Here is a 72,089-nt window from a genome sequence, read left to right on the forward strand (position 1 = left end):
GTATCTTGCATTTTTGACCTGTTTGCACTCAAAACTGGGTTGAGTGACCTTCTGTGATGTTGTATCCCTATCTTTTAGCTTCGAGATGGTGGGTCTTGCACCCTCATCCGATAAGCGTAGTGAAATTTATGCCATTACCGTAAAATGAGGATAAAAACTATTTTTTTTCAAGGCCAAAGCTAGTTACATTTCCGAAATTTCTGGTTTCCTTTAATGTTTGTATATGCTTATGGAACCCTATTGGGGTCATGTTTGGCCTTGGTTTATGACTCGTTATCGAGTCTCATTGTATTTGTTTGCATGTTTTTAGGGCGTGACGGTGGTGCACAACGTTCTTTTGACGGAAGTGCATGAAACCACATTTGCTAGCGTGGTGAGTATACTACTCACTTGTGTGTTAATATATGACTTTGCTACTTGAACTTGGTGCTTTGAATGTTAATTGCTTGAAGTGAAAGTGTACTTTATCACTCTCACTTATTGTTTCGCATGTTATTGAAAAGTTATTGGAATGTTATATGAAATGTTATATGAAATGAAATACATGACTTGGTGTCGTTTGGACGAGTCTCCAACGACTACAAATGTTATCAATGAGCTCAACCCCATTGGTAATTAATTGAATCGAGCCGGCGAGGGCTTGGTCGTGCCAATTAATGTGCCTTGGGGCAATGTTACATGGAATCTTGTAGTATTATAGACTCTCGATTCCGGTTTACTCGAGTAATACCATAATGCACGTTTTTGGATTTCGGGTCCGGTTGGAGAATGTTAGGTGGAAGGAATGGAAGTAAAGTGGAGTCTACGGTTGGTTATTGTTGAACATTGACGGAGAGTCAATGACGTTCGATCAAGAAATGCAAACGAGGAAAAGGGCTCTTGAGAGCCATCTGTATCCTTTTATCACCACGGTTGACGTGTGCCTTTGCTTTTTTTTTTTTGTATTGATTGAAAGCTTGATGCTTATATGCACTTGATTGTGTAAGTGATAGTATATCACTGGGCAATTAGCTCACACCGTTCCTTTTGTTTTCCTTACAGGAATATGACTCTTTTTGGAATGAATCTTGATAGATGGTTGCCGAATGAACTAGATGTATATTTTTTTTGTATTGTATATGAAGTGAAACCCTAAATGTATCTTTAGGGCCGTTTTCACTTTCAATTTGGCAAACCATGTATATATTCACTTTTAACAACTTTTGTATGCTACTTTGGGTTGTAATTGATCAAGTTCCATATGTGAACGCTTACTTGCTATTTGGTTGGGTTCTGACGGGTTGGTTACTATTCATGACCGACTCCGGATTTCATTTTTTTTTATTTTAGGTTGTTTTGCCCTTTTGCCTTGTTTACGCGCATTTTTAAGTTCCGGAACGCAATAGATCGCTCTATACTGCACCGTTAGTCCTGGCGAGAGTTGGGTAGGCAGTCCGCTAACCTCTTTGGTTCGCCTTAGGGGAAGGTGGGGCTGTCACAGGTGGTATCAGAGCCATATGCCGACAGTTGGGAGTTTACGTCATTCGTCTGGAAAAGCCCCGAGCCTCTCGTTCGTGAAGAGTCACGAAGCGAAACTCTCCGTAGGGGATACCCGCGTGCGGGTGACAAGCTGATAGGTACCCCGTGATGTGACCCTGAGAACTGTCACAGGTGGTATCAGAGCCTAGGTTTGAATTTGCCTGGGTGTTAGAGGAATGCTTGATTTGAGGGTTCTTTGTTTATGGCCTTTAAACTTATATTTATGGTTAATTGTTCTTTTGGTGTAGGATGGCCGGACAGGGTGAACCTAGCGATAGTCCTCCAGGCGAGAGACCACGCGGAGCATTCCCAGTGATTCCGTACCAGATACGACCAGGAGGGGCCGTCGTGCGCTGGAGCCCGTCTAACCGTCTCCGACGGTGTGAGTGTAAACATAAGTATGCCTATCCGAACGCTCTGGTGTTTGCTCTGGACAAGGAGCGTAAGGAGTTGGCCGGAGAGAATGCTCGACTTGAGGCCGAAGTGGCCCAACTTAGGGCGGCTAATGAGAGGCAGGCCGAGCGCGTTGAGGGCCTGAAGTACGACGTACTTGATGCAAAGGATAGGGTTGATGACCTCTGCGCTCAGCTGAAGGAGGTCCAAGAGCGCGAGAGTAAGCGAGCTCGCAAGGTGAAGGTTCGAGCTGCATCGATCCTGAATCTTTGCGCTGACGTAGTTGAGGGCGTGAGTGACGAGGACTCTTGCGCGGGTCCTGAGGCTGGGTCTGGATCCACTCCGTCGGGTGGGTCTCATAGCTCGTCATCGGTCTAGGTTATGACTCCTAGAGTTGTTTTGGATAGTTTTGGCTTTGTATATAGGGCGGATTGGGAGAAGAGCCTTAGCTAATCATTTTGTACGGCTATATTAGCTACGTGTATATTTCTTTTGATGAGGCCATTCCCTTGGGGATTGTCCATGCTTGTACTTGACTTGACTGAACTTGACTTGACTGATTGTATATATGTGTGTTGTTTGCCTTGTTTGGAATGTATATCTTTGTTTGGAAAAGCTTTGGGTTTTACTTACATGCAATGTTTTATATTGGTTTAGTACCATTGCCTAGACCAAGTAAAGTTTATGGAAGGAACACGTAGTGGCCGGGGACGTGGGCGCGGAAATAGACAACCCACACCGGATAGGGGTACTGGGGAAATCTCTACTGGACCTAACCCTGACCCCAATGTGCAAATCGATGCCGCCATGCAGCAAATGACTAACCTACTAGCACAAATGGTGCAGCAACAAAGCCAGAATACAAACCCTAATCCTGGAAACCCCGGAAACCCTGGTAACCACATCGAGAGCGAAGATAGAGCTCTCGAACGTTTTCAAAAGTTTGCTCCACCCAAGTTTATTGGGGGGCCAGATCCGGATGTTGCCGAGCGATGGCTTTAGAAAATGGTTGATATTTTTGCGGCTTTGCATTATACCGATGAACGGCAGGTGACTTTTGCCGTATTTCAATTAGAAGGGGTGGCCCGTTCCTGGTGGAACATCATAAGACAAAAATGGGAACGGGAACAAACGCCCAGGACTTGGGTGAATTTTATCCGGGAATTTAATGCAAAATTCTTCCCTCCTCTAGTTCAGGAGAGGAAGGAAGACGAGTTCATCCGACTCCGCCAAGGAATTCAATCGGTGGCGGAATACGAGAGCCAGTTTACCCGTTTGTCCAAATTTACGCCTGAGCTGATCATGACAGAGCAACGGCGAATCAGGCGTTTCATCCAGGGCTTGAACGTCGAAATCCAAAAGGACCTCGCAGTGGCTCAGATCAATGTTTTTAGCGAGGTCGTAGAAAAGGCCCAAAGGGTAGAGAGTGCTCGATTGCAGGTCCGGAACTTCCAGGCGAAAAAGCGAGGCTTTCCTGGAAGCAGCTCCGGACAAGGGGACAAAGGTACTCCCTCCAAGTTTGGACGCGGAGCTGGAGGTGGACGACAGTCAGGTTCCGGTAGAGGGGCTCAGTCTAGGGGCGGCCCAGCCGGGAGAGGCCAAGGTGGAAACTTCCAGAAGGGCTCAGGTTCGGCGTCTCGTGGACCTTGCGGGTACTGCGGAAAGCCGAATCACTATGAAGACAATTGCTGGAAGAAAGGAGGCAAATGTCTGCGTTGTGGAAGTGCAGACCACAAGCTTGCTACCTGCCCACTTATGACGCAAGAAGGAAGGGGAACTCAAACCACGTCAAAGACCAACACGGGACCGAATAAGGGGAATGAGGCGAAATCTAAAGTGCCAGCTCGAGTCTATTCCTTAGAACCTCGACAGGTCCCAGATTCCTCAGAGGTCGTAGAAGGTACGATCCCTATTTTCCACCGTTTTGCCAAAGTTTTAATTGATCCTGGTGCCACCCATTCCTTTGTTAACCCTGATTTCATGTGTGGCATCGATATAAAACCTGCTAGTTTACCATACGACCTAGAAGTTAGTACACCTACGGGGAATCAACGGTTGGTTACTAGTATGGTTTATAGGGATTGTGAAGTGTGGGTAGGAGAGAAAAGATTGTTAGGGGACTTGATAAGTTTGGTCATTAAGGGGTATGATGTGATATTGGGCATTGACTGGCTAGCCAAGTACAATGCCCAACTGGATTGTAAAACGAAAGTGGTGGAATTCCGTATCCCTGGTGAGGCAACCATAAGGTTGGATATAAGGGGTAGGTTAGCCTCATCTGCTTTGATTTCGGGCATTCGGGCTAGGAAATTGCTAAGTAGAGGGGCGCAAGGATTTTTGGCCTTTTTGATTAACACCCTCACAGATAAGCTGAAAGTGGAGGATATGGCCGTAGTGAAGGAATTTCCGGACGTATTTCCTGATGAATTAGTAGCCTTACCTCCGGAAAGAGAAATTGAATTCAAAATAGACCTGCTACCGGGATCCTCACCCATCTCAAAAACACCATACCGAATGGCTCCTGCCGAGCTCAAGGAGCTAAAGTTGCAATTACAGGACCTTCTGGAGCGGGGATTCATTCAAGAGAGTGGGTCTCCTTGGGGAGCTCCTGTACTGTTTGTGAAGAAAAAAGATGGTGGTTTGAGGATGTGTATTGATTATCGGGGCCTGAATAATATTACAATTAAAAATAAGTATCCACTGCCCCATATCGATGAACTCTTTGATCAGTTGCAAGGAGCGGTGGTCTTCTCGAAACTGGACCTCCGCCAAGGGTACTACCAGTTACTAATCAGGAAGGAGGATATTCCGAAGACCGCCTTCAACTCGAGATATGGGCATTACGAGTTCGCAGTGATGCCCTTTGGACTAACCAATGCTCCTACAGCCTTCATGGACCTAATGCATAGGATTTTTAAGCCCTACCTGGATCGCTTAGTAGTGGTATTCATTGATGACATCCTGGTCTATTCCAAGACCCGTGAAGAGCATGAGCAACACTTCAAAACTGTCTTGTAAACCCTGAGAGACCATCAACTGTATGCCAAGTTTAGCAAGTGCGAATTTTGGTTGGAGAAAATCGCTTTTCTGGGGCACGTAATTTCTCAAGAGGGTATTTCAGTTGACCCGGCGAAAGTAGAGGCTGTGACTAATTGGAAGAGACCAGAAACTCCCACAGAGGTCCGCAGCTTTCTAGGACTGGCTAGATATTACCGGCGTTTTATCAAGGACTTCTCCAAACTAGCCGGTCCTCTAACCGATTTGACGAAGAAACATGGTCGGTTCTTATGGAACGCCCGAAGTGAGACAAGTTTTCAAGAATTAAAGAAAAGATTGACCATGGCTCCAGTTCTAGTCTTACCAAACGGGGTGGACGGTTATGCTGTGTACACTGATGCATCACGAGAAGGCCTGGGTTGTGTATTAATGCAAAACCGAAATGTGATCTCTTTTGTCTCGAGAAAGTTAAAACCCCACGAGCAAAATTACCCGACCCACAATTTGGAGCTAGCTGCAGTCGTTTTTGCTCTGAAGAAGTGGAGGCACTATTTATATGGAGTAACTTTCGAGGTTTACTCCGATCATAAAAGTTTGAGGTATCTTTTCTCACAGAAGGAATTAAACATGAGGCAGCGACGGCGGATGGAATTTCTGGAGGATTACGACTGTACCATCAACTACCATCCGGGAAAAGAAAACGTGGTGGCCGATGCCCTAAGTCGCAAAGTTCAGGTCACGAGTCTAATGATCAAAGAGTGGGAATTGTTAGACTCCGTGTGTGAATGGAAACCCTGCCCTGGGAGCCATAAGGTGATTTTTGGCAATATTAAAGTGACTTCCACTCTCTTGGAGAGAATTAAAGAAGCTCAAAAGGGGGATCAGATGGTACGAAAGTGGGGAGAGAAAGTGGGAAAAGGGGAAACTACAGATTTTAATTTTGGTCCTGAGGGTATTTTAAAATACCGACACCGAATAGTGGTGCCGAAGGATGAATCGTTGAAAACGGAGATTCTGGAGGAAGCCCATCGATCTAAGTATACAATCCATCCAGGTAGTAGCAAGATGTATCAAGACCTGAAAGGAACCTATTGGTGGGACAATATGAAGAAGAAAATTGCTCTGTACGTGCAAAAATGTCTCATTTGCCAACAAGTGAAAGCAGAGCATCAAAAACCATCGGGTTTGTTACAACCCCTTGAGATACCTGAATGAAAATGGGAGAACATCACCATGGATTTCGTTTCAGGATTGCCATGAACGCAGCGAGGACACGATGCCGTTTGGGTGATCGTTGACCGGTTAACCAAATCGGCTCATTTCTTGCCGGTGAACATGAAGTATACCATGGACAAGTTGGCTCAACTGTACATGGACGAGATTGTAAAGCTGCACGGTGGTCCGGTGAGCATCGTCTCCGATCGAGATCCACGGTTCGTATCTCGGTTTTGGCAAAAGTTCCAAGAAACCCTAGGGACGAAACTCAACTTGAGCACAACCTATCACCCTCAGACGGATGGACAATCGGAACGAACCATTCAAACTCTCGAAGACATGCTACGAACTTGCATTCTGGATTTTGGGGGCAACTGGGGTCAACACATGACCTTGGTAGAGTTTGCATACAACAATAGCTACCATTCGTCGATTCAAATGGGTCCATATGAAGCACTATATGGACGAAAATGCCGATCACCAATTTACTGGGATGAGGTTGGCGAGAGAAAGGCATTAGATCCAACCACGATTTCATGGATGGAGGAAGCTCGAGATAAAGTCAAATTGATACGGCAACGACTTCAAACAGCTCAAAGTCAACAAAAGAGCTACGCCGACAACCGGAGAAAAGACTTGGAATTCGAAGTGGGAGACCATGTTTTCCTCAAGGTTACACCATTACGGAATGTCACAGCGGGCAAAGGAAAGAAGCTCCAACCGAGGTTCGTTGGACCTTACAAGATTCTCCAAAGAATAGGAGCGGTAGCTTATCGATTAGAGCTGCCGTCCAGTCTCTCTCGAATTCACGACGTTTTCCACGTCTCGATGCTCAAGAAGTACTATCCTGACCCCTCCCATGTCTTACAACCAGAGGAGATCGACGTGGACGAATCGCTTGCTTACGAAGAAAAACCTGTCCAAGTGCTTGACCGGAAAGTCAAAGAGCTAATAAACAAGCAGATTCCATTGGTGAAGATACTATGGAGAAACCATGGGGTAGAGGAAGCGACCTGGGAAGTGGAAGAGGAGATGCGAACGAATTACCCTAACCTTTTTGTGAGTTAAGGTGAGAAATTTCGAGGGCGAAATTCTTTTAAGGGGGAGAGAGTGTGAGAACCCGTAATTTTCATTTTCTAGGTTTTAGAATTTTCATGGCTTGTTTTCTGCATTTTCGTGATTAGAAAATTTTCTAGGTCATTTTAAGGAGCAGATATAATTTTTAGATGATTTTTCTAGTATCGAATGGATTTTGAGGAATTAAGAGCGTATACCGGACGTGGGACCCACTGGTGCGAAAAGTTCGGAAAAATTCGGCCAACTAGATTAAGTTTTGAATACTGGAATTAATTTACCGGGTGTTAAGAGATAAGTGGAGGGTGCAATTTGGATTGATATGAGAGAGACAAGTTAGGTAGAGAGTTAATAAAAGGTGACAAGTGTCACCATTTGATTGGGCTTACCTTAAGACCTTTCTTACCATTGACTTAAATAATAAAAAATGACCCAAAAATCCTCAAAAAAAATTCTCCTTGAAGCCGGCCCTCTCTTGCTCTCTTTCTCTCTCTCTTACTCCAAGCACAAGGAAGAAAACACTTCAATCTTGTTCCAAATCATCAAAACTAACCATCCAACCTTGAAATTACTCCATAAAATCTCTTCAATTAGAGTTAGTGAGTGGATTTGTGGAGTTGTTTGGAAAGTTAAGGTGGTCCATAGCTCTCTCTCTCTTGTTCTTAAGGTAAGTTGTGAAGAACCACCCTCCTCCTTTAATTGATGCTTAAATCATGCTTAGTGGTAGTATAAGATGCAAGTTTATGGATTAATTCTTGATTTGTGGTTGAAATGATGAAGTTTTATTATTTTTGGGGATTTTTCTGTTTTAATATAAGCATGATTGTGTGGCTATCTATGATGATTGGAAATGGTCTATAATGACTTAAGGAGGTGAGAAAAGTGATTAATTGCAACCAATTTCTGTTTTGGAAGAAAATTGAAAAACCTAGGGTTCTTAAGGGAGCATTCTGTCCGAATTTTTAGGTCCTAGATAGAAGTCGAATTGGCCTTAGCTAAAAACATGAAAGTTGTAGGGAATGACATTTTAGAGGTGCCTACAAAATTTCAGGTCAATCGAAGTAGTGTAGAATGAGATAAGTTGAAATTACTATTGCTGTTCTGGTTTTACCCGAAATTGAGAACTGCGCCTGTAATTGGTTGTTTTGGCTGGAATTGCTTCCGAATTGGTTGTTGAGGCCTTCTGATGAAATTTAGCCTTGTTTATTAGCTTTCAGCTGGTTTTGGAATTTCTGGATTTGGACTTGAAGAGCCTGAGTTATGATGTTTCCGCTAGAATGCGTTTTGGTGAATCTGTTTTACATTTTTGATGTAGTATCTTGAATTTTTGACCTGTTTTCACTCAAAACTGGGTTGAGTGACCTTCTGTGATGTTGTAGCCCTATCTTTTAGCTTCGATATGGTGGGTCTTGCACCCTCATCCGATAAGCGTAGTGAAATTTATGCCATTACCGTAAAATGAGGACAAAAACTGTTTTTTTTCTGGGCCAAAGCTAGTTACATTTCCGAAATTTCTGGTTTCCTTTAATGTTTGTATATGCTTATGGAACCCTATTGGGGTCATGTTTGGCCTTGGTTTATGACTCGTTATCGAGTCTCATTGTATTTGTTTGCATGTTTTTAGGGCGTGACGGTGGTGCACAACGTTCTTTTGACGGAAGTGCATGAAACCACATTTGCTAGCGTGGTGAGTATACTACTCACTTGTGTGTTAATATATGACTTTGCTACTTGAACTTGGTGCTTTGAATGTTAATTGCTTGAAGTGAAAGTGTACTTTATCACTCTTACTTATTGTTTCGCATGTTATTGAAAAGTTATTGGAATGTTATATGAAATGTTATATGAAATGAAATATATGACTTGGTGTCGTTTGGACGAGTCTCCAACGACTACAAATGTTATCAATGAGCTCAACCCCATTGGTAATTGATTGAATCGAGCCGGCGAGGGCTTGGTCGTGCCAATTAATGTGCCTTGGGGCAATGTTACATGGAATCTTGTAGTATGATAGACTCTCGATTCCGGTTTACTCGAGTAATACCATAATGCACATGTTTGGATTTCGGGCCCGGTTGGGGAATGTTAGGTGGAAGGAATGGAAGTAAAGTGGAGTCTACGGTTGGTTATTGTTGAACATTGACGGAGAGTCAATGATGTTCGATCAAGAAATGCAAACGAGGAAAAGGACTCTTGAGAGCCATCTGTATCCTTTTATCACCACGGTTGACGTGTGCCTTTGCTTATTTTTATTATATTGATTGAAAGCTTGATGCTTATATGCACTTGATTGTGTAAGTGATAGTATATCACTGGGCAATTAGCTCATACCGTTCCTTTTATTTTCCTTACAGGAATATGACTCTTTTTGGAATGAATCTTGATAGATGGTTGTCAAATGAACTAGATGTATATTTTTTTTGTATTGTATATGAAGTGAAACCCTAAATGTATCTTTAGGGCCGTTTTCACTTTCAATTTAGCAAACCATGTATATATTCACTTTTAACAACTTTTGTATGCTACTTTGGGTTGTAATTGATCAAGTTCCATATGTGAACGCTTACTTGCTATTTGGTTGGGTTCTGACGGGTTGGTTACTATTCATGACCGACTCCGGATTTCATTTTTTTTTATTTTAGGTTATTTTGCCCTTTTGCCTTGTTTACGCGCATTTTTAAGTTCCGGAACGCAATAGATCGCTCTATACTGCACCGTTAGTCCTGGCGAGAGTTGGGCAGGCAGTCCGCTAACCTCTTTGGTTCGCCTTAGGGGAAGGTGGGGCTGTCACAAAGCGGATTATTGTGATTTTTAATTTTAATTTGGTGCTTATTTATGAATAGTATTCGGCTATACTCTACTAGTATTGTTGCCTAGTAACCGGAGCTCTTCACCACAAGTGTCGATTTTTCGAGTCAAAAAGCGACGATAACTATGAGTATGTGATTTTTAAGCGATGATGGTTGAGTAACAGGCCTCCTTCATTTGGCAAATGTTGGAGTTTGCGTCAAAACGCCTAAATGGCTAAAGACTAAGCATTCCCCCTGAAAAAAAAACTCAAGTGTGAGGATATTTTAGAAAATAAAAATAAAAATAAAAAAATTTTTGTGTTAATAGTGAAAAATGTGGAAGTGTTTGAATGAATTGTTAACCCGCTAATCCATGAATTTTAATGTTGAGATTTTGCTTAATAGTCGAACCATTTGCTTATGGATGCTGGTTGAATATTTTATATTCTTAGATTAGTTAGTCATAAATTAAAAGTGTCATTGATCTTGAAAGTTAATTGAGAGATATTTCTTGAAAATTGCCACTAATACTTGACATATGTTTTAATTGTATCTTGACAATAGAAGATTCGAGTAATAGCTACTGTTTGAATTTGATTGCTTGATTTGTATTCTCATGCTTGAGGACAAGTATGGTTTATGTGTGAGGGAAATTATCTAAAAGAATATTTATAAAAAAGAATATCTACCAAGTTTTTGATATGGGATACATTATTTGGTACTATCATATTATAGTGAAAGTATGTAAACAAATTTTTAAGAATTAGTAAATAATTGAACATTTAGAATACATTAATTTTTTAAAGTTAATATGAATGGACATGAAGAATTGTTGTTAACTTTCGTATTTAAATTATTCATATTTGTATAAATTCACAATAAATTTAAAAAAAGACCTTGCTAAGGCACAGGAAAAAATTCTAGTATAATATGAATGGAGTAATTTGCCCCTACTAATTAACTTTAAAGTTTTTTTGACTAATTTGCCCCTACTACTAATATAACAATATTTGGACTAATTTGTCCTTATGAATGATTCAAATTCATACTGACTATTATATAACCATACTCTCGCATAATAATATGATAATAAATGGACTAATTAGCCCCTACTAATTATATTAAAAGTTTTTAACTAATTTGCCCCTATTCATTATTTTAAAAATTTTGACTTACTCCTATTAATTAATTTAAAATTTTTGACTAGTATGTCATACTAACATCATAATAGAAGGACTATATTGCCCTTGGACTAAATGACCCTTACTGAGCTTATTTTTTAAACCAAATTCTATATAAATACATAACCTTATTTATTGAATTTTATGAATGAGGATTTCAATAAACTCAAATTCAATCCAAAGAAAAATCTTCTATATTAGCTTGGGTTCGACTCATTTAAAGCTCTTAAATGTGTTAGATTTTAATCAATTTAAACCTAATTTGACCAAAACTCGGCTCATTATTTAATTGGATTTCAAATATATGTTCAAAAACTATGTCAAAATCTATTTTTAAGGGTACGAATGGGCTAAATTTGTGTGAATACAAATTTTTATATATCAAAACCCTTGATTTACTTTATAATTCTAAAGTTTCAAACTATTCTATTTTAATAAAAGTTATAAATATTAAATTTTTTGTTAAATTATTTTATTAAAAATATTAAATTATTTTATTAATATTTTATAAAATATTAAATTAATTTTGAAAAAGAGTTTACAAATTAAAGGGTGCTTTGGTCATTAAAATAGTAATCCTACCTCATTCAATCTTCAATCAAACATAGAATAGGATTATTTACCAACATAATTTATCCAAATTAGAACCAACCAAATATTAGATAATTTAGATTATTTATTTGGGGATAACTCAACCTAGGATTAATAATCTGAGGATAAGTCATTCCATCTCATCCAGTTCGTGAATCAAACGGACCTGTAGTGGAATATTTAACAGTTATTATGAGGAAATTGTCGTTGCCACCTTATTATTTATTAATAACAGTCTTTTTTTCACTTTTCGATAATGTGAATTTAAAATAAACTCTCATCTTTGGTTATGGTCACCACCGCTCTTTTTTTTTAATATGAGGTTGCAATTAAAATAAAAATATGAGTCTTTTTTTTTCTTTTTCAATATGAGGGCAAAAGTTAAAAAATTCATTTTAACAATCATGGAAGTGCCAATATTTAGCATGATTACTACTCTAGCTATTTCCAATCACAAAATTAGCTCCAATGATATTAAAATAGTAAATAATACGGAAAATATGAAAGGCCAAAAAAAATCAAATGAATATAACTATTGAAATAGTAAACAGATCAAAATATGAAGGGCCAAAACAATCTCATAGAGAAGACCTTTGAAGTTTCGCGTATTAGGATATTATGCAAGTAGATTTACCTATTTATCTTCAAAATTAGAGAAAATGTGCATTCGCCAAATATAAGGCTAATCACAAGTTTTTTTTTTAATGGGACTTTTCTTGAAAAACAAAGAAACAGCATACCAAAAAGGAAAAAAAAACATACGAAGGTCCGAGGGAATCCATAATTACAGTACATCGGACTGCAAACAACCACAACAAGAACTAATGACACAAAAATATTATGTGATTAAAGTTCCGAACTAAGCTAAGTTCTCAATTTTTCATAATCCTCTGAACTTCCTGCATCTCGATACTGTCGCTATTTATCACCAATAATCTGCCTGACAATGTTGGAATGCACAGATATATGCTGAAAGATTAGACCTCCATAAATGGAAAATATAGAGTTGGTGTCAGAGACAGCTTGCATGCTTTCTCAACCAGAGTCTTGGGTGAAAGTGTCCCCGGGGCCCGCCCCCGCTCCCTAAGAAGACATGCGTATATTGGGCCGGGGAGCCACCAGCCTCACCGCTAAGCCATTTAAGGTTTGGTGAAATCTTGCTTTCCACCAATTATCACATTAAATGACTTTTTAAAAAATTCAGACGGGTGCATAATGTATTCGTTTGATTCGATAGTAGTGCAGTCCTCACCGATTTCCCTAGATCTAGTTGGATCTCCCCTTTAAATTAGAATAGTATAGGATATGTCGCGCCCCACTTTTTGATGGTGGTGTGATGTGATGATGTGTGAACGTGTGCAAAATGAAAAGTAAAAGGCCATGGGACTTAGAATGCGACGATTTGGCCAAGTGAAGTTCAAAAGGGTTTTTTGTATCAAAAAATGGAGTCGCCACTTGGTATAGAGTTAGGGTGTACCAAGTCACCCAAAAATGATTTTTGTTTTTGAATAAAAAAGTAAATAAACCCTTTTTGAGAACTTTGGGTCTACGTAACCAAAAGAGGGATCGGGGGTCACATTTGACGAAGGGGAAGGCAAGGATAAAAATCCAAGGCACCCCTTCGACCTAGCCAAGGCTAGTTGCGTGACTTGAACCAATTTTTCCTAATTTTTCTACCCAAGGTATGTATCGCGTATCGGATATGTCTATATGAATGCAAAACCCTAGACCTAGGGGGATTGGGGGAAATTTCTCTTCAAAGGTTGAGTGGTGCCAATCACATTAATTGTGAAGCCCAACAATGATCCTTTTGGAGAGGTCACACCTAAACCTAAATGACGTGAAAAATGAGTGGAATGCATGCCATGTGAAAGTGTGAGTTTGTGTGAAGTGAGAAAAATGATAAAAGTAATAAGATAAGAGTGAAGGTGTGCAAATGTAGATGAAAGTACTCGTGTGCGAGTGAAGATAAAAAAGTGTTCGTGTGCAAGTGAAGGTGATAAAAAGGTGCATGTGTGCAAATGAGACAAAAGTGAAAGTGTAATGATAGAGTGGATTGAGAATGCATGAGCCTAGGGAATTCACGCATATTGGGTACGGGGAGACCTAAATCGTGACTCAATTTGCCCTTTTATAGAGAGGATACAAGCGTGCTAAGGCTTAGAAAAAGCCACACTCGTCTATATCCCATATTTAAAGGGACTCTCACGCAAATGTACCCTATAACTAGTATGAGATGCAAAAATCCTAAAATGAGGGGAAAAGGGGCTCGAGGAGCATGCCAGATGATAAAACTAAGGAAAAATGCATGATATGTAGTGAACAAGCAAATGATATGCTAATGAGGGGAAATCCCTAAGGGTCTAGCGTTGGACTAGCCCATTCTATGAATTCCGACTAGCGTTGGACTAGCGGAAACGTACATTCATCCATTCCATTCATTCATGGCTATGAAAGCAAGTAGACATGCCAAAATACTCGTAAACACATAGCACATAGCATTTAGCATGCTCGACTAGATGCAAGAGCCTAATAAAGCAATTAAACATGTAGCAACAAAAACAAGCAACCAAGGGGAAGGGGAAATGGACCAGATGCTCTCCGAGCCCTATCTATTACAAGCCAAGAGGTGTACACATACCCCATAAAAGCATAAAGGGGAAAGGGAAATGGACCAGATGCTCTCCGAGCCCTATCTATTACAAGCCAAGAGGTGTACACATACCCCATAAAACTTAAATAAAAGCAAAAGCAAGTAAATGCACTAATTGAAAGAAATTTGGACAAGGCAAGGAAAGCGAAGTAGACATGCATATTCACATAACACGTAGGAGCACGTAGTGTCAAATGAAGTGCAAATATAAGGGATAGAGTGTACCTTCCTTCGAATCGATACCCTAAATGGAGTGGAATCATTTATTTATCCTCCAAAATAAAAGAAATGGTCAAGGTACCAATTTATTTGGAAAAATAGGCAAACACAAGCTCACTTGGTCATAAAGCCCCTAAAATCATGAATTAAGTGCAATTGAAACAAAGCATAGTGATTAATTAAAACAAACAAGCAATGAAATTGTAGAATTAAAATTGCCAAGGACCAAATTGATGAAGTTATTCAATTGATTGGGTCCTAGTAGAACAAGGGGAGACTTGAGGGATCAAAGTGCAATTTTTTGAAAACTATTTCATGCAAGTTCCTGCAATGTGCATGTAACCGACGTAGGAGAATTATTTCTGAAATTAGAACATGAAGGCTACTGCAAACTACTCCTTCCGTCAGTGCATATCAATTTCAACACCCCTCTTGATCAAAATCCTTTCAACCCAAACTCCCCAAAATTACTCTAAGCATCACAAAACATAACTTCAGCTTTCAAACAAACCAAACATAGAAAAGAAAAAACAATGCCAAGGCTGGAAAAAATCTGTGCAAAACAAACCCAGCAGGCCTGGTTTGCTCTTTTCCAGCAAGCACTTGAACATGATGCAAGTGTTTTTGAGGCTCCAAACATGCAAACTCGACACCACTCATTCACTCCCCCTCCACACACAAGATTAATGAGTAAATTAGGATGGCCGGAGCTTTGCGAGTGGTTGGGGGAAAAGCGAAAACAGCAAGACAGATTGCAGCAGCCTCATGCGCAGGTTTCTGCAAAATTTCCTAGCCGAGGCCTTTTTACTCATCTCAACATCACAACCTCAGAACTGAGCAACAAAACTTCATGATAATCACAAACCAATGACCAAAAATATAGAAATGTATCATCCCAAAGTTCTGAAAAATAAATGCAGAAATGGTTTCGGCAGCCTGCTAGCTTGTTTCTCAGCTAGATGCTCAAACATGACCCAAACATGCAAACATGCAAACTCAACACCAAAACTCCCCATTGCTTCCCTTCCAATACCAGATTAAGCATGAAGACTGAAATGCAAAAATCAACTAGTAACTAAGAAGAAGGCAACACGGCAGAGAAAAGAAAAATGCAGCAGATTTTTACTTCTTTCACTTCAGCTTAGACATTTTCGTACCACATAGCCCAAGAAACCAAACATGCTTGATTTATGCAACTTTGGATCATTAACATGTAAACCCAACATCACTTTTTGATTTTCTTTCAAAGCATTCGGTCAGAAAAACAAACCAAAGAGTGAAACAAATCCGAATAGCAGGATTCTAACTAGCTTCAATGATAGTAATGACTTTCAAATCAGATTTTCATGTTCATTGACCCAACTCAAATGCGTGAACTTGGGACAGGGAGAGAGGAATGCGAAATGCAGATTGAGCTTAGCAAATCATAGCCATAATCGTTTAATAACAGAAACAACACAGCCGGGTCAAAGTTTGCATTTTTATGGCTGATTTTAATTAGGACCGAAAATAGAAACATAGATTATGGGAACAAAACAGGCAGCGGAACTCTTGGTTGCGGAAAAGGATAAAAGAATAGGCTACCTTGAGAAACGATTGAGCTTCTCAATAGACCAACGAAACCGGCTGCAAATTTTCTCAGAGCGTGAAATACTCCAGCAGCGACCAACTCGTTGCTTAGAGGCTAGATTCAGTTGTCTTGGAGCAGCGACCATCTTTCTGAAGTCCTCACCGCCGGAACTCTTCCTCCTCCTGGGCTCTTTGGCCACAAAACCCTCGTTCTGGCTTTCGCTTCCCTTGTCGTCCAGCTCTCGGCTTCGCTTCCAAAATCCCAACAACTGTTTACTCTCTTCTCTCCACTTCCAGCCGTCAACCAAACTCCCTCGCCGTTCCTTTTCGTTTCAGCCCTCCCTTTTTAGCCGCCCACTCTCCTGCTTTGTTTTTCGTTCTCTGTTTCTGCCTTCCCTCTCTCAATCTCACTTCCTTTTGATTTTTCAGCCGTCCTTCTCTTTCCAAAACTCTCTCCCCCTTTGCGGCTGCTAACCTCTCTACCTATTTATATCAGACGTCCAACCCTAAATCCTAAACCACTCTTCTGAAATTTGCAGCTAAGGAGCTCCCCAAAGTTCACTTGCAAGCTGCGGCAAAAACGCAGCCTTCATGCTGCGCGTTTTTTTTTTTTTTTTAAATTAAGTAAATACATAATATAAATAAAAACAAAAATAACAAAATGACAAAACCATGTAATAATAATAATAATAATGAAAACAAATAAATAAAATAAAAAAACAAACTAAACAAATAAAAACAACAAAAATGTCCATTTTTCGAATTTTCTTCATTTTTCCTTTTTTTTCTTTTCTTTTTTTTCTTTTCTCAAAATAACTTGATAAAAATAACTAAAATGCCAAAAGAAAGAAATAACATATTTTTGTGAACAAATTTTCCTTTTTCCTTTCTTTTTCCATCTTTTCAAGAAAACTCTACGCTAAACTTTTAAAAAAGCTAAAAACTAAAAACTAAAAATAAAAAGTGAATAAAATTAAACTGACAAATAGCAAATGAAACAAACTAACAAGGCAAAAATGAATAAAACTAAAATAACATAACAACTAAAAGTGCAAAACACACAATAACGAACTAAAATGCAAGCAATCTAAAATGAAAATCATGAAATAGATGCCACATACAAATTATTCAAAATTTGGTGTCTACAGTTTGCCCCTCTTTGTCTGAGTTTTGGAAAAACTTGAGACAAAGAAGTAGACACCAAATACTTACCTGTGTTATTGGGCTGCAAAAGATTCCAACGAACAGGAATTCTAACACGGGACTGACCCGAACATGAAAATTAAAACGGGACTGACCCGAACAGGAATTGAAGATTGGGATAGACCCACGGGATAGACCCGGACAGAAATGTAAAGTTGGGATAGACCCACGGGATAGACCCGAACAGAAATGTAAATGGGATAGACCCAAACAGAAATTTAAATGGGATAGACCCACGGGATAGACCCGAACAGAAATGTAAATGGGATAGACCCACGGGATAGACCCGAACAGAAATGTAAATGGGATAGACCCAAACAGAAATTTAAATGGGATAGACCCACGGGATAGACCCGAACAGAAAATGTAAATGGGATAGACCCACGGGATAGACCCGGACAGAAAAATTAAAATTGGGACTGAATAGAGAAGGAAATTCAAATCATGGGACTGGCCCGAACAAGCTTTGAATTGTGGGACTGACCCGCATAAGCTTTGAATCGTGGGACTGACCCGAAAATGCTTTTGATCGTGGGACTGACCCGAAAATGCTTTTGATCATGGGACTGACCCGAATAAAATTTTAATCGCGGGACTGACCCGAATAAGACTTTAATCGCGGGACTGACCCGAACAGGCTTTGAATCGCGGGGCTGACCCGAATAAGTTTTGATCATGGGACTGACCCGAAAATGCTTTTGATCGTGGGACTGACCCGAAAATGCTTTGATCATGGGACTGACCCGAAGATGCTTTTGATCATGGGACTGACCCGAAAATGCTTTTGATCGTGGGACTGACCCGAAAATGCTTTGAATCGCGGGACTGACCCGAATAAGTTTTGAATCGTGGGACTGACCCGAAAATGCTTTGATCATGGGACTGACCCGAATATGCTTTTGATCGTGGGACTGACCCGAATAAAATTTTAATCGCGGGACTGAGCCGAACAGGCTTTGAATCGCGGGACTGACCCGCGGCTAGTGGCGAGGTAAAATTAAAGGCGCACTGGCGGGACTAACCTCACGCTCCAGTGGCGGTAAAAATGAAATGTCTTGACAATCAGACAGTGGGATCAAACCCGAACCTGTTGTGAGAACTTGATTTGATTTTTTGATTTTTGGATTTTTGGATTTTTCTGATTTTTCTGATTTTTCTGATTTTTTGATTTTTGATTTTTTGATTTTTGATTTTTTGAGGAAATCTTTTCAAAATTTGCCCCAGTATAATGAATTGGTCAGTGAGACAACATCTGAGCCTGACGGGGTGTGGACGGTCAGCGGGATAAAACCCGGTCCTGCCGAGGTTATTGAATAAAACACACACGTTAGTGAGATAAACTCGATGCTAACGGTGGTGGAATGAGAACGCACACGTTAGTGAGATAGACTCGACGCTAACGGTGGTGGAATGAGAACGCACACGTTAGTGAGATAGACTCGATGCTAACGGTGGTTGAATTAAAACCAATCCCAACATGACTTTTGTGAAGTTGGCGGCACAAAATCCAGGCCCAACGTGATATTTGGAATGTTGGCGGCACGAAACTCAGGCCCAACTTGATATTTGGAATGTTGGCAGCACGAAAGTCAGGCCCAACGTGATTTTTGATTTTCAAAATAATTTGCCCCAGTGTCGGGCCATTTTTCCCTTCTTCTTCTCTTTCTTCGGCATCGGCCTTCCACAACTCAGAAGCTTTTCGTCGACTTCAACTGTGAATACCTGCACAGGGGTTTACATGCACCTAACTTTTCATGAAAAGGGCAGCGTGATTGATTTGAAAGATGCATTATTTGATTCTTGGGCGAAATCCTCAATTGGACTAACAAAAATATTTGCCCCTGTGTGGGCTTGTTTTCACGAAATCTCATAACAAAAGTTTTGCCCCAGTATGGGCCATTTAATTGCAAAAACTTGTCTGGATGACTTTCCATTTATTTGAACATTGTAAGAAACTATGTTTCCTAAAAGAAAATTTCATGATGATTTTCTTGAAATAAAATCAGATCACAGAAGATTTCTTCCTCACCTTGGCATTGGTGTTTTGGGTAATGGGTCACAATTTCCAGTTGGTTCATCTTTCAGGACCGATCAAGTGGGTGTTATTTCTGATTTGGAAATGGGAGGTCAAGATTTGTCTTTCTTTTTTTTTTTTCCAAATTGTACGTAATCCCATCAATATCACATCTTAGTGAAAGCAGAGAGTTTGTCACCCTTATTTCAAGAAAACTTAGTCAACATACAAGCTTTTTAGGCTTGTAACGTATGGACAGAAGTGATAGCTAAACATGTAGAAACGGGTTATACCCTTATGATCACAAATGATTTGATGAATTTCTTATGAGTATGATCCTCACTTTGGATTGTCATGAAGGAATAAGTCAACTATGGACTTTATTAGCTTGTAATTTGGCTTGAAAACGATAGCTAAAGAATAAAACTTTAAAGGACATAGCACCGAAGATCGCATTTTCCCAAAATTGCCCCTATTTTGAACTCGAAGATTCTGAACTTTGTTTGATCACTCAATAGGGACTTCACCATCGAATCCTTTGTATTTCATTTTTCCTTTTTCTTTTCCGTTTTCTTTTCTTTGATCTGGTGGGTTTTCCATGGTGAGTAGCGTCAACCTCATGCTCAAGTAATTCAGAAATACAGCTAAAATTTTCCAGCATCAGAAATTTTCTTGACAGGGCCATTGCAAAAAAACAAAAGTCAGGACTTTCGGCTTTTGTAATGGGGTCAGGTGGGGTGCTTAAAAAAGTTAAGGCTTGAAAGCGGATTTCGAAAGTGGTTTGAAGAATCTGAGATCGCATTGTTGCGCCAACCCTATTTTAGGGTTAAATCAGAATTTGCCCCAGTTTATGCTCAATTGAGGCTTTTTCTCTTTCATTTTCTTTCTTCTTTGATTTTTTGGCCTTTTGCCATTCTTTTGAAACTTGCCCCAGTTTATTTGTGGACTGAGGTTCTCTTTTCTCTTTTGTCTTTTGATTTTGTGGCTTTTCACCTTTTCACTTCTTGAAATTTTCCTTTTCCACTCAAACTTGCCCCAGTGTGGGGTTTGCGATTCTCACGGGTTGCCAAACGAAGATTTTATTCTGAAGGCTCAAAAGGGATAACTAGGGAAAGAATGTTTGATTGGAAAAGAAGAGGGCCTGACCTTTATTCTGTTCCTTACAATAACGCTGAAAGGAACCTTTCGTTAATGCGAAATTTTTTGCATGTATCTGAATTAACTGACTGAGGATGACTTCTGTTCGTCCATAAGTGGTTCGTCGGACAAAACCCTTCCTTTTTCCTTTTTCCAAAATTGAATCCCAGATAAATTCAAACTTCTCCAATTTGTGATTCCCTCTTTTTTTTTTTTTTTTTTTTTTTTTTTTGTTGAAAAGAACCTCCAATTTTGGCTCAAATGAGGATGCAAGGGATAAATAGTGTTTAGATTATAGAAACGATGGCCAAAGTATCATTCTTACACTTCATGACAACCAAAGTAACGAAATGATCATTTGAAAATCCATTCCCTTTTTAGATATTTGAAAATTTTCCAATATAGGGTAGTGATCATTAGGGCTTTTATTTGAAACGAAATTATTCTTTCAAAGGCTCAAATGGGAGAAAAAATGATAAAATGTGTATAGGTAGAGAAACGAATGCTCGAAGTATCATTCCAAATTTTCAAAACAAACAAGAATAATGCACATTTTTGCTTTCACTTAGATGTGAATTGAATCTGGTTAAACCAATGGGCATTTTCAAGCAAAGATGGCCCCAATTTGCAATTTATCAATCAATGTGACTGATTTTATTTTGGGGTTAAGTGAAGGAGAAAAGGTATCTCACGGGTCTTCTGAGTGACCTCTTTTGATTTTGAGCACTCTTATTGTGTAGCTCAGATCACCAATCTAGTGTACACAAGAATTTTAGAAAGTATACACTTGTGAAATTCAGGCTAGAGGTTGAAAAAACCTCAATTTGGTCTTATTTCTCAAAATTCATCATGAAATCTCCAATGAGTAAGAATAAAGAATGAAATGTACATAAATATACACAAAACAATAATTGTCCAAAAATTTTATTGCTGAAAAAGTTTGAAACAAAATTTCTCATTCAATTATGATACAAATGAGAAGAGACTTGTAAAGAGCTCCACATATACACTTTTGTCTCTTTTCTTTTGGGGAACAAAATGTATTAACAAATCAAATATAAAACACTTTCCTTTGGAAAACAATTACAACATCTCTCAGAGGCTTTAGCGTAGAGCTTCCAGATAAATCATTTATGTTTTCGTTGTAGGATCTGCCCAAGAATCAAATAACACTTGCAGTTTTAACACTTTATTAGATCGAAAGTGCCATCAGATATAGAAAAATATTTTCCCTTTATTGAAGTATTTTTATGAATGCAGGGAAGGGGGGGAAAACAAAAGAAAAAATACCCAGAGTTAGTAATCAAGACTATAAAATTGGTATGCATGTCCTATGGGGGAACCCTTTTATGCCAAGGGTAGGCCTAGCATGAAAATGCAATCCTTTAGGGTAGGCACTATACCATACCTGACGGATCTGATCAACTTATTGAGTGAGAAATAATTTTTTGAAAGAATTTGGTCAATTGGAGTGACGAGAGATTTGTCAAAATGAGGATAACGTCCGAATAGATTGATCACCTTTGATTTGCGAAACGCACGGGTTTGACCTTGACGAACCTCCTATCAAAGAGATTGGAGGTCGTTGACAAATTTTCTCAATGAAGCATGAGTCAAAACCCCAACTGATCAAAATAGTTGGATGCAATGGATGTTTTTCTCAAAATCGACTAGGTTTTCCATTTTGAAATTCGACATTGAAACCCTAATTGGCCAAATGAAATTGACAATTTATTAAAAATCGACCGGGTGACCCTAAAAAGGGTAAATTGGTCAAATGAATTGATGATTTATTGAAAAATCGACCAGGTGACCCTAAAAAAGGGTAAATTGGTCAAATGAATTGACAATTTATTGAAAAATCGACCAGGTGACCCTAAAAAGGGTAAATTGGTCAAATGAATGAAATTGAATTAGTGATTTATACAAAAATCGGCCGAATGACCCTAAAAAGGGTAAATTGGTCAAATGAATTGACAATTTATTCAAAATCGACCAGGTGACCCTAAAAAGGGTAAATTGGTCAAATGAATTGACAATTTATTCAAAATCGACCAGGTGACCCTAAAAAGGGTAAATTGGTCAAATGAATTGACAATTTATTGAATGAATTGGCAAAATGGATTGGTTGAATTGTCCGGCCATTGGTTATTTCAAAGTTATTGAGGTGCATTAGTCTATGACCTTCTAAAAATCAAATTTTGGCCTCAATTTATCATCTCAACCATGAGGAATCATTTGTGAATTTTCTTCAAATTAATGTCCTTTACGCAAAGGATTTTTACCAATTTTGATAAAAATGGCCAAAAAGTGATTATTAGATGCTCATATTCCAAAGATCACTCTATGAAAATGATCGGATCCTACCTTACCTTGTGCACTACCCCTTTGGATGGTACAAAATGTAAACGTGCAAGTCTCCTTGGATTAAGTATCCGAGACACAAGGTGACTTATTCTTAAACACGGGATTCCCTACGTGGCATTCCCTTTCTATGGTTTGTGCATGATGCCATCTTATTAAAGCAGTAAAATATGCAATCCGAAATGAAACATGACCTAAAAGGACCTTTTATACGCCAAGGTAGGCTTAGAATGCCATGCAATTATTAATCTATGAATGCAATATACCAAAATCTTTAAACGTGCAATAACCTATCTACGAGGGTAGGTTCTAAAAGAAGGTCATACCAGACCTCTTATTTGCTAGGGTTTGTGAATGCAATGGGGACACAAAACCAAGAAAGGTTAGCTCAGCCAGATAAATACACATAACACATTGTGGCAACGAAATCAGCACAAAGAAATAAAGCGATAAAAGGGAGAAAGGGGTTGGACCCCTCCCCTCGTGAATAGTGTCCCTAATAGGGTAAGGTCGACTCTACCCTAGGCAAGCTAAAATGGATGCATGAGGTTAGGGTTCACTAATGCATCTAGACTCGATAAGTCATAGGTCCCCGAGCCTTCAGACTTGGAAACCAAGGGTCATCACTCCCAAGGTTCCTTGTCGGTGGCTCGAGCGATTCCCCAGACGTTGCTACGCACACGTCGTGTTACGGCTACCCGTCTGGGCGAATCTAAAAAGAATCCTCAACCTTCGACTAAAAACTAATAGGTCGTCAACCTAAAGTTTAAAGCGGAAGATCGAGTGACCCCTCGGATCATACTACGCACACGTCGTGATACGATCACATGTCCAAGTGGGTCGCCTAAAATCCTAATAGGGTGGAGTGGCGTGACAAGCCACTAAAAGAAAAATAAATGAGGGGTGAAAAATTAAAGCGTATGCACGTATGCTAGTGCTCGTTTGGAGGGGAGGGATCAAGAACCAACGCGAGGCTCTAAGGTGATGTCCCCCACCCAAATGCAATGCAAGCGCGAGATAAGCAAGTAAACATACATCCAATCAATCAATCATACATGCGTGAGTGAGGGAGTAATTTGATACGCGTGCAAGGCCAAAAGTCCTAAAAATAGAAAAATGCAACCCTAATATCCAAATGCTATGCATAAAAAGGGTAGAAAAGGGAAAAGAATGGTCAAATCAAATGCTTGGACCCACTTAGGAAGTCCCCAGTGGAGTCGCCAACTGTCGCGCCCCACTTTTTGATGGTGGTGTGATGTGATGATGTGTGAACGTGTGCAAAATGAAAAGTAAAAGGCCATGGGACTTAGAATGCGACGATTTGGCCAAGTGAAGTTCAAAAGGGTTTTTTGTATCAAAAAATGGAGTCGCCACTTGGTATAGAGTTAGGGTGTACCAAGTCACCCAAAAATGATTTTTGTTTTTGAATAAAAAAGTAAATAAACCCTTTTTGAGAACTTTGGGTCTACGTAACCAAAAGAGGGATCGGGGGTCACATTTGACGAAGGGGAAGGCAAGGATAAAAATCCAAGGCACCCCTTCGACCTAGCCAAGGCTAGTTGCGTGACTTGAACCAATTTTTCCTAATTTTTCTACCCAAGGTATGTATCGCGTATCGGATATGTCTATATGAATGCAAAACCCTAGACCTAGGGGGATTGGGGGAAATTTCTCTTCAAAGGTTGAGTGGTGCCAATCACATTAATTGTGAAGCCCAACAATGATCCTTTTGGAGAGGTCACACCTAAACCTAAATGACGTGAAAAATGAGTGGAATGCATGCCATGTGAAAGTGTGAGTTTGTGTGAAGTGAGAAAAATGATAAAAGTAATAAGATAAGAGTGAAGGTGTGCAAATGTAGATGAAAGTACTCGTGTGCGAGTGAAGATAAAAAAGTGTTCGTGTGCAAGTGAAGGTGATAAAAAGGTGCATGTGTGCAAATGAGACAAAAGTGAAAGTGTAATGATAGAGTGGATTGAGAATGCATGAGCCTAGGGAATTCACGCATATTGGGTACGGGGAGACCTAAATCGTGACTCAATTTGCCCTTTTATAGAGAGGATACAAGCGTGCTAAGGCTTAGAAAAAGCCACACTCGTCTATATCCCATATTTAAAGGGACTCTCACGCAAATGTACCCTATAACTAGTATGAGATGCAAAAATCCTAAAATGAGGGGAAAAGGGGCTCGAGGAGCATGCCAGATGATAAAACTAAGGAAAAATGCATGATATGTAGTGAACAAGCAAATGATATGCTAATGAGGGGAAATCCCTAAGGGTCTAGCGTTGGACTAGCCCATTCTATGAATTCCGACTAGCGTTGGACTAGCGGAAACGTACATTCATCCATTCCATTCATTCATGGCTATGAAAGCAAGTAGACATGCCAAAATACTCGTAAACACATAGCACATAGCATTTAGCATGCTCGACTAGATGCAAGAGCCTAATAAAGCAATTAAACATGTAGCAACAAAAACAAGCAACCAAGGGGAAGGGGAAATGGACCAGATGCTCTCCGAGCCCTATCTATTACAAGCCAAGAGGTGTACACATACCCCATAAAAGCATAAAGGGGAAAGGGAAATGGACCAGATGCTCTCCGAGCCCTATCTATTACAAGCCAAGAGGTGTACACATACCCCATAAAACTTAAATAAAAGCAAAAGCAAGTAAATGCACTAATTGAAAGAAATTTGGACAAGGCAAGGAAAGCGAAGTAGACATGCATATTCACATAACACGTAGGAGCACGTAGTGTCAAATGAAGTGCAAATATAAGGGATAGAGTGTACCTTCCTTCGAATCGATACCCTAAATGGAGTGGAATCATTTATTTATCCTCCAAAATAAAAGAAATGGTCAAGGTACCAATTTATTTGGAAAAATAGGCAAACACAAGCTCACTTGGTCATAAAGCCCCTAAAATCATGAATTAAGTGCAATTGAAACAAAGCATAGTGATTAATTAAAACAAACAAGCAATGAAATTGTAGAATTAAAATTGCCAAGGACCAAATTGATGAAGTTATTCAATTGATTGGGTCCTAGTAGAACAAGGGGAGACTTGAGGGATCAAAGTGCAATTTTTTGAAAACTATTTCATGCAAGTTCCTGCAATGTGCATGTAACCGACGTAGGAGAATTATTTCTGAAATTAGAACATGAAGGCTACTGCAAACTACTCCTTCCGTCAGTGCATATCAATTTCAACACCCCTCTTGATCAAAATCCTTTCAACCCAAACTCCCCAAAATTACTCTAAGCATCACAAAACATAACTTCAGCTTTCAAACAAACCAAACATAGAAAAGAAAAAACAATGCCAAGGCTGGAAAAAATCTGTGCAAAACAAACCCAGCAGGCCTGGTTTGCTCTTTTCCAGCAAGCACTTGAACATGATGCAAGTGTTTTTGAGGCTCCAAACATGCAAACTCGACACCACTCATTCACTCCCCCTCCACACACAAGATTAATGAGTAAATTAGGATGGCCGGAGCTTTGCGAGTGGTTGGGGGAAAAGCGAAAACAGCAAGACAGATTGCAGCAGCCTCATGCGCAGGTTTCTGCAAAATTTCCTAGCCGAGGCCTTTTTACTCATCTCAACATCACAACCTCAGAACTGAGCAACAAAACTTCATGATAATCACAAACCAATGACCAAAAATATAGAAATGTATCATCCCAAAGTTCTGAAAAATAAATGCAGAAATGGTTTCGGCAGCCTGCTAGCTTGTTTCTCAGCTAGATGCTCAAACATGACCCAAACATGCAAACATGCAAACTCAACACCAAAACTCCCCATTGCTTCCCTTCCAATACCATATTAAGCATGAAGACTGAAATGCAAAAATCAACTAGTAACTAAGAAGAAGGCAACACGGCAGAGAAAAGAAAAATGCAGCAGATTTTTACTTCTTTCACTTCAGCTTAGACATTTTCGTACCACATAGCCCAAGAAACCAAACATGCTTGATTTATGCAACTTTGGATCATTAACATGTAAACCCAACATCACTTTTTGATTTTCTTTCAAAGCATTCGGTCAGAAAAACAAACCAAAGAGTGAAACAAATCCGAATAGCAGGATTCTAACTAGCTTCAATGATAGTCATGACTTTCAAATCAGATTTTCATGTTCATTGACCCAACTCAAATGCGTGAACTTGGGACAGGGAGAGAGGAATGCGAAATGCAGATTGAGCTTAGCAAATCATAGCCATAATCGTTTAATAACAGAAACAACACAGCCGGGTCAAAGTTTGCATTTTTATGGCTGATTTTAACTAGGACCGAAAATAGAAACATAGATTATGGGAACAAAACAGGCAGCGGAACTCTTGGTTGCGGAAAAGGATAAAAGAATAGGCTACCTTGAGAAACGATTGAGCTTCTCAATAGACCAACGAAACCGGCTGCAAATTTTCTCAGAGCGTGAAATACTCCAGCAGCGACCAACTCGTTGCTTAGAGGCTAGATTCAGTTGTCTTGGAGCAGCGACCATCTTTCTGAAGTCCTCACCGCCGGAACTCTTCCTCCTCCTGGGCTCTTTGGCCACAAAACCCTCGTTCTGGCTTTCGCTTCCCTTGTCGTCCAGCTCTCGGCTTCGCTTCCAAAATCCCAACAACTGTTTACTCTCTTCTCTCCACTTCCAGCCGTCAACCAAACTCCCTCGCCGTTCCTTTTCGTTTCAGCCCTCCCTTTTTAGCCGCCCACTCTCCTGCTTTGTTTTTCGTTCTCTGTTTCTGCCTTCCCTCTCTCAATCTCACTTCCTTTTGATTTTTCAGCCGTCCTTCTCTTTCCAAAACTCTCTCCCCCTTTGCGGCTGCTAACCTCTCTACCTATTTATATCAGACGTCCAACCCTAAATCCTAAACCACTCTTCTGAAATTTGCAGCTAAGGAGCTCCCCAAAGTTCACTTGCAAGCTGCGGCAAAAACGCAGCCTTCATGCTGCGCGTTTTTTTTTTTTTTTTTTTTTTTTTAAATTAAGTAAATACATAATATAAATAAAAACAAAAATAACAAAATGACAAAACCATGTAATAATAACAATAATAATGAAAACAAATAAATAAAATAAAAAAACAAACTAAACAAATAAAAACAACAAAAATGTCCATTTTTCGAATTTTCTTCATTTTTCCTTTTTTTTCTTTTCCTTTTTTTCTTTTCTCAAAATAACTTGATAAAAATAACTAAAATGCCAAAAGAAAGAAATAACATATTTTTGTGAACAAATTTTCCTTTTTCCTTTCTTTTTCCATCTTTTCAAGAAAACTCTACGCTAAACTTTTAAAAAAGCTAAAAACTAAAAACTAAAAATAAAAAGTGAATAAAATTAAACTGACAAATAGCAAATGAAACAAACTAACAAGGCAAAAATGAATAAAACTAAAATAACATAACAACTAAAAGTGCAAAACACACAATAACGAACTAAAATGCAAGCAATCTAAAATGAAAATCATGAAATAGATGCCACATACAAATTATTCAAAATTTGGTGTCTACAGGATACTATAAACAAAAAGTGACGATTGACAATATATATATATATATATATATATATATATATATATATATATATATATATATATATATTGGGTGGGGTAGGGGGTAGGGGTATAAGAGAGGTGTCAAAGATAGTCATACCTGTGGATATAAATACATTGATAGGTTTATCCTTAAAAATGGTGTTAGTATAATTTATTTATTAAAGAACATTGCAGTGTCTAGAAAATGGTGATATAATTGCATATGTAAATACTTTTAGAAATTAGATAAATTATTTTTACTACACATATTTTAGCTACGTATGATAATTATGATGCTTAAATACTTTTCATTAGAAAATACTAGTATATATTGAACCATCCTAAGGAAATATTAATAAGGACAAAGAAAGGAAAATGAAATTAAATATATTTTATGAAAGTTTTATTTTCATTTTTGTAATAAGGAATTATTACTAATTTTTTACAAAAAGATAACAATACATATTTCACCTTTAGAGAAAGAAAGATTGAAAGTGAAATGCATGTAACACTAGTATTGTTCAACAATTAAGTATATACTTTTTATTTTTTTCTATAAAACAGTGTTCCATTTTTATTAATAATTCCTTATCACAGAAACTAGAAATTACATATTTGTAAAAATAATTTCACTTTCATTTTTCTCTTTGTCCTATTAATGTTTTCTATGATGTTTAAACATAAATTGCTATTTTCTTATTTAAAGTATTTAAATACCATAAACTGATATCTAAATTATCACAACTAACTAAAACATTTTATTTAGTAAAGACAATTTATGTAACTTTCACAATAACTTGCATTTGTATCTATATTTCTATTTTCTAGACACTATAATGTTCTTTAGTAGAAAAAAAAGCATAATAACAACCTAAAAATTAAACTATGAAAGCCGCATGTGTTTAGGGCATGATTGTGTTTTCGCCCCTCCCCGCCGCCCTGCCGCTCGGCTAAAAATCAAGGTTGAGTATATATACTAGGGCTGTAAATAGGGTTGGGCCAACCCGAACTCGACTCGTTTAGCCCGACAGAAAGCTCGATGAGCCGATCTTTTAGTGAGTCGGCCTGAGGTTGAGCCTAAACATTAGGCTCGAAATAAATATGAGCCAAGCTTGGGTCTCATTAGGTTCAAACTCGATATAGGCCCGTCCCTTTAATTATATATGTATATATAATATTTATAGTTTGATATTATGTATAATTATATATCCAAATATATTATTACTAAATACTAAATATATATAAATTACAAAATATAAAATACATCAGAAAACTCTTCGATGAGCTTTTTTGAGAGCCAATATTAGTAATGCATAACTAAATCTCTAACTTTTCTTATTGGTTGAGTAAATTTTTGTGTTGGCATAATATTGGTTGATTTATTTTTGGTCTAGAACCACAAATCATCAAGCATGTTTGAATTCAAATCACAGGTTATAAAAAAGGTTTCAACTTTTAAGATGTATTGGCTTATGATCATATGTTTTATTACTATTTTTCATGCATTTTGAACGAATTAAATATAAATATTGTTGAAAAATTTTTGGTTTATATATTTTTAAGAACTATTATTTATTCATGTTTAGTTTTAATATTATAGTCTTGTAAATGTTAAATTAGTTTTACAACTTAATAGTTATAGTAATTATATTAAGAAAATTAAGGAGTAATATGTGAGCTTGGGTTAAACCCGAATAAGGCTCACAACCCAAATATTATGTGAGTTGAGTATGAGTTTCACATTTATTAGCTTGAAACTCGTAACCCGAATCCCGAAAATATTACAAATTAAATGAGCTGATCTTGAGCATATGCCGGTCCAGCTCATTAGGCCCGATTGATAGGCCTAATATATACCCTCGCTCCATCTTCTGCCCCGTCACCCACTGTAACATATTTAATATTTTTAGTTATACTAATAATTATATATTTATATTAATACAAATTATTGATTAGTTATACTAATACATTGATATTAAATTAATAATTACACTTTTTACTAATTATACTTTTATACTAAATTACTAATTTCAAATTTTTATTAATTATATATATTTTTACTAATTATAAGCCTTTTTAGCCACGGGCATCCACGGGGAAGCGAAGAAGGCCTGGGGCAGCCTGGCGGAAGCGGGCGATGGGGATGGGGTAGGGGGGGGGGATGTTTGGGCAACCCCCGGCGTTGCTATTCCCAAGAAAATCATACCCACATATTTGACCATTTGCTACGAGGGACAATTTGTATGTTTTCTAGTCACATGGGGCAGTATGCGACTTAACCAACATTATAAGAAGACAACTTGCAGTTAATCCCAAAATGCAAGGACTAGTTTCCCTCTCAAGTCCCTCTAGCAAACTCAAAATCAATTCGGATAAATACTCTTTTTACCTTTTTCCCAACCCCCAACCTTCACTTGCTTTCATCTCCACCTAGGACAAGTTTCACTGTAAATTCTTGTGTAACAATCTTCCTGGCATCTATTCAAATCTAAAATAAGGGACCTCGTAATGAAAATACTTGAAGTTCTAGTGTTGAAATCTCGTAAAGTTTATTGTCGCCCTCATTTTGTGGCAAAAATTATCTTTGCTGGTTCAGCTTCAGCTTCAGCTTCAAGGTTTCATGTATTAAAAAGCACATGCATTCAATTTGGGATGAATGCAGGTAAATCCCAGTAGATAAGCTTGTCCAAGGTCAATCAGATGTTTCTTCCCCAAATTGGCTAATCGGAAATATTTAATTTGCAATCTATACTCGAGTAATTGTTAACTTGGCTAGTACAGATGCACACTTGAAGTGCGGTAAAATATCTTGCAAGAAAATAAAAAAAAAAGAAGAAAGATTTGAGATATCCTTAAGGTTCTATTTACCACCCACTACATTGAAAGATTTGAAAATCACGAAAAAGAAGAAAGATTTGAGATTTGCTAAAGGGATTAGGCAATTTACTTCTTGGATACAATAAGAGGAAAGAAAGTTGGTAACAAATGCCAAGTTTCTCTTAACTAAGAAAAGATCAAAGTTCCCGTCAAATTGATTTATTTGAAGTTGTTATTTTTTAGTGAAAGATACAACTCAATGGTCACAAAATTTTCAGCGACTTGCTCTTATGCCTTTGACATCAAGAGGCACCATTTTAACTCTTTTAATAGATTAAAGAAGCCAAACCATTTTAGAAAATTTTTGGCTCCCAGAAAGGATCCAGGGTGGATCCACTTCTACGGTCGTGGATCCAATCACTGATTTACTATGCTTACTGATCCTCGCACAATCCGCAAATTAAACGAATTTGTTCTTACTTAGAAATGGATACTCTTTGCGGATTCTGATCACTGAGCAGCTAGCTCTCTGAACTCAATCCGTAGCAAGAATCCAACTCACCAAGCTAAATCCAGCGACTGACGGACCCGCCAGGATTTGCTCGCGGATCTCGTGTCTAGCTTCGTCCAAAATTTTCAAGTTTCTTTGTTCTAACATGCCACATTCCTATTTCATTTCACGAACTATTCAAACAGTAACAAGTCTCGTTCTTGCTTTAGTGTACTACTTGGAGGATTCACATTTCAAATGGTGTAACTAAAACACTAGTGGTCAAATGCTCTTTTTACCAAGTAACCGCATCAAAAGCTCCACGCAAATGGTTGATCTCAAAACTACTGACAACCATATTTTCTTAGTGTTATGGAGATCACAAAATATCATGCATTTTCTCCCAGTTGCAGCTAAGAAGCCAAATGGGAAAAGCAGAAGAGGAACAGAAGAAGAAGAAGACTAGTACCAGAATCACTTGCATTTTTAACTTTAAAAGTTATAAACATATATGAAATTTCCCCAATTGTTACTTTGTGTTGTTTGAGATTTTGCATATTTGTGAAAATGTCAAAGGAAATAATGGCGATGATATCTAAAGTATTAGGATAAAGAGACAGAATAGAGATAAAATTAGGAAAAGTGGAGATAAACAATAGTCTGAAACTTTCAACATTGCGAAAAGTGGTGATTAGCAGTAGTCTGTAGCATTCCTATCTTCCGAAGACAGACAACAATTAGAGTGTAGCACATAAAGGACAGTAAAACTGGGGAAACCACAAGAGAAAAATTACTTAAATTAGCATGTTGGAACTAATATAGGGAATGAAATCAGTAGATTACTAGTTGAGTGCATGCACAACAGATGTGCCAAAGTCGTAGCAAGTCAATCATCTTAATTAACAAGCCCAAATTTCTGACAGGGACACAAAAATGATATTCGCTTCAATAATTCCTCAAATCAATCGAATTGATTTAATGGCCAAAATCCTCAGGATTTCCTTCAGAGTTTCCCTCAAACCTCTTTATACTCAAGTGTTTCAGCTCCACATCTTTTGTGTGCATATCTACGGCAAGGTCAGCCAGTATCCTCCCAATAACTGGTGCCATCTTAAAACCATGTCCTGAAAATCCTCCACCAACCACTACATCCTTCCCAAATTCTCCAACCAAGAAATCAATTACAAAATCCTCATCTGGTGTCATGGAATACATGCAAGATTGTCTCAACACAGGCCCACTCGAGTCAATGAAATCTCCAAATTTGCTTTGGATCCATTCTTTCAACGCATTTAGTGCAGCAGGCGATGCAGCCCATGTTCTCTTTCTGGCTTGCAGGGGTGGCCACCGTGCACTGCTATTTTGATCAGCCCTGGGAACTCCAGAGATGGAGTGCCATAGATGCAAGGCTCATCATAGCTTGCAAACGTCGGAAAACTGCTATCAATCATGAACTCAGCTTCATGCCCTTCTTTGATTTTCCAGTAGTATACAGTTGTTTCCAGGGGTTGTATAGGCAGAGTTAGACTTGTAACTTTCTTAACCAATCTTTTCATCCAGGCCCCAGCTGTGACTTCACATATTTTCCCCCAAAATCTTTGATCATTTCTGGTGCAGACCAAAATGGCATCTTTTGAATCATCTTTCTTCATATCTACCACTTCCATGTTGTCTCTAAGGCTTGCACCATTCTTGATTGCAAGTGTTTGAAACATGGAAACTGCCTTGGTGGGCTTAATAACGCCACCATGCTTAGTCATCCCACCAATCCAATCCTCAGTTAACTGAAACTCTTGATTATGGTCGAGAACTTAGAATAGAATCTTGTTTTTCTGGCAGCTGGATATAGAGGCCTGGAGGAACTTGTTGTCTGATGAACCCAAGTCAATTTGGGAAGCCTTGAAGTATACCTTGTAACCAGCTTCTGCTTCAACTTCTTCCCACAGTTTCTCTGACTCCAAAACCATTTTGGGGTAGTATTCTTCAGGCTAAATTGCACGAGTGGTCCTTGATTCGCCGTGGGAGCAACCACGGTGGGGCAAGAAATCGAATTGCTCAAGAAGGAGCGTCTTCTTACCGCTTTTAGCAAGTTGCGAAGCTGTAGAACTGCCCATAATGCTTGCTCAAACCACTATTACATCAGAAATTTCACTACAATTTTCCATCCCTTTAACTTTTGTGATTTTCCAGAGATTAATGGAGGTGAGAAAGCTACTTGATTAGGCTTCTCTTTCTCTTTCTTGATGCTCTTATGCCAAAAATATGGTGGACAAATTGAGGAGGAATGCTTTAAGAAGATGAGTTAGGTTCGTATTTATAGCATTTAGGCAGAAATTAGCATACTTGTCCTTTTTTAATAGTTGAAAAGATTGCGCTCTTTATTTTTTTGTTTGAAACCACCCTTTTTATTTAATAAATGAAATATTGGGGTGCCTTTTCTACGAAGTTTCCTTTTAATGGTCTTCTCTACAAAAGGGTAAAATACAAAAAGACCCCTTGTGGTTTAGCATATGTGCACTTTTGCTTCTGTGGTTTAAAAACATACAATTGAGCACCTCGTGGTTATAACTAAGGTAAAACCGTTAGATTTCCATTGAATTTTACATTTGAACTTCAATAGTTAAAATTTTCAAATAAAATTGTTTTGAAATTGCCAAATTACCCTTCAATCTAAGGTTCACATACTGTTCTAAATAAAATTTGAGGAAAAATTGATCATTTAGAAAATATTGAGGTAAAAATGAAATTTAGAACAAAGCTTATATTTGCATTGTTTTCAATTTTATGTTGAACTGCTATCACAATGATTAAAACAAATCTTATTTGTTCCATCTCATAAAAGTGGGCAAGAACAAATTACAATGGCAAGAACAAATAAAAAAGATCAAATATAAGTTCTTTTTTATCATGGTGGTAGCAATGTGACAGATAAACATTGAATATGAAATAGACATAAACTTTTTTTTTAAGATTTTCATTTTTACCTCAATTTTTCTAAAAAAAAAAGTTTGTCCTCAAATTTTATTTAAAGCATTACATTAACCTTAGATACAAGGGATTTTGTAATTTCATAATAATTATATTTAAAATTTTTGACTATTCAAGTCCAACCGTTAAATCTAACAAAAATTTTTTAACAATTTCATCTTATTTACAGCCACAAGAGGCTAGTCTAACATTCTCAATTATTAAACCACTATTTGAGAGAATGTCTTCAGAGCTTTGGATAATATTAATAATTGAGGACGAATTACCCTCCAAAATGTAGCTAGGGATGTTTAGTAGTTTTGCCGGTGGGACCGCTTGCACCTAACAAGAAAAATACTTATTTTCCACTCTTCCTTCAACTTTCGTTTGACCAAAAATGAACCATGATAAGGTGCATTTTAGTAAGATATTTTGCTAATATTGCATAATTGTTTTGACTAAATATTGCACTATTTGGGGGATTCTACTCATGTTTTTTGTTTGGTGTTAATTGCAGGAAATGGTGAAGAAAAGGTGCTGAAAATAAACATTTCTGAAGACTTCTTGACAGTTAGGCGTGCCCACGCCTAACTCCAACCTTCAAGTCCGGAATTCTCGAGATTATTTGCACGAGGGAAGTTTCCTAAAATGAGTGAAGTAGCTGGCTACAAATTGGGAAATTAGTGGGGTCACTCCAAAAGAAATCAAAAGTTGAAGAAGTTGAATTGTAATAGGATTGTTATTTAGAAAGTAATTGGTATTTGGATACCAACTAATTAGGAGAAAAAGTAGTAAAAGAGAGAGATTTTAGACACCGTTTCTTTTGGAGGCTAAAAACGCAGAGGAGTATTTCTGTACGTTATTCTTGTCTTTGACTTTGGATGCTTCTTGGCAAAATTTGGAGAAAACCAACAAAAAGCCACAATTGTTGACTTGTTCTTTTTCTTCTTTTTGACCGAATTGGAGAGACATCAGACTCTCTTTATGCTTTTGCTAGAAACAATAGAAGGCAACGATACTCCTTGCTCTTTCTTTCTCTGTTGACCGATTTTGGGGAGACAAAAACTGACGGCTTTTTTCAATTGTTTCACATGGTTTGTTCTCCACTAATGAAGAACTAACTTCTTATTTCTAATCAAGGGAACAACTGAAGATTTGGTTCAACAATAACAGTGAGATTTAAATTATTTTAACTGTTTCCTTTATTTATTGGTATTTGTATGTTTTTTGCTTTTAATTGTTATAACTATTGTGTATGATTGAAAAGCCGCAATATTTAATTATTCACATAGTTTATTTGCTATTTGGGGGTAGTTAAATCAGTAATTGTTCGATTACTTCCGTCCCGGTAACAACTGGTATAATTGGATTTATGTCAGGAAAACATACGATCTAATTTAAACAAACCCTCGTAGTGTGTTTATTAGTTAGGATTGGGTTTTTCTAATTCTTAATGCAATCCAGAAATTAAATCCTATGGTCGTATCTAGGGTTATTTCTTCGTTAGAGAAATAGTTAACGGTCGTACCTTAACTATCGAAAAAGTAAGGAAAGGTTGGTTGTTTATCGCGTGTATGACAACTATAACCAATCTATTAATAAATGTTGGAATTATATTTGAATCGATGATCAGTTGCATGAACCATTTCTGAAGTGTATCCTTGGCTAGAGTTTTTTCCAATTATTTCTCTCAATTAATTATTCTTCGTAGTTAATTTATTTAGTTAGCAATTTAGTAACATTTGATTCTCACGCCTCTGGTTTGTCTTGGCTTAAAAAGAAACAAACTCTTCCCCAGTCCCTGAGGAGACGACCCTACTTGCCACTGTCTGCTAGTTAGTAATTTTGTCAATTAGTCAATTCTGATATATCAGATTAAGCACACTTTTCGGAGCCAGGGTGAATCAAGTGACCCATTACACATCTAGAGTCCCTACTCCAGTACCTGAAATTGATTATTGGCTGCTTTTGGTGGTAGTTAGGTTATTATTATTATTGCACAGGCTCGGCACCTATCAATTTTTGGAGCCGTTGCCAGGAACTGGTGCTTGAATTATTTGTTTTTTTTTAGTTCATTTTATTCTTGGTATTTTTGCTAGTTTATGCCTCGTTCTTCTCGCACAGGTGAATTGATATACGATCCTGAGGTTGAGAAAGCAGCGCGTAGGCGAAGACAAGAGACCAAGAAACGCAAAGAGGGACAGCCCTCTACTGTATACACTTCCGAAGAAGCTGAAGTTAGCATGACCAATAACCAAACACTAAGGGAGTTGGCTGCTCCGGAGTTGACCTACCAGCCTTTGTGCATTACATTCCTAACTCTTGCGGAAAACACTTTTTTCGAGCTAAAATCAGGGTTAATTCACCTCTTATCCTCATTCCATGGTCTCTCTGGTGAATAACTCCATAAACACATCTAAGAGTTTGAAGTGGTATATTCTAGCATAAAACCTCCTGGAATTACTGAAGAGCAAATTAAACTTAGAGTCTTCCCTTTCACTCTCAAGGATGCAGCGAAAGATTGGTTATACTACCTACCCGCAGGTAGTATCATAACATGGGCCCAGTTGAAAAAGAAATTTTTAAAAAAATTCTTCCTTGCATCTCGGGCTGCAAGTCTGAGGAAAGAAATATGCATCAAGCAGTACCCCGAGGAATCTTTGTATGACTATTGGAAAAGGTTCAATAAATTGTGCACTAAATGCCCTCAGTATCAAATTAATGAACAGCTATTGATCCAATACTTCTGCAAACATCTGACAGAAGTATTATTGACACTGCGAGTGGAGGAACACTGGCAAATAAGACACTGAGAGAAGCATGGGAGTTTATTGAAGTAATGGCAGAAAATTATCAACAATTTGGCTTCCGTGAAAGTAATCCTCTACCACTACCTACCCGCAGGGTCAACGAGGTAGAGACGTCATCCATTCAGCAGCAACTGTTGGAGTTGATGTCTTTTGTTTGACAATTAGTCATGGAAAATGCGTAGCAAGCGAAGGTCTGTGGAGTTTGTACAAGTATGGACCATCCCATGGATGCATGTTCCATTTTGCAAGAAAATGGAATTGAACAAGTAAATATGGCTAGAGGCGTACCCATGCCCCGTGACAGTATGACCCGTACTCCAACACGTATAATCCTGGTTAGAAAGACCATTCCAACTTTAGCTATGAGAACAAGTCGCAGAATTCATTTGTGAATCGTCCTCCAGGATTCAACAACCATGGCAAGCAAAGTCCCAGCCTTCGTCTGCAGATTCAGGAAATTCTTTGGAAATGCGCAATGAGCGAAGGTCTGTGGAATTTGTACAAGTATGGATCATCCCACATATGCATGTCCTATTTTGCAAGAAAATGGAGTTGAACAAGTAAATATGGCTGGAGGCGTGCCCACGTTCCATAGGCAGTATGAGCCGTACTCCAACACGTACAATCCTGGTTAGAGAGACCATTTCAACTTCAGTTATGGGAACAGGCCGCAAAATTCATTTGTGAATCGTCCTCCAGGATTTCAACAACTATGGCAAGCAAAACCTCAGCTTTCGTCTGCAGATTCAGGAGACTCTTTGACAGACATTGTCAAGAATCTGGCCACAAGTACTGCTAAATTTCAAAAGGAAACTAGAGCGGGCCCGTCGGAAGCTAGATCGGGCATGAAAAATTTGGAGACTCAAATAAGTCACATTACAATTGCAATTAATAGCCTGGAGTCTCACGTTTTTTAAAAATTGCCATCGCAACCCGAGGCAAATCCCAAGAATGTAAGTGTCATGACACTGAGAAGTGGCAAGGAAGTGGAGCGGTCTAAGTTAACAAATCCAAAAAGCAAAAGCGAGAAAGAGATAGAAAAGGAGATTGAAGAAGAAAGACGCATTTGCGAAGACCCTAAGGTAACATTTATTCCTTCAACTCCTATTAAATCTAACTTACCTCATTTTCTTTGTAGGTTGAAAACGACAAAGAAGGCAGAGAAGGAAAAAGAGATTCTGGACGTATTCCGGAAAGTGGAGATCAACGTCCACTTGTTGGATGCAATTAAACAGATACCAAAATACATAAAATTTTTGAAAGATTTGTGCACCCACAAAAGGAAATTAAGAGGTGATGAAAGAGTGGAGGTGAGAGAAAATGTGCCAGCTATACTTCAAAGAAAACTTCCACCAAAGTGTGGAGAGTCAGGTATGTTCACGATTCTATGTAAAATAGGAGATAGTCTAATTAGAAAAGTAATGTTGGATTTAGGGGCGTCGATTAACGTGATGCCTAAAACCATTTATGTTTCGTTAAATCTTGGGCCATTAAAAGGAACAGTCATCATAATCCAACTAGCAGATCGTACCAATGCTTATCCAGAGGGGTTAATTGAAGATGTTTTGGTGCAAGTAAATGAGTTAGCATTCCCAACAGATTTTTATGTCCTAGACATAGGAGATGAAAAGTTATTAAATCTGTCACCTATTTTGTTAGGTAGACCATTTTTAAGCACTACTAGGACAAAAATAGATGTGAATGAGGGTACTTTGTCAATGGAATTTGATAGAGAAATTATAAATTTTAATATTTTTGATGCGATGAAATACCTGGAGGAATTTAACTCAGTTTTTGCTTTGAGTGTTATTGAACCCCTTGTACAGGAAACTTTTGAATTGAATGGAGAGGATGCACTAGGAGTGATTTTGGCGAAACACCTTGAGTTGGGAGTAACTCTTAGTGTGGAAATAAGTGATGAGTTGTATCGTGCGGTTGAAGCACTGTACCCACTTCCATCCATTTCTTCAAGGTATGAGTTTACTTCTCTCTTTGTACCAGAAATTCAGAAAAAGTTGTTGTCGTCTGTTGTGCAGGCACCAGAGTTAGAGCTCACGCCTCATCCGAAACATTTGAAGTATGCATTTCTCGGAGACAAGGAAACATTGCCGGTGATCATTTATGCACACCTATCGTCGAGTCAAGAAGACAACCTGGTTCGACTTCTTCGAGATCATAAGGAGGCGATTGGGTGGAGTATAGCAACCATCAAGGGAATCATTCCATCCTTATGCATGCACCGAATATGGCTTGAAGATGATGCGATACCGGTAAGACAGGCGCAACGAAAATTGAACCCGCTGATGATGGAAGTAGTTAAAAAGGAATACTTAAATTTCTGGAGGTGTGAATTATCTTCGCCATCTCAGATAACCCGTGGGTAAGCCCAGTTCAAGTAGTCCCGAAAAAGGCGGGAGTAACTGTAGAAGAGAACCAGGATGGTAAGATGGTCCCGGTCAGGAAACCCACAGGACGGTGCTAGTGCATCGACTACTAGAGATTAAATGCCGTGACAAAAAAGGACCACTTCCCTCTTCCTTTTATTGACCAAATGATAGAGAGGTTGGCTGGTCGTGTTTATTACTGTTTCTTGGATGATTTTTCAAGGTACTTCCAAATCGCGATAGTACTGGAGGACCAGGAGAAAACCACATTCACCTGCCCATTTGGTACTTTCGCCTACTGTAGGATGCCTTTCGACTTCTACAATACTCTAACGACTTTCCAAAGGTACATGATAAGTATCTTCTCCGAGTATATAGAATAGATTATTGAGATATTCATGGATGACTGTAGTATATATAGGGACAATTAGACATGGCCACGGTTCCAGAACTGTCGGTTTTGGTTCTTCAAAGAGATAGATCCAAAATCACATAGTTCTGATTTTGATTCCTTATGGTTCTGGTTCTGGTTTACGGTTCCGTATGGTTGTATACAATTTTATTTAATTTCTTATCCTTACCAATTTTAATACGAATATAACAATATATTTAAAATTTCAAATGATATGTAAAAACATAAATACAAAATAAAGATCATATTTTAATTTTATTATTACTCTACAAAGTAAGAAGTAATAAATAGATAATATCAATTTTATGAAAAGTACATTACATTGTAAAATTAAAAAATACATTACACTATCAAATGGTTATCATGTGTTGACATTCTTCAGTTGGACAATCATCAATGTTGAAGATTCCATTTGAAGAAATATTGCAAAAAATTTTTTTTTGCTTGCTTGATTTTGAAGATGAGCTATTACCATCAAAACTTGTCATTTGATAGCAAATAAGCAAAAAAAAAAAAATTGTAAGTAATAATTTAATACTTACAAATTATAATGATAGATATTAGATGAATAGAAAGAATTAAATAATTAATAAAATATTTAGAAAGTCCATAAAATTTAAACTTTTTTAAAACCTATTAAACACAATAAATTTTTTTGAATTAGCTCACTACTTATATTAATTGTTTTTAATTATTTTTAACGGTTCTGGAACCGACGGTTCTGGTTCTGGTTCTATTTTTTAGAGAACCATAATCGGAACTTTTATCTAAGGTTCTACCACAGTTCTGGTTCCATGATTTTGGTTCCAGTTTTGGTCCGGTTCCAAATGATCCGGTTCCGGTCCGATTTTCGGTTTCAAATGGAACCATGGCCATGCCTAGGGACAGTTTTGATGAATGTCTTGACAATCTAACTCTAATTTTAAAAAGGTGCATAGAGACAAACTTGATTCTTAATTAGAAAAAATGCCATTTTATGGTGGGGCATGGTATCGTATTAGGACATGTAGTGTCGACTAGAGAAATAGAGATAGATAAAGTAAAAGTTGACCTTATTTTTTACTTTACCTTACCCGTAAGTGTACGGGAAGTACGTTCCTTTTTAGATCATTCAGGGTTCTATAGGAGGTTTATCAAGGATTTTTCAAAAATTAGAGCACCCTTGTTCAAGTTGTTGCAAAAGGATGTAGCATTTGACTTTACTAATGAATGCAAGATAGCATTTGATAAACTGAAGGAGTCTTTGACGTCCCGCCCGTCATTCAATCCCCAGACTGGAGCCTCTCATTTGAAATAATGTGCGACGCTAGTGATTACGCAGTGGGAGTAGTGTTGGGGCAAAGGATTGGCAGGGCGGCGCATGCAATTTACTATGTATCGAAAACGTTGAATGGAGCTCAACTTAACTATTTCACGACGGTGAAAGAATTATCAGCTGTTGTTTTTGCACTAGAGAAATTTAGGTCATATTTGTTGGATGCAAAATAATAGTTTTCTCTGATCATGCAGTCTTAAAGTACTTGTTGATGAAGAAAGAGGCAAAACCAAGGCTCATCAGATGGATTCTGCTCTTGCAAGAGTTCGACTTGAAGATTAAAGATAAAAGTGGGGCAAAGAACTTGGTTGCTGATCACTTGAGCCACTTGCTTACAAATAAGGAGGATCAGCAATTGAGAGAGGCATTTCCAAAGGAGCAATTACTCGCCGTTGATTCGTCTGCACCTTGGTATGCTGATATTGTGAATTTCTTAGTAACTAATCAATTACCTGCAGATTGGCCAAAGGCTAAGAGAGATAAATTGAAAAGTGATGTCAAATACTATATTTGGGACGACCGCTACCTTTGGAGGTAATGTTCTGATCAAGTACTAAAAAGGTGTGTAAGTGTAGGTGAATTTCACTTTATTTTAATTTTTTGCCTTTCGTTTGCATGTGAAGGGCATTTTGGGCCAAAGCGAACAGCTCGTAAGGTATTGGAGAGCGGTTTTTATTGGTCTACCTTTTTTAAAAATGCGTATTTATTCTGTAAATCTTGTGATAGGTGTCAAAGGGTGGGGAATATTTTTCGTAGGGACCAAATGTTTCAAACCCCCATGTTGTTTGTTGAAATTTTTGATGTGTGGGGTATAGATTTCATGGGTCCTTTTTCCTCGTCTTTTGGATTCTTATATATCTTGTTTGCTGTTGATTATGTTTCCAAGTGGGTGGAAGTAAAAGCCACTCGAACCAATGATTCTAGAGTGATTGCAGAGTTTTTAAAGTTTAACATCTTTGTTCGTTTTGGGGTGCTGAGAGTTGTAGTGAGTGATAGGGGGACACATTCTTGTAATAAGATTATTACTGCCTTATTCCGCAAATATGGCGTTCTCCACAAAGTATCCACGCCATATCATCCACAGACAAATGGTCAAGTTGAAGTGTCAAATAGGGAGATCAAGTCAATCTTGGAGAAGATGGTGCGCCCTGATAGAAAGGATTAGAGCTTGAAATTATAAGATGCACTATGGGGTTATCGCACCGCTTATAAGACGCCGATTGGGATGTCCCCGTATAGACTAGTTTTCGATAAGGCTTGCCATCTTCCAGTGGAGTTCGAGCATAAGGCATTTTGGGCAGTGAAACAATGCAATATGAATCTTGAGGAAGCGGGGGTCCATAGGAAATTGCAGCTACAAGAGCTGGAAGAGATTAGGAATGAGGCATACGAGAATGTAATTGATTTATAAGGAGAAGAGCAAAATTTTTCACGATCAACAAGTTTCAAGAAAATTATTTGTAGTGGGGCAAAAAGTCCTATTGTATCACTCGAGACTTAAACTTTTTCCCGATAAGTTGTGTTCTCGTTGGATTTGTCCATTTGTTATTTCTAATGTCTTTCATTATGGTGCAGTGGAGATCCAAATTTTGAAGACGGAGAAAAAGTTCGTGGTGAATGGCCATTGTCTCAAACCTTGCTATGAAGGATTCTCCGTTGACAAAGTCGAGTTCATACAACTGTAGGATCTAATTTATCCTGCTTGAGAGTTCCAACCAAATCTAGTCAAAGACGTTAAAAAAAGATGCTACTTGGGAGGCAACCCAAGATTTTTTGGTTTAGTTTCTTTTCGTTTCTGGAGTTTTTATTAATTGTTAGTTGCATTTAGTGAGTTATTGTTTTTGTGGCAGGAAGTTAGCAGTTAGGCGTGCCCACATTAAGTGGTCACATCTAAGGAAGGAAGTTTGAAATTGACAAACAGAAAACTCTCCAGTGGTTAGGCATGCCTACGCCAAATGGTCACGCTTAAGGAAGGCAATTCTCTTCTGCGATCAGAAAACTCTATAGTAGTTAGGCGTGTCCACGTCAGGTGGTCACGTTTAAGGAACTCAATTTCTAAAGATTGGCGAGAAGACTCTATGGTAGTTATACGCGCCCACGTCAGGTGGTCACGCTTAACGATCTTAATTTCGGACGGTTGGTCAGAAGACTCGTAGGTAGTTAGACGTGCTCACGCCTAACACCGGTGTTCAAAAAAAAGAGGAGTGAAAGGATGAAATTGCCCTCTCTTATGATTGAAAAAAAAAAGAAAAAAAAACCTAAGCCCCATCGGTGCCCTACTTTCTTTCTTCTCTTTCTTTTTTTTTTTTCTTTTCCTTCTTCTTCTTTCTTTTTCTTCCTTTTCTTTCTTTACTTCTTTTCTCCTGCTGCCGCCGCCACCTTAGCCCTCCTCACTGTCCACCATCGCTCTTCACCCGTCGCTCACCGTTCGCCGCAGCAAGCCCTCTCGCCGGCCACCGCAGCGTATAGTCACTGCTTGCTTGCGCGACCAGACGAGCGCAGCGCGTGACCACCGAGCCGCGCATGCCCAGTGCTGCACCAGTGAGCGTGCGCCCAACCCAGGAGCTAGCGTGCATGTCCGTTGCACCCCAGCGTGCTCGCTCAAGAGTGCCAAGCGCACAGGGTCCATTGGAAATTGCAACTACAAGAGTTGGAAGATATTAGGAATAAGGCATACGAGAATGCAATGATTTACAAGAAGAAGAGGAATAATTTTCACGATCAACAAGTCTCAAGAAAATCATTTGTAGTGGGGCAAAAAGTCCTCTTGTATTACTCGAGACTTAAACTTTTTTCCGGTAAGTTGCGTTCTCGTTGGATTGGTCCATTTGTTGTTTCTAATGTCTTTTATTATGGTGCAGTGGAGATCCAAAATTTGAAGACGGAGAAGAAGTTCATGGTGAATGGCCATCGTCTCAAACCTTATTATGAAGGATTCTCCGTTGAGGAAGTCGAGTTCATACAACTCAAGAATCAATTTATCCTGCTTGAGAGTTCCGGCCAAATCTAGCCAAAGATGTTAAAGAAAGGCACTATTTGGGAGGCAACCCAGGTTTTTTGATTTAGTTTCCTTATGTTTCTGAAGTTTTTGTTAATTGTTAGTTGCATTTAGTGAGTTGTTGTTTTTGTGGCATGAAACTGGCAGTTAGGTGTGGCCTCATTAAGTGGTCACATCTACGGAAGGAAGTTTGAAATTGATGGATAGAAAACTCTCCAGTAGTTAAGCGTGCCCACGCCAAATAGTCACATTTAAGAAATACAATTCTCGTCTGCGATTAGAAGACTCTATAGTAGTTAGGTGTGCCCACGCTAGGTAGTCACGCTTAAGGAACTCAATTTCTAAAAATTGGTGAGAAAACTCTATGGTAGTTATGTGCGCCCACGCCAGGTGGTCAAACTTAAGGATATTAATTGCGGGCGGTTGGTCAGAAGACTCGTAGGCAATTAGACGTGCCCAAGCCTAACACCGGTGTTAAAAAAAAAAGGGTGAAAGGATGAAATTGCCCTCTCTTATGATTAAAAAAAAAGAAAAAAAACCTAAGCCCCACCTGTGCCCTACTTTCTTTCTTCTTTTTCTTTTTCTTTTTTCTTTTTTTCTTTTCCTTCTTCTTCTTTCTTTTTCTTCCTTTTCTTTCTTTTCTTCTTCTTTCCCGCCGCTGCCGCCTTCGCCCTCCTCACTGTCTGCCGCCGCTCCTAACCCGTCGCTCACCGTCCGTCGCCGCAAGCCCTCTCACCGGCCACGGCAGAGCACAACAACTGCGCACAGTACACAACCAGCGAGCGGCATATGCCTAGCGCTGCACCAACGCGCCCAGCGCGAGCCCAACCTAGGCGCCAGTGCGCCTATCCGTTGCAACCCAGCGCACTTGCGCAAGTGCGCCCAACGCGCACAGTAGTGCTCCTATGGGCTTCTTCCGCGCGCGACCAGCATCCTGCACAGGCATGGCCTCCACACACACTCTACTGTCGGCGCTGCCGCCGCTCCGTTGTAACCCTCACTGCTTGGTTATCACCTCAGGTCCTTTTTTTCTTTAATTTTCTGTTACTTTTACCTGAGGACATACATTTAATTTTTAGCTGAGGACTGAAATTTAATTTTTAGCTGATGATAGATAATTTGTGTGTACTTGGGATGCTGTGAATTTGTCTTTGGCTACTTTTGACTGTCTGCTTAATTTTGCAGTAAAATCATGGTATTTGGGAGAGTTTTTCTGTGTTTGTCTATTGAATTAGTTTTTGTGTTTATTGTGTGTGGGTAGTTATCGTTAAGTGCTGTGTTTGCTAGTTTGTCTATTTCTTTAATTGTCGGTGTTTGGAGCTGTGATTGGGGACCCCTTTGTTTAATTGGCTGGCAGTTGACTTATTTTGAGTGTCTGTACCTTATTCTTGTCCTGTTTACTGGTGTCAAATGGCTAAAACAAAAGATAAAAGTAGGAATAGACCATCCACTTCCACCCCACAACCCACTGTCCCTTTGAGTGGGCCTTCCCAAGCAACTATTTCGGGAGGCCCCCGAACCCGCCTTGGGAGGAATAGGGAGGTTCACCTCTCCTCTCTGGCCCATTTCAGAGGACATTTAACCTTCACCCGAGCTGCCGATAAGGAACGGTATGCCGCTGCTTGTTCAAGGAAAATTAGTTCTTGTAAATTCATCCACGGCCCCACACTCATTCTTTTAAATATTAGAGATGAGGTCACTAAGAGATTAACCGCCATAGATTGGACAAATTATGCTTCTATTGTTTTACCTACTTTCGCTGAGCTAATGTAGGAATTCTATACCACTTTTGAGTTTAATGTACCTGATGAATTCTCTGTTACAACTCCTGAGGTGGTTCGGTTTAGATTGATGGGTAGGGAGTTCAAACAGTCAATCACTGAATTCAGTTTAGCTTTTGATTTTATTGACATTCCCTATTTCAAAACTGAGAAATATATGGCAAGTGCCTGCGAATACACTGAGCCTTTTTTCTCCCATAACACTGGCTATTGAAGAGAACTGTCGGTTGACATTCAATCTTATGACCCTAGCCAGTCTAAAGCCTCTTTTCTCAAGAACCCCATTTTTCGCTATTGGCACCGTTTCATGGCTTATAGTTTCTCAAGTAGGAAAGACAGTTCGGATACTTTGACCAAATCCAATTTCTTTTTTATTTAGTGTATCCTTGCTGAGGTTAAGGTTAACTTCGGCTGTTGGTTTCCGTCTCATCTCCACACTGTGTTAAGCAAGAAAAATAAGTCGTTAATTTTGGGTTCGTTTATCACTCAATTGGCTATAAATCTTAGGGTTTTGGATTTGACTAATTATAATCTGCATTTGGCTTGTACCATGGAATCTCTTGATTTGTTTGTTTGGAAAAGATGGATCTAGTGCAACAGATCAATGGTGTCTTCCAGTTCGTTCCTCCGAGGCCAATCCAGCTTCCACCGAAGCGCAAAGCTTCCAAATCTGCTACCTCGGAGGCTGGAGGTCCCTCCACTGATGCTCCGGGACCTTCCTCTTCTGCACCCTCGCCGTCTTCTGACCTCCGCTTCCAGTTGCATCACATGGATTCTAAATTGGAGCGGATCGAGCGTCAGGTGTTAGGAATGGAGCAGAACTTGGCTCAGTACTTCACCAATGTGGGCTTTCGTCCACCCTTTCATCCCGAGTTTTAGTCCTTTTCTACCCTCCTCCGTGTTCAGGGAAGTGACGTTGCACCATTACCTCTATTTTTGGTCTTATTTGCTTACATTGGGGGCAATGTAAGGTTTAGGTGTGGGGGAGGGTTAGCTATGCTTTTAGTTGTTTGATTTGTATTTTCTTTTCCTTAGTTGTTCTTTGTTCTAAACAATGATGAATGCAATTGAGATACGAGTATGATTAGTAAGTTCATGCCGTGGGGTTTTCTACTTTTTTTTTGATGATGAATTAATTGATAAATATGCTGAATTTGACATAATTTTGATCACTTGTGAGATTTTTGGGCTTATTTTTTTCATTTGTTGAGTGGTTATTGCATATGGTTTGTCATTCTAGAACTTGCTCGGTTATACATGTCAAGACCACATTTAATTGAATTTGATGCATTAACATGATGGGGCACCTAAGATTGAACCATTTTTAACTTGTTCAAAAACCTACCTTTATCTCATCTACCTTTAGTGAACCACATTGAGCTTTTAACCCTTTTTTTCATTTGATATCCTAATTGTTAGCCGAAAAATCTTCTTTTTAAACTTTCTCTTTGTACCTTAAGTTAAAATAATGCTTTGATTTTATTGCATGGGAGTTTGGGATATTATTTGAAAGGTAGTGAATAAAAAATGCAAGTATGACAAGTGAAGTTGACTTCTATGGTGTCGGTATTCAAGAACAAAAAAAAAAAGAGAAAAAAATCAATAGAGAAGCAACAAAAGAAAAAAAAAGTAGAGAGAAAAACAATAGAAAAAAAAGGATGTTGAAATCAAAGTATTTGTGACAAGTGTCGACTACTACCTTCACTTGTTGGGTCGCCTTGGAGGTGCAAATTTGCAAGAACCTGTGCAGTGAATTTTTGGGCATTTTCTTTGACATTTTTTCACCCTTAAAATCCTTTTTATCCTACCCCTTCACCCGAGCCTCATTACAACTTTGTGAAGTCCATTTGATTGGTGCATTTAATTCATAATTAAGTGGTAAAGATATGATATATGAGCAAACTTATGGTAATGCCATTTCATTATGTTGATTTGAGAGCCATCCTATATCCTATACACTTTGGAGTGAATGAGTGCATTTTAAATGTGAGAATTGTCAGTTTGGTATATCCTAATTTTGATGAGGTTATTGAGGAATTTGGAATACTGTTATTGGTATGAATTGCTGTGAATTTGAGACAGCCCCACCTCCTCCAAAGGCGAACCAGAGGATTCGGCAGGCCGCCTGCCCGGCTCTCGCCGGGATTCAGTCGTTCACTACAGTCCTCAAATAAATTACAAGATAAATCTCAAATATTACATCAAATTCTCCAATAATTACATATCAAAAGCGAAGCGGAAACAATTCCCAACTATACATAAAATGATTCCAAATCCAAACTGTACAAGATATAGGTCATCCAGACATGTGAATAAGCACAACAAGTCCTTCCTTCGCTTTGAACCCTGTGGAGGGGAATAAAATATTTTTGGGGTAAGCTAGAAGCTCAGCGAGTAACCGGTAAAATCATTAAACAAATATTTTTCACAATGTTGCATTTCGATGATGTCATGATTCAGAGATCAAATGGTCGTTTAGTGCTCTCGTGAGCCAGTGAAATCATAGCACTTGAACACCCAACGCTCAAATAGATCATTTAATATTAACATTAACATTAAGAGGGAGCCCCTTCTTGAGCTCCAGATAAACATGAACATGAACCATAAACAGAGTGGAGACGTTGGTGTCCAACACAAGACTTTCCCAGAACTCATTGAAACCAAATCATGTCATGAACTCACATGCAAACACGCATGATATGCAATCGAGTACATAATGCAAGAAACATTTCACAAGTACTTTGGAAATAGTTTAGGGTCACTCACCTCCATGGCTCAGAAATCATCCATCATATAATATTGCCTTGCTCAAATCCAAGTCTTAGATCACAAACTCAATACAAACAAATCTCTTCAAAGTTCGGACAACACTTCCCCTGAATTTGCTAACTTTTTCCAGCCATCATGGCTTCATTATATCCTCATTCCAACCCAAAGGTACACACACACAACAAGTTCATCCAATAGCCATTCAGCAAGCTCCAAGTAGTACTAGTACAAGTCAAGCTAGGGAAAAGTCCGGAAATGAAAGTTAAGCTCAAAATCAGAAAAACAGTTTTGACGTCATTTTGCGGTAATGGTACCAAAGTCGCTACGATTGTCGGATGAAGGTGCAAGATACACCGTTTCGAAGCTAAAAGACAGGGCTACAACATTGCAGAAGGTCACTCAACCCAGTTTCGAGTGTAACCAGGTCCAAAATGCAAGATACTACACCAGAATCACAAAAATAGATTCACAGAACGCATTCTAGGGGAAACATCATAAAACAGGCTATCCAAGTCCAAATCCAAAAATTCTAAAACCAGATGAAAGCTAAGAAACAGGGATACATTTCATCAGAAGACCTCAACAACCAATTCGGAAGCATTCTCAACTAAAATAACCCATTACAGACGCACTTCTCAATTTCGGGTAAAACCAGAACAGCAATAGTAATTTCGACTTTTCTCATTCTACACTACTCCGATTGACCTGAAATTTTGTAGACACCTCTAAAATGTCATTCCCTACAACTTTCATGTTTTAAGACAAGGCCAATTCGGCCTCTATCTATGAGCTAAAAATTCGGACAGAATGAAGAACATTGAAACCTAGTTTTGCACTTTTCCTTCCAAAACAGAAATTGATTGTAATTAATCACTTTTTCCACCTCCTAGAGTCATTAAACATCATTTCCAATCATCATACATGACCCCATAATCATATCCATATGAAAACAGAAAAATCCCCAAAAATTATAAAACTTCACCAATTCAACCAAAATCAAGATATAATCCATAAAAGTGCATCTTATACCACCACCAATCATGAATTGAACATCAATTAAGGGAGGAGAGTGGTTCTTCACAACTCACCTTAGCCATACAAGAGATAGAGCAACAAATCACCTTAGCTTTCCCAAACAACTCCACAAAACACCTCAAGACCACTTAGCAAAGAGATTTTATGGAATGATTTGGAGTTTTATTGGTTGGATTTGAAGATTGAGCAAGAAATAGAAGGAAGAAATTGAGAGCTTTTCTTTCTTTCTTGAGCAAGAACATTCGGCCAAGAAGCTTGCAAAATGAAGCTTATTTTGATCAATTTTTTGTATTTATTTGGTAAAGGTAAAGGTAAAGTCAAATGGTCAAAGTCCAAAATTAAATCACAAGGTGACACTTGTCACCTTTTTGGTTTAAAACTTATCTTTTTGTCTCTCCAATACAAATATCTTAACACTTTGTAAAATAATATCACTTAATACAAAATTCCAACAAGTTGTCAAAAATATAATGCATTTATCGCACTAGCAGGTCCCACTTCCAAAATACGCTCTTAATTTCTCAAAAACTAACCGATACTAGAAAAATCATTTTAAAACTATCTTTGCTCATAAACTTTATCTAGGGAAATTTTCTAATAAAGAAAATGTAGAAAAGGCGGGCGATTAAATAAAATAAACCCTAGAAAATTAGAAAATTTTTGGGTTCTCACACTCATACTTTTCGGGGCGTCACAGAATTGCTTGGTATCTTAATTACACTTCCGAGTTAATTACACTTGAGGGCAAGCATAATTTAGGTGTAGGGGAGATTGATAGGGTGTAATTTAATGAGATATTTTGCTAATATTACATAATTTTTTAAACTAAATATTGCAGTATTTGGGGATTCTACTCATGTTTTGTATTTGGTGTTAATTGCAGGAAGTGGTGAAGAAAAGGTGCTGAAAATCAACCTTCTAGAAGACTTCTTGACAGTTAGGCATGCCCACGCCTAACTCCAACCTTCAAGTCCAGAATTCTCAGGATCATTTGCACGAGGGAAGTTTCCTAAAATGAGTGAAGTAGCTGGCTACAAATTGGAAAATCAGTGGGGTCACTCCAAAGGAAAGCAAAATCTGAAGAAGTTAAATTGTAATAGGATTGTTATTTAGAAAGTAATTGGTATTTGGATACCAACTAATTAGGAGGAAAAGTAGGAAAAGAGAGAGATTTTAGACACCGTTTCTTTGGAGGCTAAAAACGCAGAGGAGTATTTCTGTACATTATTCTTGTCTTTGACTTTGGATGCTTCTTGGCAAAACTTGGAGGAAACCAACAAAAAGCCACAATTGTTGACTTGTTATTTTTCTTCTTTTTGACCGAATTGGAGAGACATTAGACACTCTTTATGCTTTTGCTAGAAACAATAGAAATCAACGATATTCCTTACTCTTTCTTTCTCTGTTGACCGATTTTGGGGAGACAAAAAGTGACGGCTTTTCTCAATTGTTTCGCATGGTTTGTTCTCCACTAATGGAGAACTAACTTCTTATTTTTAGCCAAGGGAACAACAGAAGATTTGGTTCAATAATAATTGTGAGATCTAAATTGTTTTAACTGTTTCCTTCATTTATTGGTATTTGTATGTTTTCTACTTTTAATTATTATAACTATTGTGTATGATTGAATAGTGCCCAATATTCAATTATTCACATAGTATATTTGGGGTAGTTGAATCAGTAATTGTTCGATTACTTCCATCCCGATAGCAATTATGACGCCCCCACTTCTCCCTAAGGCGAACCAAAGGGTATCGGCGGGACGCCTGCCCAACTCTCGCCAGGATTCGGTACAATTCTCGTTCAAATTTAATACAATGATAATTAATACGCCAAGACAAAATAAGAAGGTAAAGTCGCTTCCATACATATATAAATATCCAGTCTTACACCACCATTCAAAATACATCAATTTTTCAAAATATACAACTGCCAAAAGCTGTCTAATCGATTACAATCGAAACCCTAATACAAAAGTTCATCCTAATGGTTTCTCCGAATTTCACTCCATATTTGTTCCTATTAAGGAAAATAAATCTACGGGGTGAGCGATTGCTCGTGAGGCCAAAAAACACACATGTAAGCACGTTGTCCAAGTAACAATCCCATTTAACAAGTACAACAGTAATATTTAAGTAAATAACAATCGTGCGAGAAAAGTAAACAGAAGCAATTCAAGGATATAAGAGTTCTCAGGAGCTAATTTCCACTTGCACGATTAAGAATCCCCACGAGTTGACACTCCGTCAATCGGGTAGGTTATAATCCGTAGAACTTCACTTACTCGTTTCCCATTCACCGTTACTCCCCCTGCTCTGGGCCCGCATGTTCTTTTGTTATAGGCGATACTGCTCGAGTATACCAAGCAAGATCTCCCCATTAGATCAAGCTTATACACGTTTCTCATGACTCACCAAGGTTCTCAACCGAACCCATGCCGGCTGAACTCGCAAGGTTGGCCGATGAGAATTGGGCGTCCCTCACTAGTATCACTAGGAGTCGAGGAGATTCACTCCAATCGACTTGTACAACCATAGCATAATTATCATTGAAACACTTCACTTAATTCACTTAACAAGTCACTTCAAGTAATTCAAGTACACTTCACTTAAACGAGAACGAGTGCGGTAAAGCACACACTCAACTCAGGATTTTCAAAATATTCAATCACTAATAATGATTAAGCACGTAACAAGTTCACATACACTTGACACTCACCTAGTCAAAATGAGAGAGTGGTGCACAATTCAAGTGTTTAATCATCCGTTGTGATGTCCTTTTGAAGGTCCCCTTGAATGCCTGAGCAAACAATAATTATCTATCATACACTATCGCTTAAAATCCCCAATTATCAAGGAAGATTGTACTCTTGTACAATCTAAGAGAATATCATGAAAATGAACCTTAATTACTCGTATATCGAGATTTTAAAGTGGGGTTTAATAATACAAGAAAAATTTGAATTTTTCTCTTTGAAATCAAGTATAAAACGGTCAAGCAATATCGAAGGGAAATGGAGAGTTCTAAAAACTCAATTTCCTTTAAGTTCAGAAATTTCAGATTTGAGGTGCATTTTTTGAAAAATCATATCTCACTCTATGTAAGTTCAAAATTGGAAAACTTAGCACTGTTGGAAACTATTTCTAAAGTACTAAAAGTTCCTAGAAAACAGTTTTCCATGATTCTAAATGGAAGACACTAAAACTTTGGCTTAAACCTACTGACTTACACTTCCAAGATAGATTTGGGATTGGTTTTTTTTGGCAAATTTTGGAAATTCGATAAAATTCACAGAATTTGAACTAGTCTCTAAAATTTGAAACTCAATTAGAGTTACAATCAAAGTTTAAAACGTAACAAACAGAACAAGAATCAGAGTTTTGAGCGCCAAGATATAGCAGCTCAAAGTTGGTTCAAAATGAGGACTGTTGGGCAAATTTTCAGATTTGGAAGAATAACTCTGGTAACTTATTTGTACATCAAAACAGTCTTAGAATGACACCAAAATTGGCACAATTCAACTTCCATATGAGCACTACTCCTCTATCAAATTTTGTTTAAATTTTCACAAGGGAAGGTAGTTAACTAAACTACCAAAGTTTAAGGAAATCTGAAGACAAAGCTGCCTTCATGCTTCCCTTTTTTTTTTTTTTTTTTTCTTTTTGAACCTTTGGCCAAAGAAATCACCTCAAACATGGTTCATTTATGAAGAAAATATCTAAGAAACATTCAACATACATTTGGTAGGAGATTGACACCAAAAGTTTCAAAATAACAAGTCCCAATTCGAGCCAAGCCATTAGGCTAGCCAAAATTAGGGTTTTCTATCATTGGTGCAGTTTTGTAATTTGGCAATAACTCAGTCAATCCAACTTGGAATTGGGCATGGTTGATGGCGTTGGAAACTAAATTCATAAATCTGCATTTCATCAGAAGGAATCGTTTTGAAATTTAGTTCATAGCTAGCTCAAATTCAAGAAACAATTCCCAGCACACCACCGACTCTCTAGGGCAGTAGTAAAACAGAATAGGTAACTTTGAAGAACTAGTATGGCTCACTCAATTCAAGTTGGGGGATGCATTTTATACCGTTAGATAAATGGAACTATCGAGTTTCAAATACCATAAACGGCACTTGATTTCGATGTTGGAGCAAAGAGTTATAATCGTTCAAAATTCACTGCTAGAGAACCCCTGTTACCCGTTTTCCAGATTTGAAGATATTTCGAAAATCCAACTTTTACCCAACCAAATCAAGTGATTTTTGGGGGGAATTTTTCACACATCCTATACAACATATTTACAATAAATTCAAGGTCATTTGATCACAAAAAAATTGAACCAAGGGCTCGGCAAGAACAGGGCAGAATTCGGCCCTTCTTAGCTTCAACTTTCCTTTGATTTTCCTTCCACTCTTTCAACTTATATCCACTTGTTTAACACTTAATCAACATAAATAACACCCATAATCATCATATCAGTCCAACATGTCCATTGTGGGATCTCATAGAGTTCATTCAAAAAATTTTCAACCAAATAAGGATACCCACATGAAGCTACATGCTTCCAAGTCAAATTTAACTCACTAGAACCAAGTTTAAAAGGTTAAATGATTACCACCTCTTGGATGATGAAAAATCAAAAATTTTAGGTCACTAAGAGCTCCAAGAAATCGTGAGAAAGATGCTCTGTTCCTAGTCCAATTGAATCTCCAAGTTGTTGTGAGTTTGTGTGTTGAATTTGGAGTGAAAAGGTGCAAGAAATGAAGTGAGATGATGAAGGGTTTTGCTCTTCTTCTTCATTTGGAGTTTCGGCCAGCAAGGGGTGAGAGAGAAAGTGGAAAAATCTGATGGTGAAGCTTCTTGAAGAAGCTTGGTAGTTGTAGTTTAAATTTTTGGCACAAAAGTCAACTCTCAATAGTGCGCGTATGCGCGCGCGTTTCGTGCCCGTTCTCTCTCGGGTTTGTTTCACTTGTGCACTAAATCTCTAATGCACTTCCTTTAATACTATAATTATTCACTCTTAATAGTCTAACAATAATTTTCTAAAGTCCTTCAATTAGTAGCGAGCGCACGAAAACGTGAACTTCCAACTTATGCGCGATAAAGTGCAATTTCTAACAAATTCTTGTAACGATAGTATAACTAACTAATACTTGGATAATTAATCATGAAAATAACTATTTTGAAGTAAACTAATAAATAAGTGAATAAATCGATAAAATAAAATAAAATACGAGTCATCACATCCTCTCCCCCTTAAAAGAATTTCGTTCTCGAAATTATACCTTAATTTGAGAACAGGTCTGGATACTTTCCTCGAATTTCTTCTTCAACTTCCCAGGTTGTTTTCTCTAGTCCATGGTTCCTCCAGAGAATTTTCACCAATGGAATCCGCTTGTTCCTCAATTCTTTCACCTTACGATCTAGAAGCTTTATCGGTTTCTTCTCATAGGTCAGCGTCTCATCAATTTCAATATTTTCCGGTTGCAGGATATAAGAAGAGTCTGGGTGATATTTCTTGAGCATAGATACATGAAAAATATTGTGAATCCGAGATAGATTTAGTGGCAATTCCAACTTATAGGCCACAGTCCCTACATGTTGGATAATCTTGTACGATTCCATAAATCTCGGTTGTAATTTCTTATCTCTTCCGGACATTAAACTTGTTTTCAGAGGAGTAATCTTAAGAAATACCGCAAATTCTAAGTCCTTCCTTCGGTTGTCTGCGTAACTCTTCTAATGACTTTGTGCGGTCTGAATCTCCTAGCGTATCAATTTCACTTTCTCTTGTGCCTCCTCAATCCAAGGCACTGTAGTTGAGACTAAAACTTTCTTTTCACCTATTTCGTTCCAACAAATCGGAGACCTACATTTCCGACCATAAAGTGCTTCATACGGGGCCATTTGAATTGAAGAATGAAAGCCATTGTTATAGGCGAATTCCACCAATGTCAAAAACTTACTCCAGTTTTTCCCAAAATCCAAAACACAAGTTCTCAACATGTCTTCAAGAGTTTGAATCGTCCTCTCAGACTGTCCATCGGTCTGGGAATGGTAAGTAGTGCTAAAATTTACTTTAATTCCCAACACTTCTTGCATTTTTTTCCAAAATCTTGAAACAAACTTAGGATCTCTATCGGACACAATGCTTACAGGTATCCCGTGTAACCTGATAATTTCATCCAAGTATAACTTAGCTAACTTCTCCAACGGGTACTTCATACTAACCGGCAGAAAATGAGCCGACTTGGTCAATCTATCCACTATTACCCAAATGACATCATGACCTCTTTGTGTCCTAGGTAACCCTGATACAAAATTTATGGTAATGTTTTTCCATTTTCACTCGGGTATCTCCAAAGGTTGCAAAAGTCCTACTGGTTTCTGATGTTCGGCTTTAACCTGTTGACAAATCAAACAGGTTTGGACAAATTGAGCGATCTCCTTTTTCATGCTTTCCCACCAATACAAACTCTTTAAATCTTGGTACATTTTATTTCCTTCAGGATGTACCGTAAACTTCGATCGGTGTGCCTCTTCCAAAATCTCATTCTTAAGTCCTTCATCCTTTGGTACTACTATCCGATTCCGAAATCTCAATATACCATTCATTCCCAAGTTAAAATCCGACTTTTCTCTCTTTTTGACTTTTTCCAACCATTTTTGCACTTCAGTGTTCTTTTCCTGAGTTTTTTTGATACGTTCCACCAAAGTGAAATTCACTACAATATTTTTAAGAATTACTTTCCTCGGTTCCAGTAAAAAATTCCAATAACTAACTTCTTCTAACAAGTGTAATTCCTTAATCATCAATCCCGCCACTTGCACTTGGCGACTCAAAGTATCGGCCACTACATTGATTTTCCCTGGAAGGTACTTTATGGTGCAATCTTAATTTTTCAATAATTCCATCCACCTACGTTGCCTCAAATTTATCTTCTTTTGAGAAAACAGATACTTAAAACTCTTGTGGTCGGTGAAAACCTCAAATGTTACTCCATAAAGGTAATGTCTCCATTTCTTTAATGCAAACATTATAGCCACCAACTCCAAATCATGAGTCGGGTAATTCCCTTCGTGCGGTTTTAACTTTTTAGAAGCATACGCTATCACTTTCTCATTTTGCATTAATACACATCCCAACCCTTCCTTGAAAGTATTTGTGTAAACCACAAAACTATCTTTTCCATTCGGTAGAGCTAATACGGGTGCTCGTGTCAAACGTCTCTTTAACTCTTGGAAACTCTCTTCACACTTAGGACTCCATACAAACTTCTCACTTTTCTTGGTTAACTCAGTCATGGGTCCAGCAATTCTAGAAAAATTCTCGATAAATTTCCGGTAGTACCCTGCTAACCCTATAAAACTTCGAACCTTAGTTGGATTTTTTGGTTGTTTCCATTTCGAAACAGCTTCAATTTTGGCTGGATCTACTTTAATCCCGTTCTTAGAAATTATGTGACCTAAGAATGTCACTTCTTTCAACCAAAATTCGTACTTGCTAAACTTAGCATACAATTGATGTTTTCTCAAGGTTTGTAAAATAATTCTCAAATGTTTCTCGTGATCTTCCACAGTCTTAGAGTACACCAACATATCATCAATAAATACCACTACAAATTGGTCCAGATAAGACTTAAGGACCCTGTGTATTAAATCCATAAAAGCAGCAGGTGCATTGGTCAATCCAAATGGCATTACTGCAAATTCAAAGTGCCCATACCTCGAGTTAAAAGCAGTCTTGGGTATATTTTTTTTCCAAAATCCTCAATTGGTAGTAACTCTGTCTCAAATTCAACTTCGAGAATACTACCGCCCCTTGCAATTGATTAAACAATTCATCAATGTGGGGCAACAGGTACTTATTCTTAATAGTGATATCATTCAAGTCTCATTAATCTATGCACAACCTTAAGGTCCCGTCCTTCTTCTTGACAAATAGGACCTCGTCTCCCCACGGTGAATCATTTTCTTTTATAAAACCCCGCTCTAGTAGATCCTGCAATTGTAACTTCAATTCTTTCAATTTAGCTGGAGCCATTCTATATGGTGTCTTAGAAATAGGTGCTACTCCCGGAGTCACATCAATCTTAAAAGTTATTTCCCTTTCCGGAGGTAAACACTCTAACTTTTCGGGAAAGACATCTGGGTACTCTTTCACTACAGGCATGTCCTCCAGTCTCACTTTATCACTAGGAGTGTTGATAAGAAAAACCAAGTATCCCTGATCTCCCTTACTTAACATTTTTCTAGTTCGGAGCCCTGAGATAAATGCAGATGAGGCTAACCTACCCCTTACATCTAATTTCAGGGTTGTCTCTCCCGAAATGTACAAATCTACTATTTTCATGTTACAGTTCAGTTGGGTATTGTAACGGGCTAACCGGTCCATTCCTAAGATCACATCATACCATTTTATCGTTAAACCTATCAGATTGGCCAATAATTTTCGTTCTCCAACCCAGATCTCACAATTCTTATATACCAAATTAGCGATTAAACTTTGATCCCTAGTAGGCGTCATAACCTCCAAATCATAAGGTAAATTAATTAGTTTCAAGTCTATTCCGCCCATGAAGTTAGGGTTTACAAAAGAATGTGCTACACCCGGATCAATTAAAATCTTTGTTAAACGGTGAAAAATAGGGATCGTATCTTCAACCACCTCAGTCGCATCGGGAATCTGTTGATGATCCAGTGCATAAATCCTAGCAGATACCTTTGGTCGGCTCCCTCCAGCACTAGTCTGCTTAGAGGTTGACCTTTCTGGCCTTTGAGTGCTACCTCCTATTTTTGGCACTTTCGGACAACTCGTGAGTTGATGTTCAGCGCTACCACAGAACAAACATTTTCCAGATTTTCTCCAACAATCATTCTCTGAGTGGTTGGGTTTATCACAGTAACCACAAGTAACTTGTGGTGTCACTACCGAACCACTAGAAGGCACTCCTCTCGCTTGAACTGGCCCACTACGACCTCCTCTTGATAAAGCTCCCCTTGCAGCTCCAACGGACCTCATTCCTTCCACTCCTCTTCCCATCTTGGAAGGTTCTGTACTCTTACTAGCCTATCTAAAAGTGTGACTAGAAAAGTTCATTTTCTTATTATGAAAATCCTTAACTTGCATTCTTACACTTTCGACCCTTTGTGCTTTCTCTAGAGTCTCAGTAAATATAGAGATTTGGGCCGCAGCCAAGCCCTTCTGGATTTTTACATTAAACTCTTGTACAAATCGTTTTATCCTTTTCCGCTTGTTGGTCACCAATTCGGGAGCGTATTTAGAAAGTTTAGTAAACTTCCCTTCATACTTAGCTACACTAAGAGTTCCTTGTTTCAACTTGATGAACTCATCCTCCTTTCTCTCTTGGATTAAAGGCAGAAGAAACTTTTCATTAAATTCCCTCATGAAATTCTCCCAAGTCCAAGAGGTTTGGACTCTCTCTCACTTTCCCTTTGTCACGTTCCACCAAGTACGTGCTACTCTCTCAAATTAGAAAGTAACAAAATTCACTCGCCTATCTTCAGTATAGTCTAAGGCGGCGAATATGTTGGTCATCCTCTCCAACCAATTCTCCGCCACCTCAGGATCAGGTTTACCAGTGAATTTAGGCGGGTTAAATTTCAGGAATCTCTCCAAGGCTCTATCTTCCCCTCTATCCTGTTCTCCAGGTTGGTTAAGTGGTCTTGGACCCTGTCCCTCAGCTAACCGTTCAAGGATATCAGTCATCCTATTAATGGCAGTAGCCACTTGGTTACCCTCTACATTTTTTTGTCTCTGGGTCGGTCCAGTTGCCGATCCCTGGTCATCCTCGTGAGGTTGGACTTGTCTAGTCCCTCGTCCACGATCTCGACCACTCTTTCGTCCTTCCATTATTCTAGTTGTGCCTAGTGCAAGAAATAAATCAATTACGCAGGAAAAATACTTAAAACATGGACCGATCATGAAAACATTGAAAATAACAATAATTTACACACATTAATACGTTAAGATCCATACAATTAGTAAGTCATGGGGGAGTATAAAAATATAGCACACAGATGCCACAAAAGTACTTTTGGTCACATACAACTAAAGTAAAGTTAAGTGCCTCAAAAGTAGGCCACACAGTCATACAAAAATACAATGGCCTTGGCACTAGCATCACCCCAACTAATTCTAACTATATCAGTCAAAAGGGTCTATCACTCTGGATCTAGTCCACAGTAGAGCTATCAGGTGGAATCTCCTTCTCAGGATCCTTCTCTAGGTCCTCCTCCAGATCCTCCTCCTGAGCCGGACTCTGTATAATGTCCATCACCTCATCAACCAACATACTAGTATCTGCTAGGATCCCAGAAATCCAATCTCGGACCTCCTTACCTAATCTAATAAGTCGAACCCTAGTCCTCTGAAGCTCACGCGAGTGACCTCAGCCGTGGCCACCTCGCCTACCAATATCTCTTTAAGCTCGGCAATCCTTTCACTCTGAGTACTCACCATCTGGCTCAGCTCCTCTACTCCTGGAGTAGATCTCGGTTGGTGTTCACCAACTAACGACGCTTGTCGTTAAGGGCTAGTACAAGGTGGTTCATGTATGCATACGTCAACCTACACGGATATCGAGGATACCTAATAGCTGGCGAGTAGCGCACGCGAGCTCCTCTACCAAGAGCTCGATAGTAAATAGGCCTAGGAGACTCTACATGGCCATTGGCATGACCATTCCCATTAGCAGCAGGGTTCCCGTTTCCATTCTTCATCCCTGCAAACAACCACAATTTATTTTGGATTAGAACTTAGTCACTAACTCGCTCAGATAACATTTAAAGTATGACTAAGTCATCTTACCTCAAATCTTAAGGGTAAGGTTTCTAATATATCTCCCAAATAAATCTCTAATCTAGCGCTCTGATATCAACTTTGAAACCTCCACTTCTCCCTAAGGTGAACCAAAGGGTATCGGCAGGACGCTTGCCCAATTCTCACCAGAACTCGGTACAATTCTCGTTCAAATTTAATATAGTGATAATTAATACGCCAAGACAAAATAAGAAGGTAAAGTCGCTTCCATACATATATAAATATCCAATCTTACACCACCATTCAAAATACATCAATTTTTCAAAATATACAACTGTCAAAAGCTATCTAATCGATTACAATCGAAACCCTAATACAAAAGTTCATCCCAATGGTTTCTCCGAGTTTCACTCCATATCCGTTCTTATTAAGGAAAACAAATCTATGGGGTGAGCGATTGCTTGTGAGGCGAAGAAATACACATGCAAGCACGTTGTCCAAGTAATAATCCCATTTAACAAGTACAACAGTAATATTTAAGTAAATAACAATTCGGGCGAGAAAAGTAAACAGAAACAATTCAAAGATATAAGAGCTCTCAGGAGCTAATTTCCACTTGCATGATCAAGAACCTCCACGAGTTGACACTCCATTAATCGGGTAGGTTGTAATCCGTAGAATTTCACTTACTCGTTCCCTGTTCACCGTTACTCCCCCTGCTCTGGGTCCGCACGTTCTTTTGTTATAGGGTATACTGTTCGAGTATGCTAAGTAAGATCTCCCCATTAGATCAAGCTTATACACGTTTCTCATGACTCACCAAGGTTCTCGACCGAGTCCATGCCGGTTGGAGTCGTAAGGTCGACCGATGAGATCTGGACGTCCCCCACTAGTATCACTAGGAGTCGAGGAGATTCACTCCAATCGACTTATGCAGCCATAACATAATTAATCATTGAAACACTTCACTTAATTCACTTAACAAGTCACTTCAAGCAATTCATTTCAAGTAATTCAAGTACACTTCACGTAAATATTCACTTCAAGTATTTCATGTTAAGTAATTCAAGTACACTTCATTTAAATGAGAACGAGTGCGGTAAAGTACACACTCGACTCAGGATTTTTAAAATATTCAATCACTAATAACGATTAAGCATGTAACAAGTTCACATACACTTGACACCCACCTAGTCAAAATGAGAGAGTGGTGCACAATTCAAGTGTTTAAGCGTCCGTTGTGAGGTCTTCTTGAAGGTCCCCTTGAATGCCTGAGCAAACAATAATTATCTATCACACACTATCGCTTAAAACCCTCAATTATAAAGGAAGATTGTACTCTTCTACAATCTAAGAGAATATCATGAAAATGAGCCTTAATTACTCGTAAATCGAGGCTCTAAAATGGAGTGTAATAATACAAGGAAAATCTGATTTTCCTCTTTGAAATCAAGTATAAAACGGTCAAGCAATATCGAAGGGAAATGGAGAGTTCTAAAAACTCAATTTCCTTTAAGTTCAGAAATTTCGGATTTGAGGTGCATTCTTTGAAAATCATATCTCACTCTATATAAGTCGAAAATTGGAAAACTTGGTACCATTGGAAACTACTTCCAAAGTGCTAAAAGTTCCTAGGAGACATTTTACCATGATTCTAAATGGAAGACACTCAAATTTCGGCTTAAAGCTACTGACTTGCACCTTCAAGACAGATTCGGGGTTGGTTTTTTTGGTAAACTTTGAAAATTCGGTAAAATTCACAAAATGTGAACTACCCTCTAAAATTTGAAACTCAATTAGAGTTACAATCAAAGTTTAAAACACAATAAATAGAATAAGAATCAGAGTTTTGAGCGCCAAGATATAGCAGCTCAAATTTGGTTCAAAATGAGGACTGTTGGGCAATTTTCCAGATTTGGAAGAATAAATTTGGTAACTGATTTGTACATCAAAACAGTCTTAGAATGACACCAAAATTGGTACAATTCAACTTCCATATGAGGACTACTCCTCTACCAAATTTTACTTAAATTTTCACAAGGGAAGGTAGTTAACTAAACTACCAAAGTTTAAGAAAATCCAAAGACAAAGCTGCCTTCATGCTTCCGTTTTTTTTTTCTTTTTGAACCTTTGGCCAAAGAAATCATCTCAAACATGGTTCATTTATGAGGAAAAGGTCTAAGAAACATCCAACATACATTTGGTAGGAGATTGACACCAAAAGTTTCAAAATAACAAGTTCCAATTCAAGCCAAGCCATTCGGCTAGCCAAAATTAGGGTTTTCTATCACTGGTGCAATTCTGTAACTTGGCCATAACTCAGTCAATTCAACTTGGAATTGGGCATGGTTGATGACGTTGGAAACTATATTCATAAAGCTCATTTCATCAGAATGAATTGTTTTGAAATTCAGTTCATAGCTAGCTCAAATTCAAGCAACAAATCCCAGCACACCACTGACTCTCTAGCACAGTAATAAAACAGAACAGGTAACTTTGAAGAACTAGTATGGCTCACTCAATTTGAATCAGGGGATGTATTTTATATCGTTGAAAAACTAGAAGTGTCTAGTTTCAAATTCCACAAATGGCACTTGATTTCGATGTCGGAGCAAAGAGTTATGATCGTTTAAAGTTCACTGCCAGAGAACCCCTGTTACCCGTTTTCCAGATTTGAAGATATTTCAAAAATCTAACTTTTGCCCAACCAAATCGAGTGATTTTTGGTGAAAACTTTCCACACATCCTATACAACATATCTACAACAAATTCAAGGTCATTTGATCACAAAAAAATCGAACCAAGGGCTCGGCAAGAACAAGGTAGAATTCGGCCCTTCTTTGCTTCAACTTTCCTTTGATTTTCCTTCCACTCTTTCAATTTATATCCACTTGTTTAACACTTAATCAATATACATAACACCCATAATCATCATATCAGTCCAACATATCCATTGTGGGATTTTATAGAGTCCACTCAAATGATTTTCAACTAAATAAGGATACCCACATGAAGCTACAAGCTTCCAAGTCAAATTTAACTCCCTAGAATCAAGTTTAAAAGGTTTGATGATTACCACCTCTTGGATAATGAAAAATCAGAAATTTTGGGTCACTAAGAGTTCCAAGAAACCGTGAGAAAGATGCTCTCTTTCTAGTCCAAGTGAGTCTCCAAGTTGTTGTGAGTTTGTGTGATGAATTTGGAGTGAAAAGGTGCAAGAAATGAAGTGAGATGATGAAGGGTTTTGCTCTTCTTCTTCCTTTGGAGTTTCGGCCAGCAAGGGGTGAGAGAGAGAGTGGAAAAATTTGATGGTGAAGCTTCTTGAAGAATCTTGGTAGTTGTAGTTCAAATTTTTGGCACAAAAGTCAACTCTCAATAGTACGCGTATGCGCGCGTTTCTAAGAAATTTCTAAGAAAAATCCGACTTATGTGCAATAAAGTGCAATTTCTAAGAAATTCTTTTAACGATAGTATAACTAACTAATACTTGGGTAATTAATCATGAAAATAACTATTTTGGAGTAAACCAATAAATAAGTGAATAAATCGATAAAATAAATAAATAAAATAAAATAAAATATGAGTCCTCACAGCAACTGTTATAATTGAGTTTATGTCAGGAAAACATACGATCTAATTTAAACAAACCCTTGTAGCGTGCTTGTTAATTAGGATTAGGCTTTTCTAATTCTTAATGCAATCCAAAAAATTAAATCTTATGGTCGTATTTAGGGTTATTTTTTAGTTAGTGAAATAGTTAACCATCGTACCTTAACTATCGAAAAAGTAAGGAAAGACTGGTTGTTTATCGCGTGTATGACAGCTATAACCAATCTATTAATAAATATCAGAATTATATTTGAATCGATGATCAGTTGTATGAGCCATTTCTGAAGTGTATCCTTAGCTAGAGTTTTTTCCAATTATTTCTCTCAATTAATTATTTTTCGCAGTTAATTTATTTAGTTAGCAATTTAGTAGCATTTGATTCTCAAATCCCCTGTTTGTCTTGGCTTAAAAAGAAACAAACTTTTCCGCGGTCCCTGAGGAGACGACCCTACTTGCCACTGTTTGCTAGTTAGTAATTTTGTCAATTAGTCAATTCTGGTATATCGGATTAAGCACACTCTTCGGAGCCAGCGTGAATCAAGTAACCCATTGTACATCTAAAATCCCTGCTCCAGTACCTGGAATTGATTATTGGCTGCTTTTGGTGGTAGTTAGGTTTTTATTATTATTGTATAGGCTTGGTACCTGTCAAACCAAGACCGTTTTCTCTTCGACCATAGACTTTTTTTTCAAAGAAATTATTACTATGATTTCATTATTTCTTTTTAAGTCAACAAATTTGGTTTTGATACATGCATGTTCATATCTTCTGCGCTTTTTCCTAACTTGCATCGTTCAAGTTTTGGAGTTTTAGAAAGGGAGAATTGTAGTTTTAGTCCCCAATGTATTACCCATGCACGCAATTGGTTCTCAATCTATTTCAAAAAATAAATTTAGTCCCTAATCTATCCAATTTTGCGTAAAAGTGGACAATTGATAGATTCCTTCCAGTTGAGTAACGGAATGTGGCGTGTCCATTCATTGTACCAGAACGTGCAAGTGGTTTCAATTCTCCCTTCTAATGTAACATACATGCAGGGAACTAACATGTTATACCCCGAGTTACACTTCAATACAAATGTTTGGAATCAGGTTTCTTGAAGAACCTGCAATGGTTCCTAATTCTTTCTCTTGGCTGCAACATTAATTTCCAATAGTAGCAGCAGCCTTTCGTTTGATATTTTCTCATTAGTTCCGTTTCTGTTTTATGTCCTAGCTGATCCTGCAAAGGATACCTATTCAACTACAGCTTATCCTAAGCTAAACACGGAAGTTTATGACCAGATTCCAAGAGGAAACTTAATCAAATCCCATGCCGGTGCAAGGCTGCAAAATCTGATGCAAAGCAACCTGCACCGGATTTCTTTCATGCGCACGTCCAGATTCTTGCAAGTTACTACGGTAACCTGCTTTTACTACTTAATGTGAACATATTCATACATTCCTAGCTACCTGTTTCCATTCTCCTTTGATAGCATCTGCACAATTCGTACCTGTTTCTTAGCTAAAGAGCAGAATTTTCTTTTAGCAAGCTACCAGTTCTGAGCAGGATTTCTCGCAACCAAAGTTACTTTCCTTGACTAGAATCTAGCATACTATATACATACTCAAGGGCTTCAGCTGATAAAAAAAAAATTATTGCAGTCATTTTACCTCTTTCTTTCCTCTTAGAGTTTGGAAAATTGCAGACTGCACTTTTAGTTTCCTGCTTCGGTTCCCAAACTGCACCAGCCTCTCCTTCATATCACTTTTGGCTCACGGTTTAGAGGTTACAAGCTGGAGCAATGAAGCAAGGAAATGTCTATCTTTCTCTTCCTCACTCTCTCGGTTGCGGGCTGGAATCAAGGAGAAACCAGAATGTTCTCTTTTCCTCTCACTCGGTTGTGTTTTGAGATGAAGGGGTGTGGCTGAGTCTCTCTCTCAGTTTTGCTCGTAGTGTTTAGTTGGTAAGAAAAGAGTTGAAGCGTGCTTCTTCACTCGGCCACCGCCCAATTAATATATCAGTTTCTATTGGTCCATTCACTCACCGCTTGCACTTAGCTAATAATTGGCAGCTACTTTCTCCTACTAAATTCATTTATCTCGCTGCTTATAGGATTTAAGAATCAAAAGGTAAACAATACACTGGGTGGTCTCTGTTTTTTTCAATCGGTGCTGCCAGCTAAGCTGCCCACTCAGACCAACTCCAAGTATTTCTTTCTCTCAGTTTATGCTAAAAATTCTGATGGTTTATTCCAATGGTGCTCACTCAGGCCACCGCTCAAATTTCTTGCAGATTATTTTCTCATCTTCCCCACTGTTGCCGTCGCTCTTTTCACTCTTCTGCGACCCTCCTAAAATGGGCTTCCAGGGTAGAACCCTCCAACTTGACAACGCCCGAACTCACCAGTTGGGTTTGCTACCTTTTAGTTCTCGAATGCCATTCAAACCTCAAGAACCTTTCTTTCCAATTCTCCCACGAACTCGTCGACGCTGTCCTCCAAAAACTGAAACTCAACCCCTCAGCCTGTCTTCAGTTCTTTAGATTAGCTTCAAAACAGCCAAATTACCGACCCCATTTCAAGGCTTACTGAAAAATCGTTCACATTTTGTCCAAGGATAGAAAAGAACAGAGATGTGAAAAAATGAAAAGAAGAGAAAAAAGTGGATAGATTTTGACTTTTTAAATAGTTTCTTGATTTACAAACATTGAAAACAATGAGTGCACGTGCCACATTTTGTTATTCAACTGGAAGGAATCTATCAATTGTTTACTTTTACGTAAAATTGAATAGATTAGGGATCAAATTTATTTTTTGAAATAGATTGAGAACCAGTTCCTTGCATGGGTAATACATTGGGGACTAAAACTACAATTATCCCTTTTAGAAACGACAAAATAGCTGCCATGGTTGTCTTTTCAGGAGTCGCTATTCCTACATTGCCACATCTTTTGCAATTTGGTTTCTTGAGGTTGGGGATAGTTCAGTGTACTGTACAATTTAGTGAACATATTGCACAAAAGAATGCATAAACTTTGAACACTATTTGTGCCGCCCATCACGTAAGAATGTGAATACAAATCAAAGGTAAAAATTTAGGTAAACTTGATCCTATAGAACAGGTGATTGTAGTTAGGCATATTAATGGGTAGGATTCCGGTTGGATTCTTTGATCTAGATTCAAACCCATTAAATTTAGTTAAACCCAAACACAGATCTAGATTCTTATGGGTCTGAAAAAATAAGTCGAAACCAGATTCTTCCGAATCTGGGCATCTAGTGGATATCCATTGTATTTTTTTAAACACGCAAAAGTAAAAATATATAGATTTCAAAAAAAATATAAACACCATCCAATTTTTATTCTCAAATAATAATATTAATATTCAAGCAATTGAATGCAATATTATGAACTCAAAAAAATAATTATTATCGATTGCTTCTGTTTATTTTTAAAACTTAACTATATATATGCCCAATTTTTTATTTATTTGCCTTTACTTTTTCTTATTTTTCTGAAAAAGTTTGTACTAATTACAATGATAACTATAATTAGTTTGAAAAAAGAACAATCATTAAGTCTTACTGTATTCGGCCCAATGGCTATAGAATATTAGAATATTTTATAAATTTACTAATATATATAATTTAATTATATATATATATATATATATATATATATATATATATATATATATATATATATATATATATTGGTCTGGTTAAGGTCTATAATGGATATGGATTTGGATATAGATTGTAAAAAATCAAACCCTATTTAGACTCCTAACTCTTTTACAGAGTCTGGATTTGAGTAGGGTTTGGATTAGATTTGGGTAAGATCCGACCCATTGCCATGTCTAATTGTAGTAATTATAGGATTTGTATTAGTATGTTTTGCTTTTCAAAAAGTTGCAAGCAATTGAATTATGCTGATAGACAAGGCAAGATGTGATGCGGATACGGGTGCACAACAACTCCAACCTTGGGTCAGGGACCCTTTGATCAACATTGGTGGTCCGATGACAAGATCAAGAACCAAAAAGGTGAAGGAAGCTTTACGAGCCTTGATCATTCACCATACAAGTAAGGAGCAAGCTAGGTTTGAAGAGTTGATGGACCATGAAGTTACTTTGTTCACTTGTACGTTTGAAGTGAAGGAATGATCTCATACTTGTTAGCTTAGTTGGTAGTTGTTTTAAGACTGTCTAGTTTAGTAGTTGTTAGGCGTTGAGTATTTTATTACTTATTGAGCCTTATCGGAAAGCCTTAAAGAGCTAGCTCTTTAAGCTCTTTTATGCGGACCGAATCTCTTCCAGGTTTATGTGGGCCGAATTTTGCCCTAGTTTTAGCCTATAAAAAGGCACCTCTTGTAAGAGTAATAGACAGATTATTACAACCAGAAATCGTGAGGAATTTTCCTTCAAGTTCTTAATCGAACTTACTCTTGAATTCTTGAGTTCATGGCTTAGGATTCAAATCAGACTTTATCGATTAGCTTGTTTCCTAATCGTGGTGTCGTTTCATCCATCCTTATTTGCTTAAGGTTGCTGATTACCTTTGTGTGTCAGAGGTCTTGAGTTCATGAGAACAATCGAGTTCAATTTCTGTTGGGAGAAAAGATCCAACTCTGATAATTACAAGGTTAGGAGGTTCTAGGAGGGTCTTCCCCTAGGGTTGCCTATATCAGTTGGTAATCAGAGCATCAGGTTAATTCTCTTTTAATTGAAGTTGTTCATATCTTGTTAGTTTGTGTCTTTTGTCAAAAAAAAAAAAAAAACTGTAGCGATTACTATTCATCGTCACTGTTCCGAATTACTGTTCATCTGAGTCAAAAAAAAAAATCTGTTTGGGTGTTGCCTTTTTGTGTTTTCTGTCCAACTTTTGTTCTTGAGTCTGTTATACTTTTGTTTGGGTTGTTAGGGTTTAAAGACAAAAAAAAAAAAAAAGAGTCACGTACCTTATATTGTTTAGTGTTCAAGTTGCTAGAGTATTGCTGGAATTTTCTTTTGAGTATTGCTGAAATTCTGTTTTGCCTATTTCTTGAGTATTGGTTGTTGTTCTTGCAAACCCTAGACACCACAACATAATTTGGGGAAGTTCTTGAGCTCCTTGAACAAAATTCTTGAAGTTCTTGAACCACCAAGTCTTGTTTTGAAAATTCTTGAACAATAAACCAAGAACTAGGGTTTTCTTGGAATTGGCATAACCTTTCATCCGTTTTCTTGAACTTGTTGATGTGATCTGAATTTGTGTTCCTTGAAGAGCCAAAAAAAAAAAGAAAAAAAAAAGAAAAAAAATGAAAGAGAAAAAAAAAAGGAAGAAGAGAAGGAATTGGTTCTCATACAAAGGAAATCAAGTTTCCAAAAAAATCGTGAGTTTCCAATTCTTAGTGGGTTCCCAAATCTTGATTAGTCTCCAAATCTTGGTTGATTTCCCAAAACTTGAGTTTCCTAATTTTGATTGGTTTCCAACTCTTGAGTTCCAATCTTGATTGAGTTCCAAAGACCCCAAACGACCTAACCAGCCCCAAACACACCCAATTCCATTTTCAAAACCAAACCAAACACCTTAACCAAACCGCCTTGGGAGTTCTTGAGTTTCTAAAATCGGTTGAGCTAGTTTTGCGATCCGATTTGACTGAAATTTGAGGACTGGTTCGTACATTATTTGAGCACCCCAAAAGCACCATTTATACTCCAAAATACTGACCAGAAACTCAGCAAAGCAACAGCTGAAAAAAAAAAAAGTTCCAGCTTCAGGTAGAGTTTTTGTTTTCTAGGATTCGCAAAAATTCTGCTTTGTGTCTTATTACTTATAGGGTAATTAATTCTGGAATTTTTGAGAGTTGAGTTGTTTTAAGAATTTCGAGAAGGAAAATTGAGAGTGAGTGCGTTTTCTTGAGTGATACACGAGTGCTTTGCAAGGTAGACTAGGATACACTTGTTTGCAGGTTGGATAATATGTCTCAAGAGGGGAACATGCCTGAGCCATCTGAGACCGACGTGTCACTCAAACTGGTGCTCCAAACTCTTCAAAAACAAGCGGAGAGACATGAATTTGCGATGGCACAAATATCCGACAGGTTGGCTGCCATTGAGATGCGAGGTACCGGAGAAACATACCATAGGGCTTCGAGTGTTCAGAGTGCTGGTCATGATGCGGATGATGAGGGGTATCATTCTAGCACCTCATTCCGATCAAGGAAAAGCCACAGGGAAGCGAGGGAAGGCCGAGACCGACCTAGGAGAACCGATGACAATCTTGGTTCCATCAAGACTAAGATGCCTACCTTTCATGGGAAAAATGATCCTGAAGCTTATTTAGTTTGGGTTAGGAGAGTTGAGCAAGTGTTTGAAATCCACAATTACTCTGAAGAGAAAAAGGTGAAACTTGCGGCTATTGAATTTGAAAATTATGCATCCATTTGGTGGGAGCAAGTATGTGCCACAAGGAGGAGAAATAGGGAACAACCAATTGACACTTGGGCTGAAATGAAGCAAGTGATGAGGAAACGATTTGTACATTTCCATTACACCACGGACTTGTACAATCGGCTCCAACGACTCACCCAAGGGTCCAGTTCGGTTGATGAGTACCACAAACAAATGGAGGTAGCAATGATAAGGGCCAATATACAAGAGGATTCGGAAGCAACCATGGAAAGATTCCTTAATGGATTAAATCCTGAAATTAGGAAGAAGGTTGAGCTTCAAGACCACTTTGAGCTACAACAAATGGTGTCTTATGCAGAGAAAGTGGAAAAGCAAGTCTTACCTATAAAGACACCTAGTGGCCGAACCACTACATCCTCTTCCACACCTTGGAGAAGAGATCAATTGCCAACATCCAATGCTTGGCCGAGGCAAGGCAATAAAGAAAGGAAAAACAGGCGAATGGAGCAACCGTTCCATCCGAGTGCAACTCCTTCTAAACCAACCCCGCGGCCGACTTTTCCAAGGGCAAATACGTCTACCAACCAGCCAAAGGCATGTTTCAAATGCAAGGGAATTGGCCACCTCATGGCTCAATGTCCTAACCGAAGCATCATGTACATGAATGAAGAGGGAATGTGACAAAGCGAAGGAGAGGAGGAATATGCGGACATGCCACCACTTGAAGAAGAGGGGAAAGATGATGACCTGGTTGAAATAGAAGAGGACCCCGTAGCTCGAACTATGGTAACTATGAGAGTGTTAAATGCACAAGCTCAAGAAGATGATCTCCAACGGTCCAACATTTTTCATACGTGATGCAAAATTGGAGATGAGGTATGTCTCATGATCATTGATAGTGGCTCTTGTACTAATTGCGTAGCTGCTGACTTTGTCGAGCGAAAGCACCTTCCATGGACTTACCACCCTAAACCCTATAGACTATCTTGGTTAAATGATGGGGGGGAAGTCAAGGTGACCAAACAAGCTTTAATCGCTTTTTCTATTGGTCGATACAAGGACCAAGTTTTATGTGATGTAATTCCT

The 72,089-nt window shown here is 38.3% G+C and overlaps 1 protein-coding gene, 2 long non-coding RNA genes and 1 pseudogene across 3 annotated transcripts; 1 reads left to right on the forward strand and 3 right to left on the reverse strand.

Annotated features, from left to right (window-relative positions):
- Positions 1-12,408: 12,408 nt before the first annotated feature.
- On the reverse strand, positions 12,409-16,660 carry LOC140012492 (uncharacterized). The gene is made up of 2 exons (XR_011819655.1): positions 16,215-16,660; positions 12,409-15,407 (listed from the first exon to the last, which is right to left on the reverse strand). It is a non-coding gene; the product is annotated as an uncharacterized lncRNA (long non-coding RNA).
- Positions 16,661-24,539: 7,879 nt separating this feature from the next.
- Positions 24,540-27,738, reverse strand: LOC140012510 (uncharacterized). The gene is made up of 2 exons (XR_011819669.1): positions 27,293-27,738; positions 24,540-26,485 (listed from the first exon to the last, which is right to left on the reverse strand). It is a non-coding gene; the product is annotated as an uncharacterized lncRNA (long non-coding RNA).
- Positions 27,739-32,737: 4,999 nt separating this feature from the next.
- Positions 32,738-33,927, reverse strand: LOC113704672 (probable sarcosine oxidase; annotated as a pseudogene).
- A 2,904-nt stretch (positions 33,928-36,831) lies between these two features.
- On the forward strand, positions 36,832-42,815 carry LOC140012728 (uncharacterized). Its single transcript, XM_072061017.1, has 9 exons — positions 36,832-37,031; positions 37,173-37,273; positions 37,459-37,684; positions 37,944-38,024; positions 38,678-38,910; positions 39,037-39,919; positions 40,147-40,208; positions 41,845-42,184; positions 42,377-42,815. Exons 1-9 carry the CDS (start codon positions 36,832-36,834, stop codon positions 42,813-42,815), a joined length of 2,565 nt encoding a protein of 854 aa, XP_071917118.1.
- The last annotated feature ends 29,274 nt before the right edge of the window (positions 42,816-72,089 follow it).

The sequence above is a fragment of the Coffea arabica genome, chromosome 8e (assembly GCF_036785885.1).
Source record: "Coffea arabica cultivar ET-39 chromosome 8e, Coffea Arabica ET-39 HiFi, whole genome shotgun sequence".
NCBI classification, from domain to species: Eukaryota; Viridiplantae; Streptophyta; class Magnoliopsida; order Gentianales; family Rubiaceae; genus Coffea; species Coffea arabica.

What these genes read in the sequence shown, in the direction of transcription:
- LOC140012728 (XM_072061017.1), top strand. Translation starts at nt 36,832, where the DNA reads ATGCCTCGTTCTTCTCGCACAGGTGAATTGATATACGATCCTGAGGTT. An exon ending in ACCAAAGTGTGGAGAGTCAG is followed by an intron (nt 38,911 to 39,036) that starts GTATGTTCACGA and finishes GGCCATTAAAAG; the next exon opens with GAACAGTCATCATAATCCAA. An exon ending in CCATCTCAGATAACCCGTGG is followed by an intron (nt 39,920 to 40,146) that starts GTAAGCCCAGTT and finishes TGATTTTTCAAG; the next exon opens with GTACTTCCAAATCGCGATAG.